This window comes from Cricetulus griseus, chromosome 2 (genome assembly GCF_003668045.3).
Source record: "Cricetulus griseus strain 17A/GY chromosome 2, alternate assembly CriGri-PICRH-1.0, whole genome shotgun sequence".
NCBI classification, from domain to species: domain Eukaryota; kingdom Metazoa; phylum Chordata; class Mammalia; order Rodentia; family Cricetidae; genus Cricetulus; species Cricetulus griseus.
The window spans coordinates 394,667,948-394,740,036 of NC_048595.1; the positions used below are offsets into that span (position 1 = coordinate 394,667,948).

The window sequence follows — 72,089 nt, forward strand, 5'->3', positions numbered from 1 at the left end:
ACCGTCTGAAATGCTTGTTGACCGCATAACTACAAGGAATGGATTCTTTATTGTGTGTTTGGAATTTTAGTCCTAACAGCGAGCACCCCTTTCCATTTTGCACTCTACAGCTCCTCTGTATTCTTCATGATTTAGCTAACATTACCTCTTCTGAACCTCTGAGGTGAGCTGAGGACAGTAACAAAATTCCATTCCAGTGCAGCTGGTGAACCAATGAGTTTAACTGAGGTCAGTGACAACTTAGGGGCAGGTATGCTCCTAAAGAAAAGGTTTCTCTCTTTGCAGCCCTTAACTCTGGATATCCTGAGACCTGCCCCCTCTATCCATTAACTACCCAGGTGTCTCTAGGAAGGGGAAGGGTCTCATAAGCCCCGCCTCTTCAGTGATGCAGTCAATGGTTTATGCAGGTAACCTACAGATAATCACAGCTGCTGAGAAAGAGGTCAAGAGGACAACAGCAGTGTCATGCCAGAAGAGGAGGCATAGGTTCTGGGGCCAGGGCACCTGAGTGAGAATAGCAGCCAAGCCCTTTATGTAATGTGTGATCCACCACTAGAAACTTCTGGTCTTGATATCAAATATCAAGTATCTGATAAAGATCCTATTATTATGGGGACCAACTTTAAGGGTCTTAGGACCTAATAAACGTGTGCTGCTGTTATCTGTGCTCCAATAGTGCTTTGCATGGGGTGTTTAGTAATGCTGGCTCTTTTGCTGAATTGAATCTCATTGTCTATCAGTGCCAGGTAACTATAAGGCAGTGGTTCTCAACCTGTAGGTTGCAACCCTTGGTGGGAGGGTCAAATGACTCTTTCACAGGGGTCTCCTAAGACCCCTGGGAAACACAGATATTTGCATTATGATTCATAACAGTAGCAAAATTACAGTTATGAAGTAGTAATGAAAATAATCTTATGGTCGGGGATCTCCACAGCATGAGGAACTGTATCAAAGGGTTGCAGTATTAGGAACATTGAGAACCCCTGGTGTAAGGCTATGAAGTTATTTCTCAAAGATTCTCAAAGCATACTTTTTTCTTTCTCTGCCTTCCCATGACCATTTTTCTTTTCCTCTTCAAAGGCTTTTTGCAGATTGGAATTTCACACTTAGAGAAGCCAGGCCTCTAGGGTAGAAGATGCCTTCTCTTTCTCCATGGTGACCTGGAAGGCCTATACCTCCTCTCAGTCTGATAACTTTAGAATAGGGTTCTTCTTGGCTGTAAGTCTCTCATCTTCCTTTTCTCAGAGAATCAGAACACCTGTGATTGATATTTTTTCCTCTGGTCCTTCGAGATGTATATAAATCTTGGAAACTTACTGTCAGTTTCATGACCCAGGGAAGGTCTTTCCAGGTCTATCCTGAAGGAAGATGATACTCAGTCTCTCAGTCTGGGAGTGGGGTAGGAACCTGACTCCATAAGGTTAAATTAATGTAATTCTGTTTCAGTTAAAGATATATTTTAAAAAGCAGACTAAAATGGCATATTAAAAGGTTAAGAGATTATCTATTCCTACACATGTGTGCAAAAATCATCGTGGCATGTAAAAGAATCATTCCAACAAGATAAAGTTAAATGCACTTATTCATTGAATCCTGAGAAACACAGAGGAAAAATTCAGGGAAGCCTCACATCTTCCTAAGGAAAGTTCATGGAAAAACAATTCTGGAAATTAAGTCAGAAATGAGCCTTAGACGTCAGGAGAAACTTACAGGTCTGAGTCTAGTGCCAAGGAAGCTGCCAATAGTCTTTTCTAGTCCCTTTCCAGAACTGGAAAGCAAGGGCTGGGAAAAGTAACCTGTTGTGTGATATTTTGTTTGTGTTCTGACAGGAGATCGGAGGGTGGAGCTAGTCACTAGTTAACCATAGAGGTCTGGATGTCTGTACAGAGTGGAGATAGGAAGTGACAAAGTGTGGTATAGACATGAACTTGACCCTTTGGGGTTGAGGATTCAGAGAGGTGTGAAGTGGTTATGGCTGTTCCTCTGCTTCTCTGATTTTTTAGCTTTTACCTCGATATCCAACTCTGGGTTTTTATTGATAAGACTAATTCAGATTGTGCTTCAGTAACCTTCCATCCCCATTTGAGGAAACTTCTCCAGAGGGCCTCTGGGCAGGTGCAGCCTAAGCCAGGTTGCCTCTCCCAAGGGCCCTCCGCATGGCCCCCTTCATTTCCTTGTTGCGGAAGCTGTAGATGACGGGGTTGCACATGGGGATGATGATGGTGTAGAGGAGGGAGAAAGGCTTGTCTTTGTCAGGCCCGTGTGTACTGCGGGGATTCATGTAGGAGAACATGGCTGAGGTGTACAAAAAGATGACCACAGTCAGGTGGGAGGCACAAGTAGAAAAGGTCTTCCCATGACCTGAGGAGGAGGCTCTGCTAAGAATGGAGGCCAGGATGCGGGCATAGGAGGTGACAATGAGCACCATGGGGCTGAAAAGCACTACAAAGGCATCAACGAAGATCAGCTTCATGCTGAACTTGGGGTCCCCACAGGAGAGGGCAATCACTATGGGGGCCTCACAGAAGAAGTTTTCTATGTGGTTGTCTTTGCAGAAGGGATTCCGGAATGATATATACTCAAGAAAGATGCCATTGACCATCCCAAAGATCCAGGAAGTCAGCACCAGCCTGACACACACCTGATGGCTCATGATCTGGGCATAGTTCAGTGGGTGGCAGATTGCAACATACCGGTCATAGGCCATGAAAGCCAAGAGGATGCACTCAGCCACACCCACTAGAAAGACCAAGTACATCTGGACCATACAAGAGGCAAAGGAGACAGTGTGATTCTTGGTCACCAGATGGATCAACATCTGAGGGATGGTGGTGGTGATGAAACAGATGTCCAGGAAAGACAGGTGTCCAAGGAAGAAGTACATGGGGCTGTTGAGTCTGGGGTCAGTCCAGGTTATGAAGATGATGAGGCCATTCATGGCCATGGCGAGGCTGTAGAGAGCCAAGAAGAGGGTGAAGAGCAATGCCCGGGTGGAAGGGGAGCTCTGCTCAAAGCCCACAAGGATGAACTCTGTCACTGTGCTGCTGTTCCTCAGGTCTGCTGTCCGGGGCCTGTTTGAGGAGGCAGGCAGGAAAAGCATAAAGGACACAGTTGTATGGAAGGTGAGATGTTCCCCTGGACCCAGAAACCCAGCAAGAGGCTTTACCCAGGTGACAGTAAAAGCTTTGGAACTTAGCAATCTCTGGTAAATCTGTGGAGGAACAGCATAGTGAAAATGCCAGGGTCACCAGGGGCTCTCTATATAAATTCTATTTTAGAAATTGAGGAAGTGATGGCTCCCCTTTAGTCTGGATTGATGAGATGCCCTGTGAAATGGTGCCTGTGTTTCAGGTCCTTCAACATCAAAGGGCTGCTTATGGTATTTAGAGGGGATATAATAAAATAGCTATGCCTGGAACTCACACCAGATGAGGAAAGCTAAGAAACTGAGGGAACTCGTGTGTGGTGGAAGGATGGTGGTGATTGGCTTAAAGAGGGTCAGGTGATTAGCTTAAAGGAGGTCATTTGTAGGACCCACCTGAGAGATTTTTGGAGGCATATTTTATAATCTTTTTCTTTTTTTCATTTCAACTAATTTCCTTCCTTCTCCCTCTTTTTCCCTCCCTCTGCCTCTCTCTTTTTACCTTCTACTCTTCTTTTTTTTGAGGCCAATTCTCATGTAGCACCAGCTGGTCTTGACCTCACTATATGTTCACGGATGGCATTGCACTCCTGTGTTTATTTCCCAAGTACTGGAATTATAGGCAAATGCCATTATAGCCAACATGAAGGTGGCATTTTCAAGAACCAGACAATGTTCAGTCTTTTCAGACCTAATTTGAGGTGCTGAATGGGTTGATATCTTGGGAAAAGTTAAGCAGGGCTGTCTCTGAAGTGAGGATGAGTGACTAAGAGGTTTCTGGATGCAGTCATGTCTAGTTCTCTACTGCAACGCACCTTTCCCCAGATTCACTCTCTGGTCATTGCTGTTGCCACACCAGTAGCTACACAGTGTCAGCTGGAGAAAAGGTTTGATTATGATCACTTCCTTTGTTTGTTTGTTTGTTTGTTTTTTACATTGGAAACACCTTTCCCTCAGCTTTGGAATTTACCCACTATTTGGCAGAAATAATTCAACCATCTTTGTGAGAAAAGAATCTATGTACAGGCCACATACATTCCAGTCCTTTTGTCTCTGTGAGTAAATGGTGTTCACAGTGCATCTCCAGAAACTTAGCTCTGATTATTACTGTAGCTTTTGGGAAGTCACTACACTCACATTAAATCTGTTGTATTTGTCATCTTGACTGGAGTTAAGATGTGTCACATGCTTATAAAGGGACAGAGTTTCCCTGCTTAATGCCCTTCTTTCCACCAGTTTTTCTTCTATTTCCTTTTTTGTACATTCTCACTCAGCCTTCTCTGTGAGCTCTTTGTTCCCTTTGTCCTGCTCCTCCCGTTTCTCAGTCTGTGAAGCACTAGATTCCCTCCAAGTAAGGTTTTCTGACTGATCAGGGCATCAGCGCAGCCTATTCCTACCTTCTTCACTTTGGAAAGTTCTGGTACCTAGGACTACTCTGGTGATCTGGAAAGGGAAGGGAAGTTAAATGACATAGTTTAATATGGGCCCCCAATCCTGCACTCAGCAGACATGTTGAGACTAAAGCTAATGGTTGAACAACAGAAGTCATCAGTGAGCTACAATCCATAGAATTCTTGGACTTGGCCAAGAAGAAGTTGCAATTTTACTCGAGGACTCTCTAAGTCCCACTGAAGGACAAATGCTTGCCTGTAGTTCACTGAGAAGAAATAATATTCTGTATTATTTCTGGTCAGCATCCAGTCCCTCACTGGATACCACCAGCAGTTGGCCAGTCAGGCATCTGTGTAAAGACATGGGGTTTTAGAAAGCAAACCACACCTACCTCATCCCGTGGCTCTGCTGCTCACGCCTTGTCACTGAATCACTGTGCCTAGTAACAGAGATGGCATGGTGCTTGAGGGAGAACTGCTCTAGGGAGGATGGTCTGAGCTGGTGGGCCACTCTGGAAGACAGTTGTGTGTGATGACATTTTCAGTTCTTTGACATCAATGCTGTTACAAATGTCTTCTTAAGCAATATTACCACATTGCATGTGCAGCACATTACAGAGCAGGTGAGGGCTCTCTGCCTCAGATTGCCATTTGGTAATGCACACTTATCTGCTAGCTTTTCCGATTGCATATTTTGACCTTCTTTCCCCTTTAAAGTCTTTGCATCTATGCTTGCCTTAAAAATCCTATGCTCTTCTGTTGATTTAAAAAATACAAGAAAAAAGAAAGTGTTATAAGCATATGGTATTCCAATGTAAAAACAAAACAAACAAAAATATTCTCATTCTCAAAAAATATTCTGACAAAGAATGTCTTAAAATGAACTGTAGAGGGGCCTGGAGAGATGGTTTGGTAGTTCAGAGCCCTTGCTCTTCAGAGGACCCAAGTTTGGTTCCCATCACCCACATCTGGTGTCTCACAACCACCTGTAACTCCAGCTCCAGTGGGTCTGATGCCTGTGGCCACTTTGGGCCTTTGCCCTCACATGCACATACCCACATGTAGACACACACCTACACACAACTAAAAATAATAAAACAGGGACTAGAAAGGTGGCTCAGCAGTTAAGAGCATTGGCTGCTCTTCCAGAGGACCTGAGTTCAATTCCCAGCACCCACATGGCAGCTCACAACTGCCTGTAACTCAGGCTTCGGGGGATCTGACACCCTCACACAGACACACAAACAGGCAAAACACCAATGTAAATGAAATAAAAATGAATAAATCCTTTAAATAAATAAACATTTAAAAATAAAAATAAAATAACTCTTAAATTTTAAAAATAAATGTATTTGATTATTTTTTATGTATATGGATGCTTGCATACATGCTTGTCTGTGTACCCCTTTCACAATGCTCCCTGCAAAGGCCAGAAGAGAGTGCCAGATTCCCTGGAACTGGAATTGTAGATGGTTATGAGCTACCATATGGGGGTTGGGAATTGAACTTGGGCCTGATGGGAGAGCAGCCAGTGCTCTTTCCCACTGAGCCATCTTTCCAGGCCTAAAAGAAATCTTAAAAAATAAAAACTAACTGGTAGAAATTGTTGTTACATTCCAATCTGAAGCTCTGAAATGATTTACAATGGTTTTAATTAATGGCAATGGTGGTATCTACACACATGTCTTTCCAAATGATATCTCTATATACATTCACACATAACACTTGTGGGCTTTCTTTGCTAACCCAGAGGAACATCATAATTGTCCTCCATAATTGTCCTGTGCCGGCTACACAGGGAAAAAAAAAAGCAAAACACCATTTGCCTTTACATTGATTCCCTATTCAAAGACTGGAGGATCTGTGATCTCTTAAATTAGCAGCAATTTTCCAAGTGGTTCATATTCACCGTATTGTCTGAGCCTGTATTTTGTTAATATCCCGTAATGAGGCAATTTAATCTCATTGAAGACTTGCAGATAAGTGATATTGGACAATGAAACTGCACATGGTTTGGCAGTAGAACAGAACAAGAAGGAACTCTCTGTGGGTCACAGTTGGTGTAACTGACCCATTGTTCTGATTGTTTCAGAACCATCTGCAAGTAGAATAGGAACTTCCAAAATGCCCAAGAGCATCTCAGGAGAGCAGCCATTTGTACTGGGGGATCAGTTACTCGAGGGTAGAAGCTGGTCAACCATAGACAGAACAAGGCAGATGAATAAGAGAAAGGGCGGGTGGGTGGGTGGGAGACATCTCTTACATTTTTGCTATTTCCTTCCACATGACAGGGATCATCTGACTTCCTTTATTCCACCACAGATGACAGGAAGTGGCCACTTGAATATTTGAGGGTTTTTTGTTTTTGTTTTTTTTTACATGAGAAACTTGTTTCTTAAACGTTCTTTACGGTGGGTGCTGCCCCTGTTTAGGAGGCTCTGGTACTGTCTGGTGCTGCCAATGGCTGTGGAATGAGTCCACCTAACTTCAGGCACACAGGAATCCATGTAGGTTTGTTTGTTGTTGTTGCTAAAGTGGAGTGAGAGTGTCAACAAACCCTCTCTTTCTGTTGACTCTCTCACTCCACTTTTCTTCAGTTTATTCAATAGAAGATGAAAGAGCACTAACCCCTCAAAATTCCCAAGTAGTTATCATTAACATTAATGTTATCCCATATACAAAAATACACCATAACCAATATGAAAAGCAGCTCTAAGCTAGTCACAGTATGTGGCATCTAAAACTCCATGTCAAAGGCACAGAGAGCAGAGAGGTGTTCCTCAGAGGCAGGGATTGGTATATGACATACATTTATTTGTAAATGAAAAAATATTCTTATTTTGAGTCCGATTTGAAGCACAAAGTGAAGTGACATTGCTACTTCAAGTTACTTCAATGCCTTATGGTTAATTATTTTCCTTGAATATATAATCTTTCCACCATCTGTTATCATTTAGAAATGACCTATAAAGCTCATGTTTACATTGAAAAATAAAATACATTAATGCTCACATATTAAAAAACAACACACCCCACTTTTAACTCCATCCCCAGTAGAGGCAAAGGGACTTTGGTTTGGGTTAGGCGTGTCTGAAATTCAGCTCTAGGGGTTAGTTGACAGGCTGTCTCAGGTTTTACTCCTAGGAAATAAGAATTAACTAAGACCATATATTTAGTTTTGATTCAGTTTCCTTTTGTCTTCCTATGGCTCCACTTCACACTTCAAAGGCCTGCGTCAAAGATTGCCTGGCCTTGCTCTTACAAGCCCTGCCTACTGTAGACATCCAGAGAAGGGAGGACCTCACCCACGTTTCCCACTCTCCCTTAGTATTTCTTGCTTCTTAGTCTCAGGGAGTTCTGTACACCTCACTTGTTTGTTTTCTGTTCTAACTAGTCTTTCCTCTTATCTGGCTCCGATAGACATTGCAAACACCAGCCCTCATCACAGAAAAATCCCCAGTAAAATGTGGAAGGCATTCCCTTGACAACAATCTCTGAAAGAGAACCATCCTCAAGACACTACCTAGCCTCTCTTTCCACAGGGGAGGAGGAAAAAGTATCAATGAAACAAAGTACTAAGATGCACAAATATAGAGGCTTAGGAAAAACAAAAGCATGAGAACATAATCAGAGAGAGGGAGGGTTCTCACCCAACAGTATAGAAGGAAAGGTGTGGAAAACCAAGGAATTCAATTGGCCAAAATATAATGAGCTGTTAAAGCTATGGAAATGAACAGGTCAGTACAGAGAAGGCACAGTAGGAGAGATTCCAGAAGCTTCTGCCTATGGACAAGTCCCAACATGGAGAGTCAGGGGGACTGGCAGAAGGCTTCCCATGCTTAGGCACTGATATAGAACTGGGACCAGGGAGCCAGTTCTAGCGAGAATGGTTGAGCTGGGTTTTCTTCCTTCCCAGCTTCCCAAACTGGACTTAGCAAGACAGGGGAGCCCTCTCTGTGGTCTAAGATGTGGTCGTCTGACCCAGCCAGAAGGCAGGTGAGCAGACTGAGATCCTGATGGGCATTTGTAGGGAGGACACAGAGGAATGTGCAATGCAGTGAAAAATCCAGGACAACAGAGACTGGTGGGCTTTCGAGGTAGAAACTGAGCAAGACAAAGGTTAACAAGTCAAATCTGTGACCTTTCAGGGCTACCATGTACAGATGTGAATGCTGAGAAACCCAGAGAATGCTTGGCTCTGGTGACGAGGTCAGAGACAAGGTCAGCTTCATAGCAGAAGAGTTCATTCACTGACCTTGACCCTGTGGTTTGGGACACGCTGATGAGGACATTGTCTGTGCTGGTCTTGGATGCAGAAGAGGAATCCAGAGGCTCAAAGTGAGGGTGCAGGGCATTTGTTGTAGACTAGCTGTGCATTTATAGGGCTGGGCTCTTGGCCCCCTCCTTCCTTCCTATCTCTCAGGTGTGCTTGCCCGGGCACGTGAATCCCTCCCTCCCCCTCATCCAGACAGATGGGAGCTTCTGGCTGGTTACTATGGCAGCCATCTGTAATAAGGCCAACTATTCATTCTTGAGGCCTGACCATTCCAAGTGTGTCCCTGGGGATAGTTTTACTTGGTCCTTTTTTAGGCTCCCTTGAGAGGCCATGCTCATTGCCAGTGACCTGGAGGACCAAATACACTCCTAGGTTTTCTCAAGAAATTTGTGTTCATCTGTAGATAAGAGACCTGGCAAATATGATCCTTGCACCCCCACCTTCAAGTTAGAAAGTCCCTTAACTCTTTACAAAATATTTTTGAGATTATTATAATTACATCATTTCTCCCTTCCCGTTCCTCCCTCTAACCCTTTCCATATATCCCTCCACGCTGTCTTCATGCCCCTTTTCATTACTTGTTATTGCATGAATATTTATTTATTTATACATGCATTCCCAAATATATAGTTGCATCCATATAATGTTTCTTGCGTGTATGTTTTCAGGGGGCCGAACATATTGCACTGGACAACCAATTTGTATGCTCTGCCCTGAGGAGGGCACCTCTCTTGCTTTCCTCAGTTGCCTACAGTTCTTTGTGTAGAGTTGAGGCCTCTCGGACTTTACCCTAGCCACTTTGGCATGTTTATTAACAATAGCCTTGTTTGGGCATGTTTGGTCAGTTATGTTGGTCAGACTTTACTGGTGTAATTTCTGACGTTTCTAGAAGGCACAACCTCACAGAAGAGTCCCTAATCTGTTGCGGAATAGAACATTTGTTTAACTAGGCAAAGATGTGTTACATTTTTTTTTAATGCTGGTTTGTTAAACTATGTAAAGATGTTACATTTGTTTTATGCTGCATTTGTTTAACTAGGCAAAGAAGTGTGGCATTTGCTTCTTTTTTATTTTAATTTTTTTATTCATTTTATATACCACAGTTCCCCCTGACTCCTCTCCTTTAGCACTCCTTTCCACCCTTCCCCAACCCACTCCCAATCCGCTCCTCAGAAAGGGTAAGGTCTCTTACAGAGAGTCGACAAAGCCTGGCACATGAAGTTGAGGCAGGATCAATCCCTGCCCGCCCCCTTCCCCGCATCAAGGCTGAACAAGGCATTCCATCATAGAAAATGGGCTCCAAAAAGCCAGCTCATATGCCAGGAATAGATCCTGGTCCCACTGCCAGGGGCTCCTCAAACAGACCAAGCTATACGACAGTTGCTCACATACAGAGGGCCTAGTTCAATCCCAAGCAGGCCCGTCAGCTGTCAGTTTAGAGTCTATGAGCTCCCATAAGCTCAGGTCAGCTGTCTCTGTGTATTTCTTCATCATGATCCTAACCCCCCTTGCTCATATAATCCCTCTCTTTGACTGGACTCTGGGAGCTCAGCCTGGTGCTTGGCTGTGGATCTCTGTATCTGCTTCCATCAGTTACTGGGTTAAGGTTCTATGATGATAGTTAGGATATTCACTAGTCTGATTACAGGGGAAAGCCAGTTTCAGGTACACTATTGCTAGGAATCTTAGCTGGTTGTAAAGATGTGTTGCATTGGTTTTACCTTGCCTGCTTAAGGCACCTGATTGGTCTAATAAAAAATTGAATAGCCAATAGCTAGGCAGTAGAGGGATAGGTGGGACTGGCAGGCAGAGAGAATAAGTAAGAGGAGGAATCTAGGCAGTCACCAGCCAGCCAGCCAGAGGAGGAGGAAGCAGGAAATACAGAATGAAAGAAAGGTAAAAGCTCCAGGCAAAACATAGATGAAGAGAAACAAGTTAAAATAAGTTATATAAGAGCTAACGGGACAAGCCTAAAGCCAAGAATTCATACCTAATAATAAATGTCTGTGTCATCATTTGGGGGCTGGCAGTCCAAGAAAGCCTGCTACACTGATCCTATGGCTCTTGCAATCTTTTTGCCCTCTGCTGCAATGTTTCCTGAACCTTAGGTGTGGGAGCAATCTGTAGATGTACCCACTGAGACTAGGTACCACAACTCTGCTGATTGATTGGTTGTGGTTTTATGTGATGGTCTCTACTTGTTTCAAAGAGAAGTTTCTTGATGAGAGGTGAAGACTACACTTATCTGTGGGTATATGGGAAAATGTACAGATTGTTGTGAGGGATTATGGTGGTTTGGTAACTTAGTTGTTTAGATTTTCCACCAATAGCCACGAATTCATTAGCACTGTGTAGTTATCCAGGTTTCTAGTACCAGGCATGCTCTCCTTCTTGTTGAAGGGGTCTTAAGTACAATTAGAGAGCAGTTGGTAACACCAAGGTATGCATACCACTACAGCACCCTTAGGGTTATGGTGCCATGCTGGCTATTGATGTGGGGCATAGAGGTCATATCTGGGTAGGACTTTTGGTTGCCTCCCTCCTTTGGAAGCTTGCCTGGCACATTTGATACCATGAAAACTAGTCCTCAGGGGGGAGGCATTCAGGTCAGTTCCAGTCCAGGGACTTTTGGGCCTTATTTCTGAAGTGCATGGTGTCTTCAGCAATAAGGGACTAACCTCCCACTTTGGAGTGGGGGTGAGTGGTGGTAACCAAGGGCAATAGCAATAGGCTGTATGTTTTGGGGAGTCTCTTAGACATCCCTGGCTAACAACTTAAGATCTCCTGTCTGATATTGGGGGTTTTGTTGGGTGGTCTTTGGCTCTTGGAGGGAGTGTCATCAGTGCAGATGAGAAAAGTTCATTAAAACTCTATATGTATATTTATACACTAAATCACATAACTTATACTATTTTAAAAGGAAAATAGCTAATAGTATGATTTCGTGTGGCTTTTCAGTCATCTATATTGCTTTTTTTTTTTTTACTTCTCTCCCTCCTCGTTTTTGCATTTGCTTCCCTTCCCTAAGGAGCCCCCGTTTCCATGTTCCCCATCAGATTAGTTGTATTCTAGTCCTCTTTACCCTCTTCCTACCTTCTTCTCCCCCCTCCCCATTTCCTTGATCTTGTACTTGTACCCAGATTTCCCCTCACTATTGTTCCCCAACCCCCCATCCTGGGAATGGTCCCACTATACTCTCCTGGTTTCTGTAGTTACTGCAGGGTATGTATTCACATCTGAAGATTTGGAGCCAGGAGCCTCCAAGAGAGAACATGAAACAACTGTCTTTCTGGGCCCGAGTTTCCTCACTCAATATGATCTTTTCTAGTTCCATCCATTAACCTGCAAAGTTCATGGTTTCATTTTTCTTTACAGCTGACTAGTATTCCATAGTGCCTATGTATGACACTTTCATTATGTACTCATTGGTCACAGACATTTAGATCATTTCCATTTCCTATCTATTGTGAGTAGAGTGGCAATGAATGTGGCCGAGCAAGTATCTAGTAGTAGAATGTCTTTGAGTCCTTTGAGCATTTGTCAAGGAGTGGTATAGCATTTGGTAGACTTGTCTTTAGATTCTTGTGGTACAGCATTTGGTAGACTTGTCTTTAGATTCTTGTGGTACAGCATTTGGTAGACTTGTCTTTAGATTCTTGTGGTACAGCATTTGGTAGACTTGTCTTTAGATTCTCCATACTGATTTTCAGAGTTGCAGCATCATTTTGCAATCCCACCAACAATGAATAAGAGGTCCCTTTCCCCCTCATCCTCCCCAGCAATTGTTGTCAGTTGTTTTGTCGACTTTTGCCATTCTGACTGGGGAAAGATGAAATCTCAAAGTTGTTTTGGGATGATGAATTTTTTTTTTGAGGAGAAAAGTAATCACCAGCCTTACCCCAGCTGTGTATCTTTGAGTTATAATAGCAACCAGCTTGATATAATAACATGACAATTGGCTCTATAGTGGCACAAATGTCATGGGAATAACCAACCACTTTCTGATTGAATTTAAGGCCAACCCCGTAAGATAAAACCTACACCCAGCACCATTATTAGAACTAAGAACCTGTGACTAGTCAGCAGGTTCCCACACTATTATTCGACTAAATGGACATAGTATTGAATGGACTTCTAATGACCTACCATCATAACAATAGATTAATGCAACCCTCCTCAGAGGAGCTTCTGTTTGCAGTAGGTGGCAAATAGTACAGAGACCAGCAATTGGTCATGGTGAAGAGAATGGGAGACTGCAGAATGCTCAACCCTACAGAAACATCTGTATCACACATCCTCCTTTCAAGGCTTAGGGAATATTGCAGGAGAGGGAGTGTGAAGATTGTAAGATCCAGAAGAGGTATGTGACTACAAGTAAATAGTATTTTCCAAACATAAGAGGTAACTGAACATATAAGTTCACAGAAGTTGTGACGGCATGTATAAGACAAGCTCAAGCCAGATGAAATGCCAGCATAGAAGGGGAGATTATGAGCTCCCACATAACTGAGGAGCTATTGACAATCTGTAGATGCTGGGAGAGGGAGTGCCAATGCTCTTTAAGGATGTGGCCCATGGCAGGTTGACCATATTATGGCGTATGGCTACACACCCAGGAGTATATGGGTGACACAAATGGGACTTGAGTTTTTTTCTTAAGAGGACACAAAGTTGGGTGGGTAGGAAAAGAAGGTGGATCTTGAAGAAGTTGGGAAGGAGAAATAAATACGTTGTATGAGATTTTCAAAAAGCTAATAAAAATTTTAAAAATTTAAAAGATTAATTCAGAGCCTTATAACAAACACTATCTATAATAGTTATTTATAAAGCATTATCTTAAAGAGCAAATAAATCTATGAGAGCCATTAGCTCTACTTTTATTCAATATTGCATGGGTAGTTCCCATGCAGAACAATAGGACAGGAAATGAAATTAATTGTGTAAAAATACAGAAATTAATGATGAAATTCTCTTCAAGTACAGGTAACTTGATCATATTCCTAGAGACACTAAAAGAATGCATGGATAATTTGCTGAAATTAATAGATTCAACAAAGTTATTCAGTGTGCACAAAATCAATGTGCAAAAACTTAACTGCATGCCTATCACAGGTGTTGTATAGCTAGCTATTCCTTCTGAAGGATTCATTTCTGGAGAGAATAAAGAACCTTGCAGGACTCAGGGATCTTATGAGGTTTGTAAGGTTCAAGCAATATAGGAAGTTACATGCTTTGCCAGGCTCCTCCCCAAAGTTTGGAAAACAGTAAACTTCTGCCATGGGGAGACTTGGCAGTGGTGGGGTGGGAGGTAGGGTGTCTTTGGTGGAGCTGACTGCAAGCTATGCAGAGAGCTCCAGGGATGCAGTTTTCATGAGACACCATCCATACTGAAGGGGGCTTTACTGTGTTGTCACTCCTTTGAGTTACCCAGGTTTCTATAATTGGGTCTGTTGTTGGTGTTCTACATGGGGTGAAGATCAAGTGTGTTCACATGTGCCCCAAAATGTCATACAGTATGACTGAGGATGGCCCCCTTAGGCTCATATATTTGAGTAGTTGGCCTTCTAGTGGCTGTCTGGGGATGATTAGAAGGAGGTGTTACCTTGCTGGAGGAAAAGAACAGTGACATTTTGAGTTAGCTCTCTCTGCCTGTTGCTTGAAGATCAAGGTGTGAGTTCTCAGCTTTTTCTGCCCCACCAGCATGGACTCTAACCCTCTGAAACTGTAAGCCCAATTACAAATTTTCTTAGTTGCCTTGGTCAAGGTGTTTGTCACAGCAATTGAAAAATAATTAAGACCCAATCCAAGAGAAATAGAAAATGTAATGCTTAAGATGGAATTTAATTATTTTTATTTCTTTTTGTTATTTAATTATTTTTAATTGGATTAAAGTTGTAAGTATGTATTGGGTATGGTCCTAGTTCCTTTCTGCTGCTGTGATAAAACAGCCTTGTCAAAAGCAACTTAGGGGAGGCAAGGATTTATTTGGCTTACAGTTTTAGTTCATTTCTGGAAAGACATTGAGGAGAAATTAAGGAATTTAAGCAGCTAACCAGATCACAGTCACAGTAAGAGCAAAGAGAAATGAATGCACCCATGTTGCCTACTGCTTGGCATTCAGTCCTTCTACTCTTGTATAGTCTAATGCCCCAAACCACAGAACAGTATTGCCCACTATGGGTTGTTCAATTAGCAACTGAGACAATCCCTTATAGATATACCCACACAAACCAACCTTGTAGTTGGACTTTCTTTTTGGTCACCAGCCCCAAATAATGACAAGGAGACTCATTAGTAATTATGAAAGCTTGGCCTTAGCTTAGGCTTTTTCCTAACTAGGTCTTTTAACTTAAATTAACCTGTTTTATTAGTCTACATTCTGTCATGTGGCTTGGTTACCTCCTTTGTTCTGTGTGTCTGACTTGGTCTGAGTCTCACTGGTGTCTCCCCACCTCTCTTTTTTCCCAGAGTTGTCTCTCTCCCTGGAAATTCTGTCCATTCTTTCATGCCTAGCTATTGACTACTCATCTCTTTATTAAACCAATCACAGTAACACATCTGCACACAATGTAAACAAATACTCCACAACACAACCTGATTTACATATATTCTTCATTAAGATTCTCTTCCCAGGTAATTCTGGATTGTGTTGACAGTTAAAGCTAACTATGAGGTGATTTGATAAAAATCAGGCTAATTGAATACCAGTGTGTGTGTGTGTGTGTGTGTGTGTGTGTGTGTGTGTGTGTGTGTGTGTGTCTGTGTGATTCTTTTTTGGTTAGAGCATTTACAAACTTTTAACAATTTTGGAACATAAATGCTAATTATTGTTAGCCATACCTACCCTACTGTTCAGTAGAACCCCAGAATTTATTCCTTCTATATACTTACAACTTTATACCCATGGATCAACCTCTGCCCATTCTTCCCTCTCTAGGATCTGGTAACCACTATTCTACTATCAACTGCCAGGGAGTCAGTTTTTTCTAATTTAACATATGCACAACATAAGAGCACATTAGCCAGTGTGCTTTAGAGTCACAGACTTATGGAATGAATCTCTCTCTCAATATATATATAAAGGGAATCAGTTGGAATGACTTACAGGCTGCAATGTCCTTTCACAACAATGACTAGTTGTGAAAGGACAGTCCAAGAATCTAGTAGTTGCTCCTTCCCACAGGCTGGGTGTCCCAGATGGCCTTCAGTATATGCTGGAATCCTGAAGAAGAAGGACCCAATGCCAGTGAAGGAATGGGTGTTCTGACAAGGCCAGGGCAAGCAGGGGAAAAACAATCACTTCCTCCTTCTAGCAGAAGGTGTGGCTTCCCATCTCAAGATTTGGATTAAAGGCATGTGGACTTCGTGTTTCAAGACCCAGATCACAAGTGTGCCCTCCATTTCTGGATTGCAGTTCATTCCAGATATAGTCAAGTTGAAAACCTAGAATAGCCATCACTGATAGTAATTAGATGGTATCCAAGATATACAGTACATAGGAATAAATCTCATGAAAAAGTGCATGAGTTAAAATCTAAATAAATGGGAAAATATAGAAACTTAATTTATAGAACACATGTGAAGTTAATGTGTTTTACTCTCATGGATCCTAGAATTATATCATAGTTTAGACTACTCTGTTCTAATATTTTTCACTAAAATATTTCATTAAATAGATAAACCACAAGATGTGATATTTTAGCACTACAATCTCAGACAAAACAAATATTAATTTACTTTATTCGATGTCACTGGAACATCGGTATAAATATCATGCTTGGGTGAAATGCTATGAAGACAATACTTCAGCAGTTACAGGTGGAAACACAATAAACTTTTTAGCATATCAATGAACTGACCTTTCAGGGAAAGAATTCACAGAAAAAAGACTCCTTTAAAGAGCTTGAATCATTGGCTTTCGTTGAGAGCTTTTGAATATTCATGTGAAGGAGCATCAGACATCTCATACTCCAAAGGTCTACGCCTGGCTTTTGTACTTTATTATGCACAAATGGTTATTTTACCAAAACGTCTCAAGTACTTTTGGTTTAGTAAGACACACACTGGGAGATGATGGTAGACGATTGAGTAAGGGTGGAAGAATCCCTCCACACTTATACCAAGTCAGGGCATCAACATAAATTTCAATTTTATAGCAGGTCAGGGTTTTCAGGAGTAGAGGAGCCACTGAGAATAAAGGGAATTCCTGAAGTTTTGGGGGTTGTACATAACTGACTCAGTAGGCTTCAGGGGTTTGGGGAAATGCTGAGTAGATTGGGGTGAAGGGTCCTGCTGCATCAAAGAAGAGGTTGTGATATGGAAGAGGTGGAAAGGACGATGGTGCAAACGATTGCTCCATCAGAGAGACCTTCCATCTTTGCTTAATCACCTGATTAGAGCACTTATCATGGTCCGACACAGTGTCAGTGCTCAGCTGATGCTTATGGTTGGGTTGAGCATAGTGTGGTGATATATGAAAATGCTTGGTGGGGCCATAGGAAATGTGAACTGAGTCAGCCAAAACCTCCATGATTCAAAGTTAATAGCTAACCAGTTCCCCTCCCCCAGAGGTGGAAGGTCTCAACAAATTAAGAAAATTGAAATACCTGTTTGTATTCTATGTGACCGCCATGATCTAAAGCTGGAAATCTACAGCAAAAGAAACGGTAGAGCCTAGGTGTGGTGGCACACGCTTTTAATCCCAGCATTCAGGAGGTGGAGACAACCAGCATCTTTGTGCATTCTAGGTCAGCTTGGTCTACAGAGTTCCATGACAGCCAGCGCTACAAAGTGAGGTCATATCTTAAGACAACACACATATTCATAGAGATTAAACAACATACTGTTAGATGCTGAATGGGTCACTGAAGAAATTAAGGATGAAATAAAGAACCTATGAGACAGTGAAGGCAGTCCCTAAAAGGGAAGTTTTTAGCCTAGGAGCCTCCATTACAAAAACAGAAAGGGGGCTGAAGAGACAGCTCAGTAGTTAAGAGCATGTACTGTTGTTGCAGAATACTCCAATGTAGTAATGAAGTTACCATCCCCCACATGGACAGTCTCACAACTGCCCAAAACTCCAGCTCCATGAAAATCTGTCAGCTCTACACCCCATATACACTGCATTCACATGTACATACCTACATACTGGCACATCACATAATTAAAAATAACAAAAATAAATATTTTCCAGACTGATAGCTGGGAAACCAGCATGGGACTGCTCTAGACATCACGACATGGGTGTCAGTGAGGAGACCTCGGAAATCTATGGGGTCCCTTATAGTGGATCAGTACTTATCCCTACCATAGGAATGAACTTTGGGAGCCCATCCCACATAGAGGGATACTCCCTGAGCCTAGACACATGGGATGGGCCTAGGCCCTATCCCAAAGGAAATGACAGACTCAGAAGACCCCCTATGGAAGGCCTCAGCCTCCCTGGGGAGCAGAAAGGGTATGGGATAGGTAGGGTGTTAGTTGGGGGGACAGGGGAGGAGGGGAGGGAGAGGGAATTGGAATTGACATGTAAAACAATCTTGTTTCTAATTCAAATAAAAAATTAAAAAAATAAAAGATTTGTTGATTTTTTGCAAAAAAGTACAAATTAGAGAGAAATAAAATAAAGCTTAATGATGCATTTTAAGGTTTTTGGAAAAAGAGGAACAAACAAAAGCCAAAAGCAGTAGATGAGAAGAAATTATTAAGGACAAGAAAGAAATTAACAAAATGGAAATGAAAACACACACATACATGCATGCACACACAGACACTAGAGTCAATAAAATAAAGGAGTTGTTCTTCAAAATCATAGAGAAGATTGACAAAACCCTTAGAAGATTGAGAGGGAAAACCCAAATTAATAAAATTAGAGAAAAAAGGAGATTATGGTAGGTACCAACAAAATTCAGAAAATCATAAGGACACACTTGAAAAACCAGTTCTTCTAAGTTGGAAAGTGTGAAGAAATGGATGAATTTCTAGGTGTGTCATGGGTGAGTTCAACCATGATGAAATCAGTAATTTAAACGTCTGTAACAAGCAATGATACAGGAAGGAGCAATAAAAAATTCACAAGTTAAAAAATGATTCTCAAATTATTCCATAAGAAGGAAAAGGAATGTCCCCAAACTCTTTTGATGAAGCCAGTATTGCTTGATACCCAAACCAGACAAATGCACAACCAAAAAGAAGTCTATAGATCAATCTCCTTGATGAACATGGATGCAGGTCTTCTCATCAATATACTTGTAAGCTGAATACAGGAACACACCAGCAAGATCGTTATCCGGGGACATTTTATTAATTAGTGATTGACGTGAAAGGACCCAGATGGCTGTGGGCAGTACATCCCCAGAAGAGGTGGTCCTGGGCCATATGACACAGCAAGCCGAATGAACCATGGACAGAAAGCCAATAAGCAGCTGTCTTCCATGACTCTTCTTTCAGTTCCTGCCTTGAGTTCTATCATGACTTCTCTCTTGCTTCCCAAGACGCCTTTGCTTGTGATCTTTATCACAGCAAAGAAAACAGACTAGAACAAGAGTCCTCAGGGAGAAAAGGCAGGTGTTGGCAAAAGCAAGACTGCAAGTGAATGAGAGAAAAAAAGTTGATTTTTTAAATTACTCCTACAGGGAGACATTTTACAGATTATAGCATTGTTTTTGAGTTCTCAGGGCAGAAGAGCAGAGGGGACAAAGGTAGGAATGAGCCAGACTGGAATGTGAAGTGGTGGAGTCAAAGGAAGGGCGGCTTCTGGATGAACGAAACATGGTCTGAAGTCACAGGGGAAATGTACAGGAATCAAATAGGAGCCTGGCTATCAGCAGACAACTGGACAGGGACGGTCTTACAGGATTTGGAGGGTATGGGTAGACAGATGGAGACACAGACATTTCAAAGCAGGTTTTGTTAGAAGTGCACATACAGATCATTGTTATTGAAAACCCTGCCCACACACAGCTAGATAAAGCTTTGCAGACAGAATTCTGTACTTTATTCTTTTTTCAGTCTCATGTGTTTCTTTTCTTCCCACGTCACCATCTCTAATTAGCTTCCTTTTATTTCCCCTTTAGTTCCCTTCTTCAACTTCTGTTCACTGCTAAGGTCTTAGGGCATTAAGTTTTGGTGTGGAAGTTGTCCGTACTATTTTAGGGTGTTTAGCATCTGTTCTGGCTTGTGCCTTGTAGATGCCAGTAGCAACTCTTTCCAACACTGTCAGATTGTCATTGGTTGAGAGCCACTGATCTAGACCATAGATAAAGGGATAGAGGTTGGGGAAAGCAAGGGAAAGGACAGGACAGACCCACCAATTGTGAGTGAATTATGAAAAAGACAGAAGACAAGAAGGAATTTTCAAATACTGTAAAGTTAAATTATGCAATGAATATCCAGACTAATGATGACATTGCCAGGTGGAACCAAGTATGGTGGTGTATCCAAGTAATTCCAGTACTTGAGAGATTGGACAAAGAGAATCAAGACTTGTAGACCCTGCCTCAAAAGAAAAACAGTTTAAAACATTTGTAAATAAATATGAGCATATGTCAGAATATTCTAATCCTATCTGTGCATACACATTTGCACCTGCACACATAAGTAACAACATGCACACACACACACACACACACACACACACACACACACACACAGAGAGAGAGAGAGAGAGAGAGAGAGATAGAGAGAGAGAGAACTGCTCCCCAAACATGACTCGATTATCTTCTTCAATTGCTTTTCCTTGAAAACCATGCCTGTCTCTCCTTAATTTATGAAATTAAGTTTCTTTGCATTGCAGTCTGCCTCCAAGACTGAAAGTGTATTTGTTACTAAGGCATAGGCGGTACAGAGGTCTTTGTACTCACAGACATGCACCAGGGGAACCTGGAATGTTAAGCACTCAGGGGTGTTCTTTCAAGGAAAGGAACACTAAACTTGCTTTCTGCCCAGAAGGCTGGAATGAACTTGCTCTCTAGCCCAGTGCCCTTTGTATGATATGTGTGGCTGGGGACTTCCAGGCACTAGAACCTCCTCCACACCCTGCTAGTAAAGACCTTTTTATCAGTCAATCTATAGAACCTATCTTTAGGGAAGATGTCACATGTATTTTGCAAAGAGTTTTGTTGTGGCCATGTCTGATGTACATTTAGCTTAGTTGTTCCTCAGAGACCTGGGTATGCTTTCTTGTGTAGGCAGGGTTCAGTTAGCCACCACAAGAATAGTTTTCAACAGATTGTGCTGTGTTTAAATATGCCTAAAATAAACAACTTGGGGTCAGACTCTGGACATTTGAACCAACATTGATTACCGATACATGTGCTTAACTGCCTTCTTGCCTCCCCCAGCTAGTCTCTCTGCTGCCCATTCAGGTCGCAGAGACATTCCCACCCCTTTACTAAGGGAAGTCAAAGAAGCTCCATCTGTGTTGAAAGTCAACTAGAGATATGAGATATGGACACAGGAGAAATTTCATCTTGAGTCTAGTGCTAAGGTCATGAATGCTCATTCCTGGAGTCTGGCAGAGATGGTGAGGCCCAGGAAACTTCTCTATGAATCTTCCTCCTAGACAGACTCTGCCTGAGCCAGGTTGCCTCTCCCAAGGGCCCTCCGCATGGCCCCCTTCATTTCCTTGTTGCGGAAGCTGTAGATGACGGGGTTGCACATGGGGGTGATGATGGTGTAGAGGAGGGAGAAAGGCTTGTCTTTGTCAGGCCCGTGTGTACTGCGGGGATTCATGTAGGAGAACATGGCTGAGGTGTAGAAAAAGATGACCACAGTCAGGTGGGAGGCACAAGTGGAGAATGTCTTCCCCCTACCTGAGGAGGAGGCTCTGCTAAGGATGGAGGCCAGGATGCGGGCATAGGAGGTGACAATGAGCACCATGGGGCTGAGCAGCACCACAATGGCATCAACAAAGATCAGCTTCATGCTGAACTGGGGGTCCCCACAGGAGAGGGCAATCACTATGGGGGCCTCACAGAAGAAGTTTTCTATGTGGTTGTCTTTGCAGAAGGGATTCCGGAATGACATATACTCAAGAAAGACGCCATTGACCATCCCAAAGATCCAGGAAGTCAGCACCAGCCTGACACACACCTGATGGCTCATGATCTGGGCATAGTTCAGTGGGTGGCAGATTGCAACATACCGGTCATAGGCCATGAAAGCCAAGAGGATGCACTCAGCCACACCCACAAAGAAGACCAAGTACATCTGGGTCATACAAGAGACAAAAGAGACAGTGTGATTCTTGGTCACCAGATGGATCAACATCTGAGGGATGGTGGTGGTGATGAAACAGATGTCCAGGAAAGACAGGTGTCCAAGGAAGAAGTACATGGGGCTGTTGAGTCTGGGGTCAGTCCAGGTTATGAAGATGATGAGGCCATTCATGGCCATGGCGAGGCTGTAGAGAGCCAAGAAGAGGGTGAAGAGCAATGCCCGGGTGGAAGGGGAGCTCTGCTCAAAGCCCACAAGGATGAACTCTGTCACTGTGCTGCTGTTCCTCAGGTCTGCTGTCCGGGGCCTGTTTGAGGAGGCAGGCAGGAAAAGCATAAAGGACACAGTTGTATGGAAGGTGAGATGTTCCCCTGGACCCAGAAACCCAGCAAGAGGCTTTACCCAGGTGACAGTAAAAGCTTTGGAACTTAGCAATCTCTGGTAAATCTGTGGAGTAACAGCATAGTGAAAATGCCAGGGTCACCAGGGGCTCTCTATATAAACTCTATTTTAGAAATTGAGGAAGTGATGGCTCCCCTTTAGTATGGATTGATGAGATGCCCAGTGAAATGGTGCCTGTGTTTCAGGTCCTTCAACATCAAAGGGCTGCTGCTGCTTATGGTATTTAGAGGGGATATAATAAAATAGCTATGCCTGGGACTCACACCAGATGAGGAAAGCTAAGAAACTGAGGGAGGATAGTGCACAAATGGGCTTTGTGAGCCCATCCCCTATGGAGAGAGACTCTCTCAGCCTAGATACTTGGGGGGGGGCCTAGGTCCTACCCCAAATGATGTGACAGACTTTGATGATCCCCCATGGGAGGCCTCACCCTCCCTGAGGAGTGAATGGGGCTGGGATGGGGTGTTGTGTGGGGGAGTGGTAGGACAAGAGGGAGAGGGAACTGGGATTGGTATGTGAAATAATGTAGTTTTTAATTTAAATAAAAGTTAATAAAAAAGAAACTGAGGGATGGAGTGTGTAATGGTGACAACAATAAATTTATTAAAGGTCATTGGTATGAAGCACATGAGAAATGTTCTCTAGCAAAACACTACATTCTGTCTTTGCATACTTAATTTAAGGGGAAGAAAGACTTGGGGTTTTAAAGCGTAGGGAGTCAAGTCACTCAGATGACAGTGAGTAGCAGTCGTTTCTCGATCATTCAGCGATCTATGCTTTCCCAGACTTGTTCTCCTGGATGGGTTGATCCACCATACTGTGCCCAAGGAAAAGGGGCCTGGCTGGAGGAGGAGTTTTCTTAATAGGTGCCACCTTCCCCTTACAGTCAGATGTACATACCATTGGGCAAAAGAATCCAGCCACCTCTCAAAGAATGGGGAATGAATGAGGGCCAATCTTTCTGGAACTGGACCTATAGAGAACTTTGGTCACCTTTACCTCTGTGACTACGTAGAATTTATCTTATATCTTTAGAGAGTTAGTATTCACAATTTGTATGCTCTTTTTCTCATTACTGTAACATATTGGGAATCATGATGTTCAGATTAAATCTCTTGTACTTTCATCTTGTTTGGAGTTAAGACATACCAGATTTTGATGGTCAGTGTGGTGCACACCTTTAAACCCAGCACTCTGGAGGCAGAGGCAGGCAGATCTCTGAGTTTGAGGCCAGCCTGGTCTACAGAGTGAGTTCCTGGATAGCCAGGGCTACACAGAGAAACTCCGTGTCAAACAAACAAACAAATGATGTATCAGATCCTTTTACCTGCATATGTTTGAGAAGCCCACTGTGTGCCTGCTGAACTCCACGTTCTTCAGCGCCTCCCTCCAGTTCTTATCCTTCTGTTCTCTCTTTAGTAAATCCCCATTTGGTCTTTCCTGTGATTCCCCTTTTTTCATGTTTCTAACTTCTAATTCTTACTCCTTTCTCCCCACCCCCTATCATTACTGGTTGCCTATCATTCAGCTATATAAGTTGAATTAAGCTCTCTTAATTTTCAAGTTCTCAAATATCCTTCCTGGCTTGTAGAGGCTCCCTCCCCTGTTATGGCTCCTCCTTGAAGGGCTATAGTCGTTCCCTTATCATGGTTACTTTTTGAAGGGCTAGATTTCCTCTATGTGAAGTGAGGTGGTGGTTTTTTTCCCCCTGAGACAGGGTTTCTCTGTGTAGCTATGAAGGCTGTCCTGGAACTAGCTCTTGAAGACTAGGCTGGTCTTGAACTCACAAAGACCCACCTGCCTTTGCCTCCCAAGTTTTGGGTTTAAAGGCATACACCACCACCACTTGGCCGTAAGTGAGGTTTCTTGGTTGATCAAGGTATCAGTGGGGACTATTCCTATCATCTTCACTTTGGAAAGTTCTGGTGCCTAGGGCTGCTCTGGTGATCTGGAAAGGGAAGGGAAGTTAAATGACATAGTTTAATATGGGCTCCCAATCCTGCACTCAGCAGACAGGTTGAGACTAAAGCTAATGGTTGAACAACAGAAGTCATCAGTGAGCTACAATCCATAGAATTTTTGGACTTGGCCAAGAAGTTGGACTTTCACTCGAGGCCTCACTAAGTCCCACTGAAGGACAAATGCTTGCCTGTAGTTCACTGAGAAGAAATAATATTCTGTATTATTTCTGGTCAGCATCCAGTCCCTCACTGGATACCACCAGCAGTTGGCCAGTCAGGCATCTGTGTAAAGACATGGGGTTTTAGAAAGCAAACCACACCTACCTCATCCCGTGGCTCTGCTGCTCACGCCTTGTCACTGAATCACTGTGCCTAGTAACAGAGATGGCATGGTGCTTGAGGGAGAACTGCTCCAGGGAGGATGGTCTGAGCTGGTGGGCCACTCTGGAAGACAGTGGTATGTGGTGACATTTTCAGTTCTTTGACATCAAAGCTGCTTCAAATGTCTTCTTAAGCAATATTACCACATTGCATGTGCAGCACATTCCAGAGCAGGTGAGGGCTCTCTGCCTCAGATTGCCATTTGGTAATGCACACTTATCTGCTAGCTTTTCTGATTGTATATATATTTTTGTTTTTGTTTTTCAAGACAGGGGTTCTCCATGTAATAGTCCTGGGTGTCCTGGAACTTTCTTTGTAGATCCTGCCTCTGTCTCCCAAGTGCTGGGATTAAAGGCCTCACCATCACCACCCCACCAGATTGTATATGTTGACCTTCTTGCCTTTTAAATTTTTTGTGTCCATGACTATGATTTCTCTGGTAAGCTAAAGAGCATCATAAAGGTCTTCTGCAGACTATACAGAGAAAACTCTACTGATTCTTATTTAAAGAACAAAGGGTCTGTGATCTCAGTAAATTAGCAACAATTTGAAAATAGTTTATGAATATCATGACATTTGAGCCTCTATTTTATTACCTTTATGAGGTATTTTAATCTGATTGAAGAGTCATGGGTAATTTAGTTTGGACAATGAAGTCATACAGTTTCCAGCAGAAAGGAACAGAAAAAGAATTATCTGTAAATCTTGTGTTGCCATAATTGATTTAACTGACCTGCTGTTCTGACCCTTTCAGAACCATCTACAGGCAAAATAGGAACTTCCCAAAGGTCCAAGAGCTTCTAAAAAGAGCAGTTGTTTGTGCCAGGTGACCAGTCATGTGAATGGAGCACAGCCGTCTTTAGTACTGCCCCTTTGGTTCACCATAGACTTAATGGGTAGGGAAATAAAATCTTTACACTGCTAGGGGTTGCATTTGTCAGGGTTCTCTAAAGGAACAGAACTGATAGAATGATCTATGCACACATATAGGGAATTTATTAGAGTGGTTTACAATCCAGCTAGTTCACCATTAGCTGTTTCCTGACAGAAAGCTCAAGAATTCAGTAGTTGTTCAGTCAATGAGGCTGGATGTCTCAGCTGGTCTTCTGTACGTGACAGAATCCCAAACAAGTAGGCTCCAAAGGCAGTGAAGGAATGCCTCAGTAGCAGGATATATGAACTTGTCAGTAAGATCGGGAGCAAGCAGGCAGAAGTCAAAAGCTTCTTTCTCCTATGTTCTTTTTTATACAGGTAGCCACAAGAGGGTGTGGCCCACATTAAATGGAGATTGTCCACTTCAAATGATCTGGATTAAAGCTGGGTCTTCATAACTCAGATGATCTGAATTAAGGAAAATCCTTCACAAGTGTGCCCAGCAGCTTAGGTTCTTAGTTAATTCTAGATGTAGTCATGCTGACAACCAATGACAGCCATTGCGGATGTGCTGATACTGTTTTCCATATGAAGGTAATTGTCATAACAGTCCTAACCTGTATCTGTCCTTCAATCACACCACCACAGGGGCAGGATATACCTCCCTAACTGGTTTTTGAAGAAAAAGAAACCCATCACTTGTTGTTCATCTGATAATTTCAGTTCTCCTGGAGAGAGAACCAAACCTGTGGGTTTCGATTTCTATGGGGGGGGGCGTGTCAAATGACCCTTTCATGGGGGTCACCTAAGACCATCAGAAACACAGATATTTACATTACAATTCATAACAGTAGCAAAATTGTAGTCATGAAGTAGCAATGGAAATAATTTTATGGTGTGTGTGGTCACCACAACATGAGAAGCTATACTGAGGGGTCACAGCATTAGGAAGGTTGAGAACTACTGCTCTAGGGCATTCTCTGTCCTTGTTTGGGGGGTTTTGTAGCCATCTAGAGCTACCAATGACTAGAGAACAAGGCTACCTAACTCCAGGTTTCTGTGCAGAGACACTCAGAGGATCTGTGATCATAGTTAAATTAGCAACAATTTGAAGGCGGGGTTTAAAGGAGTCCACAAGACTTAAGATAAACACCTATTTATTAGGGAAGCACTTACAGAAATAATAGTAAGTAATTGCTGTGGTCTTCCTCCTCCAGAAGTTGTAGTCTCTGCCCTTCTGATGTTCTCACTACAACCCAAGAGAGCAAGCCAGCTCCTCCTCTTCCTTATAAGGGGTCACATCTGCATTTGATGCCACATCCTTAGGATGTGGCCACCACCACAAGTTCACTGGCAAAGCAAAATGCCACTACATTTCCCATTTTTGTCTAGCTAAGAAGGTTTTACACATGATTAAAAAACTATATACAATGATAACAACTATCAAGGATAGTTCAGGAGAAAGAAATGTAAAAACATACACAAATTTAGACCTACATCCAGCAAGAGCAACATCAAGCAAGAAACAGTCCTAGGGCAATGGCAATAACAGCGATTACTCCAATAGCTAGCTGTCCTATTCTGGAAAGTATAAGTCTTGTACCTAATATATTCTAGCTAAGATAGGCGAGGATATTAGCTGTGACTATCTCTAGTCTTCAATCTCATCAAAGACCTGAGAAGGAAAAATAACATTAATACAGTAAGCAGGAAGTACAAGAGAGTGACTTTCTAAAAGTGCAAGAAATGGCAGAAACAGCAGGCTACCTGGACAGTCAGTCACCCAACGTCTCACAGTAACATCAGAGCAGCCAACTTTGGCTAAGGCCTAGAGTATCTGACAGACCATCTCAGAAGCATGAGTATTTGAAAGACTGTCCTCTTTCTTTATGGAAGAGGTCACACGTACTTTGTAAAGAGTTTCAATGTAGTCATATCTTTAGCTTTGTTGTATACACAGTATTGAGTTAATTATCACCATGAAACTTCTCCCAAAACTGTGCTGTGCTTAAATATGCCTAAAATAAACTGGCCAGTGTGAGACTCTAGAAGTTTGAACCAACACCACCTACTGACTCATGTTGAACAGAATTTTTTTCTTGTCTCACATGGATTTATACTCTGTTGGCCCTGGTGGTCAGAAATTCTCACAGGAGTGAACATCTAATCCCACCACCAGGTCTTTCTTGAGAGACTTCTCAGGAGAAGTCTAGGGAAATCATTTATTTGGCTACCAACTCTTATAGGGGAGAGGTCCTAGATCTCATGAGTGGGGTGATTGTACAATGAGCTCTTTCTCCTGGGGCTCTTAATGGCCTAATGCTAAAAGTAGCTAGAACACTCTAGGCTGCTTCCCCCACAGGCCTGTGATCCAATTTTGCCTTCACGGTTAAAAGAAGAAATGACCTAAGGACATCAGCAACCAAATGGGAATGGAGTGAATAAATTCAGTAGCAGGCTTATAGCAATCAGGAAATGACATTGGGTCTTATTCACCATAAAGGTGACCTTTCAGGCCTTAAGTGTAATAGAAAAACTCAAATGCTGAGAGTCCTTGACTAAATATAGATGATCTTAAGATGTGCAACCTTATACACTCAAGCAATTTAGATGTTCAAAGCAACTCCTTGGCAAGAAAGATAATAATAAATTTGAAAATGGATAAAGGGCTTGAATAGACATTTCCCAAAATAAGATAGACAAATAACCAATAGGAATATGAAGAAAACACCCAACAGCTAACAATCAGGGAAATGCAAAGCCATAGGAGATATGAACTCATGCTTGTTAGAATAGCTGCTATCAAAAAGATGAAAGGTAAGTGTTGGCAAGGATATGGAGAAAAAGGATAATTCTTGCACACTGTTGGTGGGGATGTGAGTCCTGCTGTTATATTAAACATGGCGCTTCCCAAAAAAGCTTGAAGTATGTGTGTCATCTAATATGGCAGCATCCTGTTTGAAGGAGACTAAATTAGCATAAATAGGATGCTGGAGAGCATCTTCCATGTTCACTGCAGCACTATTTATGTTTGTGAAATCAAAGGTCTTATTACTGAGGACCTGCCATGGTCACCACATGTTACCCAGGAAATCAGGGGATCCTCTTGGGGTAATAAAAGAACTTAAGAACAGACTCCGAAGAAAGGTCCAGGACACATTTATTAATGTTCAAAAATCCCAGGACAGGCAAGATGTAACCCTTGGCAGCTGCCCAGAGGAGGGAGATGAAGAGAAAAAGAGAAAATTGTAAGCAGACACATGGTGGAGAGGAGGGTGTCAGAGAAAGAAAAAGCCCAAAGTCACAGAGGAAGCATCTTCCACTCTGGCCAGTGACCAAAAGAAACATCATGTCCTTCTGAATCATAAGGGTGGGCAGACCTGACAGAGCCTCATGGTGGCTCCATAGTGACGGCACCAGCCAGTAGGAAAAAAAACCTGTATTATCTCATTAAAGGGCTGTGAATGTAAACTCCTAGAGAGAAGCTGTGCTTGCAGAGACTGACTTACTGCATAGAGCTGCCAGACTGTGAAGAGACTGAAATGTTACAGGTCCAGAGGTTAACATGTCAGTCTAACTTTAGCCCCTGGAATTATCATTCCTTGCTCATCTCCATCAGAACTAACATCCCTTGACTAATAGATAAAAACCTTTTGGAATCTGTTAACTTCGCAACCATTAGCTTCCACCAACCAAAAAAATCTAAGAATGTCATCAGATAGCATCTTGGGCATTGTGGTGGTATGAAAAGAAAAAGGCCACCAAAGGGAGTGTGTCACTATTAGGAGGTATGAACTTATTGGAATGGGTGTGATCTTGTTGGAGGAAGAGTGTTACTGTGGAGGCAGGCTTTGAGGTCACATATACACTCAAGATACTTCAGACCACTTCCTGTTGCCTGTGGGATCAAGGTGTAGTTCCTTCTATAATCTTAGCTCCTTCTCCATCACCATGTCTCCCTGAATGCTGCCTTGCTTCCCACCATAATAATTGAAGAGACCAGCTCCCCATTTTGGCAGCCATGACAGTAACACGTGCTTGCCACTACCTTGCCTTGGTCACTAGGAGGTTAGGTGCCCCCCTCGTGGCAAGGAACCAATCAGAAGTTAGCTGGTGGTGCCATGCTTTACGGCTCTGGGTGTGCTTTACGGACAAGTGCATAGCAATGATGCACAGAGCATAGCAACCACCCTGGGAGAGCCTATGGGCCATAACAACCAGTTGACCAATTAACACAGGGCAAACCCTCCAAGCCTGGAGGCATACCAATCCTAAGCCTGTGTGTACCCCTAGACACTCCCCTTACGCTGCCCTATAAGATCTCTATGCAGACGCTTCTAGCTGTCTTTCCTAGCCATCCACCATGGTGGGTGGATGAAAGACCCGAGCTAACATGGGGTTAGCTCGTTAAACAAATATAATAAAGCCTCATGCTGTTTGCATCAAGCTTTCGACTCCACCTGGTGATTGGGGTGACCGTGGTCCTGAGCTGAGATCCTGGAGGCCTGAGCTTCCGGGGGTCTTACATAATAATGTACTAAACTGTACATTATCCAAACTGTAATTGAGCCACCAGATTAAATGTTTTCCTTTGTAAGAATTGCCAAGGTCATGGTGTCTCTTCACAGCAATAGAAACCCTAACTGAGAACCATGACCAAAACAACTTGGAGAGGAAAGGGCTTATTTGGCTTATGCTTCTACATAATAGTTCTTCACTAAAGAGTCAGGACAGGAACTCAAGCAGGGCAGGAACCTGGATGCAGGAGCTGATGCAGAGGCCAGGGAGGGCAGCTACTTACTTGCTTGCTCAACCTGCTTTGTTGTAGAATCCAGAACCACCAGTCCAGAGATGGCATCACCCACAATGATCTGGACTCTCCATCATCATTCACTAATTAAGAAAATGCCTTACAACTTGCCTACAGACTGATCTTATGGTGGTATTTCTCAATCGAAGCTCTTGAGGAACCTGCCTGACTCCATTTTGAAGGCAGGAGCCATTTTACTGTATTGTTAAAAACAAGTTTCCGTTTATGGTAAGAACTGAGTTTCTGCTTTTAAGTTTCTGTTTCCTGGAACCTGGCCTGCCCCAACACATGACCTTGACTTGTTTTTGAGAACACCCTGACCCTCCCTAATCAATGACCACATGATGATGACTTTTTTGGTGGTAGTGTTGTTTTTTGAGATTTTTCCCATGCTTCCTAACTGCTCCATTGTCTTGCTTCTGCAAACCTGCTTTGCAACTAACCATGATTTTACTCCTTAAAAGGATCCTGAGAAATGGACTCAGTACTGCCCTCTCTAACCAACATAGAAGGCAGTTTCTGGTCAGCTCTCTGGTGCACCTGAATAAAAAAAGCTTGTTTCAAATTTGTCCCAAAAATTGTGGTAGTGGTCTTATTCTTGCCTGGTGGGATTAACACTCCCTCTTATTTGATGACTACAGCTTGTGTCAAGTTGACATAAAACTAGGCAGCATACCTTGATTTGTAACCTTCTTTGTTTTGTAAACTGTACGACTTCATGAAACTGCTTCCATGTTGGAACATAGAACTTGAGGTAACCGAAATCTGTGCCCCAGACCATGGTCCCTTGAAATGGCCCCAGAATAAATTATTTCTAATTCCCTTTAAGATGAGAGTTGTTAATTTGTTTGTTTTTTTTTCTCATAGACAGGGCTAATTATTCCTTCCATTTCTTTAAGTTGACTTAAGAGGGGAGATTTACTTTCCTGGGGAGTGGCCCAAACTTGCTAAGAAGTGGTCTCACTTCCTGAGGAAGTAATCACCCTTAGCCAGGTGACTGATCGGCCCTACTGGGATGTTAAGTCTCCACCTCCATCTGACATTCCATTCTCTTGACCAGAGGAAATCGTTTTCTCTTAATAGATCTTTATTTTTTACTGTAATAATATCCATCAGCACGTGAACAGACTTCAGAAATGTATGGCATTTACTTTTTGAAATATCATTCAGCCTTTAAAAGGCAGGTAATCTTACTCTTTGGGATAATGTGGGAGAACTTGGAAGATGTCATGTTAAATAAGTACAGTGAAATATACTATATAAACCATTTATATGTGGACCTGTAAAGTCCAGATCAAGGACACAGAGAGCAGGAGGGTGGTTCCTAGAGACTGGGGTACAGGCGGGGATAGGAAAGATGATGTTTGTCTAAGGACACAAAGTTTGAGCTATTATACAACATGGCGGCATATGTATGATATGCTTGAAAAATGCTGAGGTATTGGGTTTTGTGCATTCTCACCACAAAAGGACCAATAGTTATGTGAGGCAATATGTGACAGGGCAAGAAAGTGCAGTGGTTCCTCCATATTGCATTCTTGTAGAGGCCATTTTAGGTTTGGCTGGAATTTGAGGTCTGATGGAGAATCCTGTGGAAAATTACCAAGCTCTATTCTGAAGTTATGCCCCAGATAAATTTATCTTCTGTTAAACTGCCTTCTTGTATAAGCCTTCCCCTCCAGCTAACTGCTTATTTTAGCTTCTGTTAGATGGCTTGCTTATACACACAGCCCTCCCCTATCTCCCAGCAAGATAACAACATGTGGGGGTGGGGTCGAAGGTGTTTGCCTTTAAAAGCCCCTTGCTATAAATTCCTGGGGCAACACTTGGATCCTGAATACCTGAATGTAGTCCCAGCTGGCTGGAGTAAAGACTTTCAATTTCCTATAGACTGTGTCTTGAGTGGTCATTTCTGGTGGGCTCCCCATAACAAACAGATATGACAGCTAAATTGATTCAGCTGTTTCACAGTTTATGCACATATATGAAAGCATCATGTTAGGCTTGGGGTATAACATGGTGGTAAGTGTCCTTGCCTAGCATTGGCTTTTATCTCTAGCACTTAAGAAATCAAACAAGCAATGAAATAGCATGTTGTACACACACACACACACACACACACACACACACACACACACACACACACACACAGAGAGAGAGAGAGAGAGAGAGAGAGAGAGAGAGAGAGAGAGAGAGAGAGAGAGAGAGAGAGAGAGTTCAGTCTTTGCTTTAAATCAGAGTCAGAACACAAAATGAAATCGTAACTGGCCTGTCAGGGATGACACTATTTTGAAGGATCAGATGTGTAGTTATTTTGGCTATTGAACAATGGACCTTAAGAAACCCAGGAATCCCATGCTGAGAGAAGAGAAAGCCGAAAGTCTGGGCCAACCAGAACGGAAAGAGACTTGATGGCTGTTAGATCACCTTAATGAAAAGACAGTGATGGGTGGGACCACATCTTGACCTAGGACTACTTAGTGTGTGTATCTCTGGCCATCTATTAAAATATTAATTTCATTTCAGTACCCAAAGATGGTTTCAGGATGCCTGGGCTTATTTGCTCCTTTCCCTAATGTGGCCACATTGAATACTTTTCCTTTCTCTGTTTTTCATTATCAATTTGGCTACTTTTATTTTCTGAAAAGGTTCTTATTATTGTTATTTCATGTGTATGTGTGTGTATATGTGTGAGTGAGTGACACATGTTTATGGGGAACCACGGAGGCCAGAAGAGAGTGTTGGATCACTTGGAGCTGGAGTTATACATGGTTGTGAGCCATTTGATAGGAAAGCTGGGAATGGAACTTGGGTCCTCTGCAAGAGCAGCAAGTGCTCTTAACAATGGAAGGTTTCCAGCCCCAATATGGCTCTTTTAATAGGCTTATCAAGGATGTGTGGTCAAACCTGACTTCTTGGGACATAAACTAGGACCTTAAATTTCATACCAAAAGCCTTTGTTATCCCTAACTAAGTGGCTTGCTATATAGTTATTCCTCTTGCATACTTAACCCATTTTCTTCAGACATAGTCATTGGAAAGTAATCCTCAAGACTGACACATAAACTTAAAAATAAAATATGTAAATGCTCACGTACCCCCTCTCCAAAATCACACACCTTCTTAGGAAATGGTGAGGCCCAGTATATACAGGCAGAGGTATTTTGATTTGGGCCAGGCACATCTGAAATTCAACTCTAGAGAAGCGTGGGCTAGCTGAGTCTCAGGTTTTTCCTCCTAGCAAATGAGGATTAACTCAAATAATTAGCAGCCAGCTTGCACAGATTAGACAATATACATTAGTTTTGATTCAGTTTTCCCTCATCTCTCTGTGGTCTGTTTTCATATGAAAGGAACGCTACAAAGTCTTGTTTAGCCTCCCACTCATAGCCCAGTTGCTCCTGTATTAGTGGAGAGAGAAGAGGCTGCCCTTCTATAATGCTCCCCAATATTTCCTGCCTTTCACTCTCAAAGAGAGTGTACCCCCTACCAGATAATGTGTGTTTGGGGGATCATGTCCTCACATTAAGCCAGAGACTGGATCTATCCTCAAACCTTCCCACAAGATAAAAGACCTCCCACAGCTGTCTGCACTGGATAGACCCTGTCAAGTCTTGATGCATCCCTAACTGCAGTCAGCTTACAAAATCTGTCATGGTGTAGGTTCATCTGTCCAGAGTCGAGGTTGCTCTACTCTGAAAGGTGCAAACGGCCTATTCCTGTCAACCTCTTCAATATCCTTATCTCTTTTTCTGGCAAGATCCGGCTGAAACCCATCCTCAAATACCACAGATCCCAGGTAAATCAGGATCTGGCTGTATGCCATACTACAGCATCACTGGGTCCCTGTGCTGGGTGCAGAGCTCCTCATTCCTACATTGACTATTTTCACATTTACCTGTCTTCCCCAAACCTCCCCATGGTGCCACTTCAAACTACGATGACTTCTGTTACTCTTTCACTCCTGGACATAGACCCTTTGCTTTTGTTTGAATTCCGTTATTTCTTTGGTATTTAATCTTCTGGTACAATTGATATCATCCAGATCACAGGCCATTAAGCTCCAGCTGATATTGTCTCTCAGGTTTGTCAATCATTACCGGCTACATCAAAACTTTTTTCCAACCACCAAGGACCTCTTGATCTCTAAGCGATGCTGCAGGTCAGCTTTCAATCTCCAGCAGGAACTAGTCCCCTCCCTGCTCCAAAATGTGCCTCAAGCATTTAATGACTCATGGTCATTTCACCCTTTTCCTCATTTCTCATTTCTGAAGCAGTGCCAGAAGAGAAGAAAACTGTCCCTTGTCAGTGACTTGCTCTTGTTGGTTTGCCGAGGGATAAATATAGAGAGATGAGAAAGCCAAAAGCATAGAGAAAAAAATCCTCTCTCACTAATACTCCATCCCTAGCAGTTTGGAGTGTGATCCAGAGAATTGGGATGCCCTACAATTAGAACCCATGACCACTGGTACCTCACCCCCAATGGCCAGTCTCAGAAAGGACAAGTAATGCTGTAAAATGTACTTTCTACCAAGCTGGTGAGCTGCCCACCTCTTCTCTGTCCAAATATAACTCAGCACAAATAGATCAAGAAACCAGGTGACTTTCCTTAAGTGCTGTGAAAGGACCTCGTTTCTCCTCAGGAGAGGGATTTCCTTCCCCTCTCTCCCTTCATCCTCACCTCTATCTACATTCTCCTCTCTGCCCTCTCCATCTTTCTCTGTGTCTCTGAGAATTTCCTCATTGTTCTGTCTACACTATCTATTTTTTATTAAAAATTGTCATATAAAAATTTTGTCTGGCAAAATCTTGGGCTCATCATTCCAGACACAACACATCTAACTCGTCCATTTCCTGATATATTTAACTATCCTTTCCTTTTACTTGGCTCCTAGTAATAATGTCCCTTCATTTCCCAAGACACACACATGACAACAACATACTATGGGACACATGCTCTTTACCACAATCTCTAAGAAAGGGCTGTCCATGAGTCACTTCTCAGCCTCCTTTTTCCAAGGGAAAAGAAAGAAAATGCCAAATGGAAAAACAGAGAAACAATCATTAAGAGAGAAAAGATGGAAATGAGACCAAGCAAGATAAGAAACCCATCATGGAAGGGAGGCTGAGCATGCTTGCCCAGTGATGTAGAAACAAAACTAAGGAGTTGGGTCCTCCTCAGGCTCTAGAAAGACAAGATTAAACAGATGCCTCTTTCTTCCTGCCCTTGGAAACTGGACTCTGTAGGTCAGTCACATCCAAACTATTGGCCTTCTGCCCCATCCAGGAGGACAGGTGAGCAGGTGGCAATCCTGATGGACATATGCAGGGGGACACAGAGGAGGAAGTGATCAGCAAAAGGTCTAGGACAACAGAGACTGGTGGGCTCTAGAGGTAGAAACTGAGCAAGACAAAGGTTAACAAGTCAAATCTGTGACCTCTCTCAGGGCCACCGTGTACAGATGTGAATGCTGAGAAACCCAGAGAATGCTTGGCTCTGGTGACGAGGTCAGAGACAAGGTCAGCTTCATAGCAGAAGAGTTCATTCACTGACCTTGACCCTGTGGTTTGGGACACGCTGATGAGGACATTGTCTGTGCTGGTCTTGGATGCAGAAGAGGAATCCAGAGGCTCAGAGTGAGGGTGCAGGGCATTTGTTGTAGACTAGCTGTGCATTTATAGGGCTGGGCTCTTGGGCTCTTCTCCTCTCCCCTCCTTCTTATCTCTCAAGTGTGCTTGCCTGAGCACGTGAATCCCTCCCTCCCCTTCCTCCAGGCAGCTAGGAATTGGTTACTATGGCAGCCAACTGTAATAAGGCCAACTATTCGTTCCTGAGGTCTGACCATTCCAAGTATCCTTGGGGGTTAGTTTTATTTGATCCATTTTTTTAGATTTATTTATTATACATACAGTGTTCTGCCTACATGCCAGAAGAGGGCACCAGATCTCATTATAGATGGTTGTGAGCCACCATGTGGTTGCTGGGAGTTGAACTCAGGACCTCTGGAAAAGCAGCCAGTGCTCTTAATCTCTGAGCCATTTCTCCAGCCCCTTACTTGGTCCTTTTTAAAGCTCCCTTATGAGGCCATGCTCATGGCTTTCTTGAGAAATTTATGTTTACTATAGATAAGAGACTTAGCAAATATGATCATTTTACCCACAGTTTCAAGTCATGGTGTGATGATGCATGCCCTTAATCCCAGAACTTGGAAGGCAGAGGCAAGCAACTCTCTAAGTTCAAGGCCAGTCTGGTTTACAGATCCAGTCCCAGGACAGCCAAATGTAGGCGGTGAAGGAAACCATGGAAACAGAAATCTGGTGAAGATGTAATTGAACAAGAGAGCCATGTTCCAGCCACAGCAAGCAGCACAACTTGGCAGCTTTGGCCGTGTGGTTCTGGCTTTAGAGTCAAGGATAGAAGAGAGAGATTATGGAATCTTCTTCTGTGACTAAGGGATAGCTGCCAAGGCCAGGTGTATGGCAGAGGCGTCCCTGAGTGGAGGCCCAGAGAAGCCATTGTGTGAAGCTGTGAAGATGAAGTCTGGGTTTCCTTGGAGACCCCAAGATGTTGGAGAGACCACAGCTGTCAAGGAAATCTGCTGTGAGATACCTGTTAAGTTGTAGTCAACGAAGCTGAAAGGAGTTGGAGATCTGGAGAGTGCTTTGACATCAGACATGAAAATACAGAGTTTGGAGTTTGCCCAGATGGTTTACAGTCTTTCTTTGTCCAGTATTTCCTCACCATGCTCGCTTTCCTCCCTTTTGGAACAGTGATGTATATCCCGTGCCATTATATGTTGGAAGTATGTGATCTGCTTTTTCACTTTGATTTTTACAGGGGATTGCAGTATATTAATCTCGGAAGGGACTTTGAACTTTAGACTTTTAAGTAAGTTTGAGACTGTTAAAGACTATGGGGACTTTTGTGGTTGGACTGAATACATTTTTTCCCTTACGATATGGCTATAAGTCTCTGGGGGCCAGGAGGTTGAATGTGGTGATTTGAAGAAACATGGCTCTGCACTATTAGGAGGTATGACTTTGTTGGAGGAAGTGTGTCACTGTTGGGATGGGCTTTGAGGTCCCCTATGTTTGAGCTACATTTAGTGACACAGTTAATTTCCTGTTGACTGCACAAGATGTAGAGCTCTCAGCTCCTCTCCAGCACCATGTCTGCATGCTGCCATGTCCCGCCATGATGATAATGGACTAAATCTCTGAAACTGTAAGACGCTCCAAATTAAATGTTTCCCTTTGTAAAAGTTGCTGTGGTCATGGTGTCTCTTCACAGCAACTGAAGCCCTAACTAAGACAGTCTAACAGAGGAAAATGACACTTCAGCCATGCTACAACACCCCCCCCCCCAACATTGCAAACACCTCCATTGAAAGATGACTTAATAAAAACCACCCACAATTCCTGTGGAATAATCCTCTTATACACTGTAAAGATTTGTCACTTGAGATGATTTAATAAAACACTGATTGGTGCCGGACCGTGGTGGCGCACGCCTTTAATCCCAGCACTCGGGAGGCAGAGGCAGGAGGATCTCTGTGAGTTTGTGGCCAGCCTGGTCTACAGAGTAAGTTCCAGGACAGGCTCCAAAGGTACACAGAGAAACCCTGCCTCAAAAACAAAACAAAACAAAACACTGACTGTCCAGTAGCCAGGCAGGAAGTATAAGTGGGGCATCCAAACTAAGGATGATGGGAAGGATAAGGGTGGAGTCTAGAGTCACCAGCCAGACACAGAAAGAGCAAGATGGACACACCGTACTGGGAAAGGGCCAAGTGTAAATAAGGAATACAGGTTAATTTAATTGTAAGAGTTGGCTAGTAACAAGCCTGAGCTATCAGCCGATCATTTATAATTCTTTAATTATCCTCTGAGTCAGTTATTTGGGACCGGCAGTCAGGACAGGAAATGTCAGTTTACACACAATCATCAATCTAACACCAGATATAAAGGCTCTACTACATAAACAAAATATCCTCAAAACCAGGACAACATATCTCCTTGAAATATCAATCCTGTAAGTATGGCCTCCAATGAGAGGGACTTAGACAAAAAATTCAAATAAATGATTATAAATATGTTCAAAGATCCCAAAGAGGAAATAAATATATTCTGAGAGAGATTTCAAATTCTGAAAGTCACAGCTGCATATGTAAGCCATGATACCCAGAAGTATCTGCCACAATTGAAGGCAAAACAAAAACTTTCCAGGACGAAATCAGGCTAAGCAGACTCATGCCCACCAAGCCAGCTCTACAAACGATGTAAGGAACACTTCAGACTGCAGAGGGGAGAAAACACATTTAATGATGTGTTTTAGCATCTCAAGATGCTACAGGAAAAAGGACTAAACAATGCCAGAACAGTTTAAACAAATAAGAACAAAGAAAATAAGCCACAAAATCCACATGACAGGAATTAACACGGACCTTATAATAACAACTGAATATTAATGGTCTCAATTCTCTAAAATAAAATGAACTAACTAGCATATTGGATTAGAAATGAAGTTCTCTCCTTTTACTGCCTCCAAGAAACACAGCATATGGTCAAAGGCAGACATCACCTTAGGGTAAAAGGATAGAAAAAGATATTCCAGGCTAGTGGAGCCAGGAAACTATCAGGAATCATTGTTCTAGTGCCTGAAAAAAGAAACAGACTTCAAACAAAAACTACTCAGAAGAGATAAACAGGGTCATTTGACACTAAACAACGGAGCAATTCATCAAGACTATGTTACACTTCTAAATGCAGGGCTCACCAAACACAAATGCACCCAGTTTCATAAAAACATACACTGCTAGACATGAAATCACAGTTTAATCCCAACACAGTTTAATTGTGTGACTGTCTCTTGGTACTAGTCTTCCTGAAGGAGTAAAATCAGGCAACAGACAGGTCAAGCAGCATAGTGAGTAGAGCTAAGTAGGGACCTCTAACTGTTCCACTAAGGGAGCAGCTTAGTAGGTCTACATTGTGGACTTTAAAGAAGTTTTATGAATATTTATGAGGTGTTTATTAGAGCCCCGTGAGCCTTTAGTCCCTGTGCTGGCTAGTTTTATATCAATTTGATAAAAACTAAAATCATCTAAGAGTTGAAAACCTCAATTAAGAAATGTGTCCCGCCTTTGTGTTCTTTCTCCCTCTCTCTACATGGCGGCCTCGGCAAAAAAGAAGAAGGGGAAGACCCTAACAGACTTTGTAACTGAGGATGGGGGTACTGGTGCAGGAAGCACCTGTGTCCCCAAACCAGTCAGCTGGGCTGATGAAACAGACGATCTGGAAGGAGATGTGTCAACAACTTGGCATAGTAACGATGACGATGTTTATAGGGCACCTCCAATTGACCATTCCATCCTTCCCACTGCTCCACAGGCTCCAAGTCCAATATTGACAGGAGCCCTCTTCTCAAATCACCACCCTACACTGCTTTCCTGGGGAACCTACCCTATCATGTGACAGAAGACTCCATTAAGGCATTCTTTACGCCTACCACGTGAACCCAGCAATCCCGACAGTTTGAAAGGCTTTGGCTATGCGGAATTTGAAGACCTGGATTCTCTGCTCAGTCAATGAAGAGTCTCTAGGTAACAGGCAAATTCGAGTGGACGTTGCTGGTCAAGCACAGGATGAAGATCGGTATGATCGTTCTTTTGGTTGAGATAGAAATCGGGATTCTGACAAAACAGACACAGATTGGAGGGCCGGTCCTGCCACAGACAGCTTTGATAACTAGCCACTTAGAAGAGATGATGATAGCTTTGGAGACAAGTATCTAGTTTGTTATGATTCAAACTGGTATCGGGATGGCCCACACAGAGATACGGATTGCTATGGGGGCTGGATCGCTATGAAGACCAAGGCAGCAGAGACTATGACTGAGGCTATGACTCCAGGACAGGCAGTGGCAGAAGAGCTTTTGGTAGTGGGTACCACAGGGATGATGACTAAGAGAAGGTGGGGACCACTATGAAGAGATTACTCTCGGGACGATTATAGGCGTGATGACAGAGGTGTCCCCCAAAGACCCAAATTGAATCTAAAGCCTCAGAGTACTCCTAAGGAAGTAGCATCCCCCAGTCCAGTCAAGCTGCTTCTATCTTTGGAGGGGCAAAGCCTGTTGACACAGCTGCTAGAGAAAGAGAAGTAGAAGAGCGGCTACAGAAGGAGAAAGAGAAGTTGCAACAGCAGCTGGATGAGCCAAAACTAGACTGCCGGCCACGGGAGAGACACCCAAGTTGGCGAAGTGAAGAAACTCAGGAAAGAGATTGGTCGAGGACAAGAAGTGAGTCATCTCAGACTGGGACCTCAGCCACATCTGGCAAAATAACACGAAGGAGAGAGTGAGAAGTCTCTAGAAAATGAAACCCCCAACAAAGAAGAAGACTGTCACTCTCCAACCTCCAAACCTTCTAAACCTGATCAACCTCTAAAGGTAATGCCAGCCCATCCGCCAAGGAGAACGCGTGGGTGAAGCGAAGCTCTAAACCTCCTGCTCGATCTCAGAGCTCAGATACACAGCAGCAGTCCCCTACAAGTGGTGGAAGGAAAGTAGCCCTTTGAGGACAGATCATCAAGAAATGATGAAAATAAAATAGATGGAGTTAGTGTCCCAAAAGGCCAAACTGGGATCCCGAGTTGTGGTCCTGGAGATGGAGCGAACAAAGACCACTGGAAGGAGTTAGATAGGAAACATGGCAAAAAAGATCAAGACTCCAGATCTGCACCTGAGCCAAAGAAATCTGAGGAGAACCCAGCCTCTACGTGCAGTTCTGCAAGCAAGTATGCTGCGCTCTCCGTGGATGGTGAAGACGAGAATGAGAGAGATGACCATGCTGAGTAGACCTCCACATGCTGTGCTTTCTGCTTTCTTCTAGTCTCCACCCCAGAAGATTCAAGAGCAAACCAAACCTCTATCCAGACAAGAAAAAATAAAGCTCACCATCTCCTGAAGACCTTTCTTATTTTTTTTTTTTAGTGAAATGAAATTGTTTTGCATGCTGCTGCAGCCTTTTAAAGTATTGAAGTAACTGGAGAATCACCATTGTAGCCAGAGAGATGTGGCTACCGCTTTTGAATGGGGAAGTTGTGATGTGTTCTGATGATAGAAGTGGTTACCGTTGTGACTAGTGCCTGGGGCTCCATTCAGCAGAAATGTAGTGACAGTGAGACTCGGTTGCATCAGTTAGGCAGTAGAGAAAGGTACAAGGAAGAGTGAGAGTTCTACCTTTTAATTGTTGTCCTGTGGTGGCACCTACAAATTCCCAAACATCATCGGAATACATTTCCCACCCTTGGCAAGGTAGATTTTGTCCCGCGCGTGCTGTATTTTCTCGGCCGGCAAGAAATACACGCAGGACACTCGGATCCTTCTGCAGACAAGCTTTAATGCATCTTGAGCATAAGCTTACCAGAGCCGAGACACTGAACCAAGAAAACCATCCCTTATAAAGGCTGGCCAGCCGCCTGGGACGTGTTACCCTATGAATGGCTTCAGCTCCTCAGGCCAAATGAGCCACGGATAGGCAGAGATCAAAGGAATGGAGATTACCCAGCGCCTGTGAAGTAATTTACATCTTGGTGTCTTCAGGCACCATTATTGTAATGGATAATGCAGGAACCGGCTCCCTACAAGATTTAGTCTCTCAAGTTATTTTAGTCTCCAGGAGGCTACCAGCCCTTCTACTTCAATTCAGACTTAACTGGGGCCAGCCTAGGGAGAGTTGTTTTATTGTTATTTTTATAATTTTTATTTTTTACCCCCTAAGGGGGTAGTTGGGAGTGAGTCTACAGGCCACTAACAAGTAGTACTTCTTCGGACTAAAATGAATGGGAAACTCAATCGTGGTTTGAAAAACTTTGAGGGAATTATCAGTTATTTTATACCAGGTAGTAAGGGAAATGCTGTGACCTCCAATAGACACATAAATAGAACAATCATTTCCTGGATGAGGAAGCACTTAGCAGTCGTGGGAAATTCAAGTCTTCTAAAATCTGTCCTTTCTAAAAGTTTGAATATATTCACATTCCTTTCCAAACTTTGTCACTGGTCATCTCATGTTCTTGATGACACTATGAGCCTTCTAAAAGGCTTTTTTTTCTTTTAATCTTGGCCACCAGAAGCTGTGGCCTGTGGAATCACTGCTTTTGTCAAGTAAACCAGCTCTATGGTATCTTTAATTCCTGCTCCTGCTGCTTTCACCCCCTTGGAGGTCAGAGTATTTCAATTGATGGGCTTGGGTGGTGAATGGAGAGAGTTGAGTTAAAGGTCTTCAGCCTTGATTGGGGTGTTTAAGATTTCTATTTGTTTCCTTCACAGGAACCCTACGCAGGTGCTTGGGTTTATAATGCAACCTAGACTGTGCTTTTCTGCTTAGGGGGTGGTTTCTTGACTTCCTTCAAGAATAAAGGATGATGTAGAGAACTATTGAATAAGGTCTGGCTTATCTTGAGTACAGTAGCTTGACCTGTCTGCTTTGATCTGCACCTTGACAGCAAGCTTCCCTGTTGTGGGACATCGGGGTACCTGCAGGCAAATGAGACCTGGTCTTAATGTGCAAACCCTAGACCTGCTCTGCAGGAGCGTTGGTTTCATGGGCTGCAGCAGTGGGCATAGCAAGTCGCTCATCCAGTGGACTTGATTGGCTAGTAGCTAGGAAGCGGGCCTTTAGAGAGACCCATCATTGAATGGGTTTTTTTTTTTAAACCTTTGGTTGTAGACAATGAAAAGGTAGATAGCCCTCTTCATGTCTATTTCCCTTCCAGATAGTTGCATCCAGAAGAAAGCTGTTCTGTCCCATGCTCTCCTACTTTGCTCCTCTGTTAAAATAAAAACAGGGGTTGGCTTATGTCCTGCTCCTGAATACATGTAAAGTTTGTACAAAACTGTCTTCTATGAAATTGATTTGTAATCTGTAGACATTATTTGGGAGATGTCTTGAGATGTAAAATCCCATCCTTTGGGTTGAGGGTTTTTTGTTTTTCTTCAAATAAACCAAGTCTTTAAAGTTGAAAAAAAAAGAGATGTCTCCCTCTCATATGTAAAATATAAATAAATAAAATTTAAAAGAGTTGAAGAGATGGCTCAGAGGTTAAGAGCACTGACTGCTCTTCCAGAGGTCCTGCGTTTAATTCCCAGCAACCACATGGTGGCTCACAAATATCTGTAACAGGATCTGATGTCCTCTTCTGGCCAGTAGGTATAAATGCATAGCATTTATGCATAAAATATAAATAAATAAAATTTAAAAAGAGAAATGTCTTCTTAAGATCAGGCTGGAGGCAAATCGGATATTTTCTTAATTAATGATTGATGGGGGAGGACTCAGCCTATTGTGGGTGGTACCACCACTGGGCTGGTAATCCTGGGTTCTATAAGAAAGCAGGTTGAGCAAACCATGGGCAGCAGTAAGCAGTAAGCAGCTCTCCTCCATGGTCTCTTCAATAGCTCCTGTCTCCAGATTCCCGCCCTGCTTGAGTTCCTGTCCTGACTTCCCTCAATGATGAACAATGATGTGGAAGTGTAAGCCAAATAACCCTTTCCTCCCCAAATTGCTTTGGTTATTCATTACAGCAAGAGTAACCTTAACTAAGACCGCCCCTAAGCAGAAAATCTAGGTAAGCCACAGTCTGCCTGTGTCACTATCATCAGGAATGAGCAAGTCCAACCTTCTACTGTCCAGAATCTGAAATAACTTGAATTATAATCATGTTAACCAGCCTATATGCAGTCATCTTATTATCTGATGTAGCTATCTATATTCTATTATCTTGTATATCTATCTATCTATCTATCTATCTATCTATCTATCTATCTCTATATATCCTAGTATCTGACCATTGTGGCTAGCTCATACTCAGCTTTTATCCACCACCTTCAGTGTTTTCTCTTTTATCTTGTTTTAATCTTAACATTCCCTTTAATGGTAATATGTGTTTTTACCACAGCAACGGGTGATTTACATATCCTATCCTCACTTATAGATAGGTCATCTGGGCAAAAAATAAACAAACAATGGAGGTAAGTAACATTATAAATTAAATAGACCTTACAGACATAAGTACAACAGTCCACCCAGGGAGTACAGAACACACATTCCTTTCAGAACTCCATGGAACATTCTTTAAAATAGGCCACATATGAGAACACAAAGCAAATCTCAGCAAACAGGAAAATTGAAATAATTTTCTGTACCCTATCTGACCACACAATTGAATACCACCAGCAAGAGAATACAGAATATTCACAAAGTAATAGAGATTAAATAACTATTGGAAAGTGAATGAATCATCAAAGAAATCAAGAAAAAAAACTTACAAAATATCATAGAAATGAATGAAAGTGAAATTACAGCATATCAAAACATGTGTGATACAGAAGGCAGTCCCAAGAGAGACATTTATAGCTATTTACACAGTACAGCCTATGTATTTTTTTTAAAAAAGCAACAATAGAAAGTCTCAATAATAGGGATGGACCTTAAGGCTTTGGAAAAGCAAGAACAGATCAGACCTAAAAGCAGTAGATAGGAAGAAATTAAAATCATGGCAGAAATTAATGAAATGAGAAAAGAACAAACTACAAAGAACCAGGGCTGGCAGGATGACTTGGTGGTTATACAAACCTGACAACCCGAGTTTGATCTCGAACTCACAAAAAGTTGTATGTGGTGATCATATCTGTAGCTCCAGTACTTCAATGGCAAGATGGTCTAGACAAAGGCAAGACAATGACCTGGAAACTTGTGGGACAGGTAGCCAAGAATCAAGAGAGAGGTAGAAACAAGAAAACAAAACAAAAAAATACCCTGTCTTCCTGAAGTGGAGGAAAAGAACCAACTCCTAAAAGTTGTCTTTTGACTCCCACATGTATACCATGGCACACACATGCCCACATTTGCACACACAATGTACACTAAAATTAATCAAGACACAAAGAGTTGGTTCTTTGAAAAGAAAAGATTGATAACACTTAGGCGAATTAAACAAAAAAGGACACAAATTATACAAGTTAGTAACATGAGAGATCAAAGGGGGGATATTGCAACAAATACCAATGAAATTCAGAGAAAAGATTTAAAAACTTACATTCCACTCAACTGGAAAATCTCAAAGAACTAGATGAATTACTTAGATGCACATAACCTACCAAAACTATACCAAGACGAAGTAAATAATTTAATCAGATTTATAAGAAACATTGAGATTGAAGTAGTAATTAAAAAAATCTCTGAACGGGAGCTGGAGAGATAGTTCAGCGATTAAGAGCACTGAATGCTCTTCCAGAGGACCTGAGTTCAAATCCCCGTACCCACAACTGTCTGCAACTCCAAGATCTGCACACTCACACAGACATACATGCAGGCAAAACACCAATGCACATAAAATAAACTAAAAAAAATCTCTGAACTAAAAGAGCCCACTTCTCTATGTATTTTCTGCAGAATACTCAAGGCCTTCAAAGAAGTAACAACACTAAGTCTCAAGTTATTACATAATATAGAAAAGGAAGAAATGCTTCCAAACTCGTGTGTGTGTGTGTGTGTGTGTGTGTGTGTGTGTGTGTGTGTGTGTGTGTGTGTGTGTGTGTTTAGGTATGTGCATGTGAGTTCAGGTGTCTGAAGAGGCCCAAAGAGTCAGTCCACCTGGAGCTGGAGTTGCAGGCAGTTGTGAGCCACCTGATGGGGGTGCTGGGAATTGAACTAGGATCCTCTGCAACAATAGTACGTGCTCAACCTCTGAGTCATCTTTCCCATCCCAAATCTTTATGAATCCAGTATTGTGCTGATATCAAAGTGGATAAACTCACATCAACAATAGAGAAAAGAAAATTAAGATCAATCTTCCTAATGAACATAGATGCAAAAATTCTCAATGATCTCTAGTGCACAAATGGACTTTGGGAGCCCATTCCTTATGGAGGGATACTATTTCAGCCCAGATACATGGAGGAGGGCTTAGATACTCTCCCAAATGATGTGACAGACTTGATGATCCCCATGGAAGGCCTCACTATCCTTGGGGAATGGGTTGGGGGGAGGGTCGGTGAAAGGCATGGGAGGATGGGAGAGGGACCAGGGGATTGATATGTAAAATAAGATCGTTTGTAAAAAAAAAAAAAAAAAAAAAAAAAACAGGGAAATACTAGCAAGCCAATTTAAGATCACATTATTCACCAGGATCAAGGTGGCTTCTTTCTAGAGATTCAGGGATAAATCAACACGAATCAATAAATGTCACTTACAGAAATAGACTCAAAGACAGAAATCACAAGATCATTTCTGTAGGCACAGAAAAGGCCTTTGACAAAATCTAATATCCTTTCATGGCAAAAGTCCTGAAAAGGATAGACACAGAGGGAGCATATCTCAACATACTAAAGGCTCTAATAAAACCTACAGTCAAGGGCTGTTTTTGTACTAGAAAAAGGACTTCCTTCTACCAGCACCCACCAACTGTCCTTTGGCTGGGTGGGGTCGGGGGGAAGAGCCTCATGAGCCCCTCCCCCACCCATGCTGGAATGTTTACAGGCTCAGTCTTATGTAGGTAAACTGAATCAGTGTCAGTTCATGACCTCAACAGCCATGTCCAATCCAGACATCAGCATTTCTTAGCCCTCCTCTGTAGCATAAGTAATAAAAATCTCAAAGACAGTTATTGGGGTTAAAGCTGAAGATCAGAGAAGGAAACTGGCTAGCCACTAGAGAGTTCCCATCTCTAGTAATGCTCAGACTGAATGGGCATCCATGTCCTCAGATTGAATCTCCAGACTGCACTGCTCTCCACCAAACCTTAGACTGCAGTGTACTCCTGTCTCTTCCCGCCTTATATTCCTCTCTAATGCTGGGATTAAAGGCATGGGATCCCAAGTGATGAGATCACCTTTGTGTAAGCTCTGTTTCTGTTTTAGGCTGGATCAATTTCCTATAGGTCAGCTTGGCCTTGAACTAACAGAGATCCATCTGCCTCTGTCTCCTGAGTGGTGGGATTAAAAGTGTGAGGCCTGGCCTCTATGGCTAACTAGTGTGGCTAGCTTTGCACTCTGATCTTCAGGTGAGCTTTATTTGTTGTATCATACACAAAAGATCACCACACTCCTCATCCTTTGATGACTAAGTTCCTTTCCTCTCCCTTCCTGTGAAGCTCCTAGAGTTAAGCTTATTTGGTCTTCAAGACAATGATTTTGAAGATTACTATTAGAGATGATGTTGTCTGGCTGGTTTTCTGTAGACACCTTTTTAATATTTTTTGAGGGGTGTTGATCTTTAAAAACAGGGTTACTCTGTGTACCCCTGGCTGTGCTGGAACTTGTTTTGTAGACCAGGCTGGCCTTGAACTCACAGAGATTTTTCTGCCTCTGCTCCTGAGGCTGGGATTAAAGGTGTACACCACCATGCCTGGCTCAAGAATCTCTTTAATACTTTAATGATATTTTCCCCCATCCCTGGTCTGTTCAAAGTGCCTTCCTTAAAAGTCATAAGTATGCATTTTCAGCAGAATGGATGGTTTTCCTAAAGCTATAGCAGAGTTGACTGTGTGTTTCTCTTTATTTTTCTGGAAATGTGGTGATTTATAGTAACTAGTTTTCTAGTGTTCATTCAATGTTGAAGTTCTAGGATGAGCTGAATTAAGGCCATAATGTAAGTCTTATTCTTTTGGCCTTCTCTCCTTAATGGGTGGAGGTGGGGCAGCTCATAAGACTGAAAAGCCTGGGAAACTCACAAGGCTCAGGAAGCTCATGGAATCTAGCAGATTCACAAGGCCCAACCCCAAGGTTGCATAAGCATGTGCTAAAGGTGAAAAGACTCTCTCCCTGAGAGTTGGGCCAAGAATTCATGGGAGGCAGCAGCTTTCATGAGTAGTCACCTATTCTGGTGTGAGCTTTTGGTGATATGCTGCCTTTGAGTCACACATGTTTCTGTCACTAACCCCAATAAATTAATTGGCTCACTACCCTAGATTTGGATGGGATAATTTCTTTGGTCTGTTCTGCCCTCTCTGAGATGAACAGATGTTTGTTCAAATTTCCCTAGGAAGCCATAAAACATCTGTTAATACAGTATAGAATAGATTACATTAAATTTTTCCTAGGAACTTTGCAACTATGTTCACAAAGAGATTATTTTGGTTTAGTCAAGTTTGGTCTCAATGTTAGGTAAACATCATTTCCAAAGTTGAATTGGTCCCTTTCTATTATATTTGTATGAGTTTCCCATCACTATAACAAAATACTCAAGATAATTCATATTTACAGAGACAAAGTCTTTTTTGGTTAGTGAAGGCTTTGGCTGATGATTGATTGGCTTTTTTATTTAGGCCTGTTGTGAGGCAGCGGCTATTGCCAGAATGTGTGGCAGAAAAGTCTTCTTATTTTGTCACCAGGAAGCAAAAGAGGGCAAGGAAGAGATCGGGGTCTCACAATTTCATTTAAAGGCAAGACCCCAATAACTTGAGGAGCTCCCATTGACCCAATCTCTTTGTCATCTTTCTGTGGCAGCACTATGGGAACTAAGCCTGCCTTAGTTTCCCTTGAGTCCCTGTCATCAAATGCCTGCTCCCAGCAGCTTGAGGCATGATTTATTTTACTCATGTTTTCAGAGAGATTCTAGATCACTAAGGTGGAAGAAACTATGGAGACAGGAGCGACTCCATCCTTGGCATTGGGAGCAAGGGACAGCAGCTGCTGACATGGTACAGACCAGGAAGAGGAGCCCAAGATCCAAACCAGGGCTGAGTATCGCTTCTACAAGCACAAGTTTGGTGCCCTACTTCACTGTCTAAAAGCACCAGAGCCTTTTAAATAGTACACAAGCTGGGGACCAAGTGTTCAAAACAGGAGCATGGTGGGGGGTGAACAACCCAGATAGAAAGTACAACAAACCCTTTAATGTATGGACTTTTGTGGACATCTAAGATCCTAACTATAGCAATGTTCAAAGTCAGACTTTTTTTCTTGATTGTTTGGTAATGTTACAATTATGCATCTGTCTCTACATTTATAGGAATATTTAAACTACAGATTAACGTTGTGCTTATAGATTAGTCATGTTTCCTATTTCCTCTTCAAACATGAACCACATTAAGAGGAAAGTGAAAGGAGCAGAGATATCTGACTCTCGGATCATGGTTGCAGAACATGGGTAATCAAAGGATCCAGGAAAACACTGTCTCTCCATCCTCCTGCACCCTGTCAGCAACTCTCCTTAGGCAAGGAAGCTCATGGAGGAGTTTAATAAAGCTACCAGGACCCAGCTTAGGAGGAAAACGAGGGTATTAAATGGTATAACATATGACCAGAGTGATGATAGAAGCTTCAAACAGAGCCAGGCACAGTAGCTTATGTGTGTAATTTCACTATTTAGTAAGTTAAAGTAACCCTGCTCTATTGTTGAATGATGTTAAGTTTCTCAAAGTCTCCCTGACCCTAGGCTGTTTCTGATACAGATGGAACTCCCAGGTTATGGTCACAAGCTGGACAAGCTGGTGCTCTCAGGCTTGACTCTACTCTAGTCTCCCTTTACAACATTAATCTAGAATTTCATGCCTCATCTTGCTGGCTTTGGCAAGTAATAAAACTGCACGACTAATCTCCCTTTTCCTCTATAAACATACAAAATTTGTGGGCCAACACACAGGGATAAGAGTCTGCCTACCTCACACTATATTTCTCCAACACATGGCCTCCACACTTTGACTTTAAAACTATTCTCTTCCCTAAGCAAAAGCTCTCCAAATCATTTTGGTTTTTACACTAATTGTTTTATCTTGAGAAGGATGCCTGCCTCTTCTCAGTTAGTGACATAACCCCTATTGCATTGGATTTGTCCCTCCAATCACAAAAACTGATTACCAAGAGAAATCAAAGATGCTCAGTCTATGCTGGAAGTCAACTCAAGGCCAGAGCCTTAGACATCAGGAGAAATGACTTCAAGGTCTGAGTCTGGTGCCAACGAAGATATGAGGGTCCTTGTGTGGAGCTCTTTGGCGATGGGGAGTAAGACTGGAAAAGGGTTGAGCTTCTATTTACAGTAGGTTGAACCCCTCCAGGGAAATTTCAGGCTAGACAGATTCTGCCTGAGCCAGGTTGCCTCTCCCCAGGGCCCTCCGCATGGCCCCCTTCATTTCCTTGTTGCGGAAGCTGTAGATGACGGGGTTGCACATGGGGGTGATGATGGTATAGAGGAGGGAGAAAGGCTTGTCTTTGTCAGGCCCGTGTGTGCTGCGGGGATTCATGTAGGAGAACATGGCTGAGGTGTAGAAAAAGATGACCACAGTCAGGTGGGAGGCACAAGTGGAGAATGTCTTCCCCCTACCTGAGGAGGAGGCTCTGCTAAGGATGGAGGCCAGGATGCGGGCATAGGAGGTGACAATGAGCACCATGGGGCTGAGCAGCACCACAATGGCATCAAGAAAGATCACCTTCAGGCTGAACTTAGGGTCCCCACAGGAGAGAGAAATCACTATGGGGGCCTCACAGAAGAAGTTTTCTATGTGGTTTTCTCTGCAGAAGGGACCCCGAAATGTCATGTAATCAAGAAGGATGCCATTGACCATCCCAAAGATCCAAGAAGTCAGCACCAGCCTGACACACATCTGCCGACTTATGATCTGGGCATAGTTCAGTGGGTGGCAGATTGCAACATACCGGTCATAGGCCATGAAAGCCAAGAGGATGCACTCAGCCACACCCACACCAAAGACCAGATACATCTGAGTCAAACAGGAGGCAAAGGAGACAATGTGATTCTTGGTCACCAGATGGATCAACATCTGAGGGATGGTGGTGGTGATGAAACAGATGTCCAGGAAAGACAGGTGTCCAAGGAAGAAGTACATGGGGCTGTTGAGTCTGGGGTCAGTCCAGGTTATGAAGATGATGAGGCCATTCATGGCCATGGCGAGGCTGTAGAGAGCCAAGAAGAGGGTGAAGAGCGATGCCTGAGTGGAAGGGGGACTCTGCTCAAAGCCCACGAGTATGAACTCTGACACTGTGCTGCTGTTCTGTTGGTCTACCCTTTGGAGTCTGCTTCGAGAGGGAAGGAAGGAAGGATATGTGAGTGAACAGTGTATTGGAGTCATCTACTTTGAGTTTCTGTTGCTGTGAAAAAACACTGACTAAAAAGCAACCTGGTGCTGTGGAATAATCCTGTACACTGTGAATATGTATGGCTTTCATTGTTAATAAAAAGCTGAGTAGCCAGTAGCCAGGCAGGAAGTATATGCAGGACAACCAAACTAAGAATGCAGGAAGAGGAAGGGTGGAGACCAAGGAGTCACCAGCCAGATGCAGAACACACAATTGGATAGAGGTAAGAGCCATGAGCCTCTGGGCAGCACATAGATTAATAGAAGTGTGTTAAGCTATAAGAGCAAGTTTGTAACGAGACCGAAGTATCGACTGAGCATTTGCAATTAATATTAAAATTTTGTGTTGGTTATTTGGAATGTGGCTGCCAGGATGGGAAAACTTCCACCTACAACCTGGGGAGGCAAAGGTTTATTTTGGCTATAGGTTATATTCCGTCACTAAGGGAAACCAAGGCAGGAATTCAAGGCAGGAACCCATAGACAAGAACCCATAAGCAGAGACCCTGGAAGAATGCTGCCTACTGCCTTTCTCTCCTTGGCTTTGTTCATCTATTTTTTTTCACAGCCCAAGTAAACACTCCCACACATGGCACTGTCCATGGGCTTGGCCCTCTTGCATCAAGCAATAGCTAGGGCAATGCTCCACAGGTGTGCACATCATCATTCCTTTAAATTTTGCAATTATCCTATGTGCTTGGTAATATTTTTTTCACCCTTCATGTATAGGAATGATCAATGCCTTTCCCAAGGTCAGGCAGTAAGTAGTGAAGCTAAATTCAAACCTGGAGACCCTGACTCTGGATGATTCCTTGTCAATGATATCCTCACATGACTTATGGGCTCCAGGCATTCTATCCGTATTAGCAAAAAGAAAAAAAATAATCAAAGCAGTGTTGTGGTAGCATAGTCTTAAAGGGCTTTAGGTAGGGGCACCTTCTTTATAATAAGAATTTTTATGGTACAAACACTCCAAGCATTATGTTATCCAAGCTACTAATGTAATACTGCTGTGTGTGAAGAGAAACACATCAGGTCACCACTAAGTGTTTTTTCCCACCGCATAAAGATACAAAGACTGAGAGCACAGGGCTCAGGAGATGACTCAGCAGGTAGAGTGCTCGCTGCACAAGTGTAAGGAAGGATCTGGGTTTCAATCTCTAGAAACCACGTGAATCTGGGTGTGCCTATAATCCAGGGCTCTTACAGTACCTTTGAGATAGAGACCGGTGAATTCTTGGTATGCTATGCATCTGCACATGGCCCAAAGAGAACCTGCTTCAAACAAGATGGAAGACGAGGGCCAACACCTGAGGCTGTCCTCTGGCTTCTGCAAATGTGCCATGGCATACACAGGCCTCCCTGCATACACCCATTTAAACACACATGTAAACACACATCATACACACACAGACACACAGGTGAACACATTGTGCATACAAACCAAAAGCATAGATATCAGTAAAATGTAGTAACCAAATTAGGAAGTGTTGCTTTTTTGACAAATTACTATGGTTGGCTTTTTTAAATATAATTTATTTAGTGGTAAGTCAAATTAACTGTTACTAATGACTATCTTTGATGGCCCAGTGTCAGAATTCTTGAAAATCTAATACTTAGCTCTTTAGGGCTGGCACATCTGGCTCCAGGACAACCCCACATTGAAAATGAGCAAGAGCCATTCTGCAAGTGCTTTCCTATGAGGAGAATGCATTTCTCCCCTGCTTTTGTGGGATTGCTTCAGTCTACACCAGAGATGCCAGAACGTCTATCTACAATTCACCCAGAACAGGCAACAATTCTGATCCGATGTTCAGGGACACTGGTTCCTTATGCTATGGCACATTCAAAATGGGACTCTCGGAATGACTCATGCCTTACCTCATTATGTCGCTGTGCCTGATATGGTCGGTCACAGAATCACTGCAGCAGGTAAGAGAGAGGACTCCATGATGCCTGAAGCTGGGCTACCCCAGGGAGAACATCTGGTGTTGGATCTACTCTGGAAGAAATGGCTTGTTAACACAGTTCAATCTGGTAGGACATTTTCTTAATGGAGGCTTCTTCCAGAATGACTCTAGCTTGTGTCAAGGTGACATAAAACTAGCCAGCACAACCTATTATTTTGCTAAATGGACATAGTATGAAACTGTCTTCTAAATTCATCTCTTTCCTCATAGATTAGTGTTGCTCTCAGACCTCATCAGAGAAATTTCTTTGTGCAGAGGGTGGTTAGCATAGAAATGTCACAACTGGTTAAAATGCAGAGAATAAGTATCCCCGGGGGCTCAGACACAAATGGACATCTATATCTCATCTATCTTCAAGACTCAGGGATCATCTTGGAAGAGGGAGCTTAAAGATTGTAAGAGCCAGGGGTCTGGGAAGACTGGAGACAAACGGTGTCATTTGGACACAAAGGGACTGCATTCAGGCCCTCACACAGCAGCTGTGGTTGTCTGCACTTAACCTGGGAGATACCGGGTCTATCAACATTCAGCATAGCAGGAGGGTAACAAGCCCCGGTACTTGACGGCTCTGGTGGAGAGATGAAGGGAGAGAGAAAGAGGGAGAGGGAGAGAGGGTAAGGGAGGAGGAGCAGGAGAGGGAAGACAAGTGGAGAGGGAGAGAGAGAGAAAGAGGGAGAGGGAGAGAGGGTAAGGGAGGAGGAGCAGGAGAGGGAAGACAAGTGGAGAGGGGGGAGAGAGAGAGAGAGAGAGAGAGAGAGAGAGAGAGAGAGAGAGAGAGAGAGAGAGAGAGTCAATTTTCCTTAAAGGTGTGGTTCCTGTAGGGCAACCCCACGCCAGAGTCTGGCATCACACTAGTAAGCAATGCACATCATGAATTTGAGCTGATGAATTATTAAATTTTTAAAACAGGACAGAAAGAACAGGAAGTCTGGGGGTTGGGAAGTGGGGCAGCTCTTGGAGGATTAAAGGGGGAGCTGGAGGAAAACATGATCAAAATACATGGTATGAGATTCTCAAAGGATTGATCAAAAATATATTCATTCCTTTGATGCAGAGCCCACTTTCCATTTGGGAAAGGAATTAGAATTAAACCCTGGCTCCCCCACTTTACCAATTGTGTAATGTATATAATTTAAGTTACCAGGTTTTAGTTTCCTCATCTCCAAAACAAAAATAATAATGGCTCCAATACTATTGTGTTAGCCTGAGGATGGATTGAACAATTCTTAGGAAATGTTTGAGACAGTGCTTAGCACATAATGACACTGCATAAACTTACTAAATAAGTAGATGGATCCATTTAAAACTTTTGCTCTAATAAATTAAATATTGGCTCTAAATGGGACATCTATATCACATCCCTTCGTCCCAAGACTCAGGAATCATAGTGATAGTTGACAGAAATTGTTAAAGCCAGATGCAGTGAACATCTGCAACTAAACTGTATTTGCAAGACACGACAGCAGTGTCGCTTATGTGACCTGATGGGCTATGATTGCATGTACAAGACCATGTCAGTCAAAATTGTCTATGAATAAAAACAATCAAACAAACCTGATCATAATGTCCTTCTGAGAATTATCCCTACAGGGCTTTTTAAATATAGTGAAAGAACAGACAACACGAAGAGCACCTCTCTTTACTAAAGCATAATCAAGCTCCCCAAACCCTAAGAGGTTCAGAGAAACATAAGGAAAACGTGTCCAGTTAATATGCACATAGAATTTAGCCTCTAGATATACAGGGTTTGATTACTTGTACAGAATACACTTGGAAGAAATCATAAAGGCTTTTGACACTGATAATAGCAAGAACAAACATTAGTCATTCTTTTCTATAATCTCAGTATGATCGTGGTTCATGTGAGCTGTAGTACCACTTGCACCAACTTGAAAATGTGTACTGATTGTAGAGATAACCAATGTAAGATGAGAATTGAAGTCATCATATCTGAAAGCCTTTGAACGAACTAAGCAGTTCCCTGATCAATGACATGGACAGAATCAGGAGTGAAATATACATTTGTTTGAGACTCAATATCATTATGTGAAAGCCATAGATGGGTATTGAAGATATGTGCCCAGAGCTCAGGGTTTGAACTTAGATAAAACCAAGTCAAATATCTCTTACTTGAAATGTTTGACCCCAGAGTGTTTTTTGGAATGTAACATTTCTCATATCTGTAGACAATGAAATAGCTTGAGGATGAATCCCAAGTCCCAAAACAAAATTCACTTATATTTCATGTATTACTTATGCAATATACTGAAAGTGATCTAATATAGTGTTTTGAATGATTATGTGCACCTTGAGCCACCATAAAGCAAAAGGTTGACTATTTCAGTCACTCATGACCTTGTCTCTGAGAAGGTGTAGCCAGGTTGAAGGGGCTGGAAGGGTCTTCTCTCCCTTTGGGGATACTGACTAAAATTGTGATCTGTCCCGTGAGTTTTGAGGTAACTGGTTCCATGAAGTCAAGTGATTGATATTGACCTTCAACAATTTTGGACATTTAGCATTTTGTATCTTGTGTGTCCAGACTGTGGAAGTTCAAATCACCCTTACATCTCAGTTTCGCCACTTGCTAAGATAAGAGCACCTGGCTAAGACCATTTCCTCTGTGAGGTGGTGTAAGATAAACTGATTACAGAAATACTAAAATCATTGTGAGTAATGAACAGTGGTTATCTTTCATTGTCACCATTTCCTTTTCTTCTTTGAACCATATATGTTAGAAGACAGCTTTCAAAAATTTGATCTCGTAGGGCATTGGTGGCGCACACCTTTGATCCCAGCACTCAGGAGGCAGAGGCAGGCGGATCTCTGTGAGTTCAAGGCCAGCCTAGCCTCCAGAGTGAGTGCCAAGATAGGCTCCAAAGCTACACAGAGAAACCCTGTCTCAAAAAACCAAAAAAAAAAAATTGATCTCAATAGTTTGTTTAAAGAGCGGTTTCCCAGGTCAGAACACTCCTGGATAGCTGTCATGCTGTTTGTAGTTCTTAGTGCAGAGAGATCATCAGTTTGAGAGTAAAGTGTGTGTGTGGGATTTTACAGGAGCTGCTGGAGGAAGGAAGGGGAGGGGAGAAGTGATGTTAATTATATTTTAATGAAAATTTAATAAAAAAGAAAACTTTGTTATGTCCCTAACTCCCATTCTATTTGTTTTTAACTCCATTTATTGTATAGATATTAGTGAAAATGGAAAGTCTGGATCTTTGTATTACATATCTCATTGTATTGTATTCATAAGCCTCTGTGAGACACTCTTAATTTTTCTCAAATGAGCAAGAAAGGAAAATTCAAAGACAATCAGAAAATCTCTTCACTCAGGGAAATGGACAGAGAGGAAAGCACTAATGGGAAGAGAGGGAAAGGAGTAAGTTATAAGACAGATAAAAGGGGGGAAAGCAGGGGAGTGAAAACAGATGATGAAATCAAACACAAAAAATGAGTGAGAATGTTAGGAAAAGGGGAAACAAGAATAGACTACAAAAACATAACCATTGCAATGCTGGTTTCTGCAAGATTCCATAGCTCACATTCATTTCTGCATATGTTCCTCACAAACAAGGCACGGGGAATGGTTTTAAAAGGTTTCTTCCATATGACTTATGGATGGAAAGTGGAGCCTAGAAAAGAGTAAATGCACGACGTGCTAAGTAGCTTTGGGACAGGAGACCCAAAACTAACTTTCGAGTGTCCTCAAATATCTCTCGCACTGAGTTACTTAATAAATTATTCAAAATGATAGAGCTAGGATAATACCCTTTCTGCTATTGCTGTGGAAAGCAGATGGGGACATGGTGAAACATCAAAATTATGAGGGACATAGGAGGCAGAAAGAGCTAAAATAATAGAAATAAAGAATCTAGAAAAATGAGTAGTCAAATAGGATCCAGACTGAGATGTCTGCATAAGTATAATGGAACGTTTTGATGGCTTGATGCAGAGTCCTGAACCAGATGTTTGGAATGACTCACCCCAGCCCCCTGGCTCTGAGAATGCAGGTCTTTTCATATTCTTTCCACATACACAGGTCAATTCAGAAGGAGACTCATCCAGACAGTGACACACAGTCCATCATTCTCTCACCAGAGCCAGGGCAGGCGTGTAGACAGAGGTCCAGAATGCAACACAAGGGGGAGACCTAGAGGAGAAAGCATCTAAGCAGACAATTGGGATAGCAGAGGCAGAACTGGACATCTACAGGAGAAACAGCAAGTGCAAGGGATTTTGGAGTCAAGCTCTGTCACCTCTCCTCTGAGGCCACTATGTGCAGATTGCAGGTATGATCTGAGTAAGGGGTTAGGAAGCGCTCATCTCTGGGATACCCAGAGATGCAAGGTCAGCTCTCACATGGAATGGAACATGCACTCACCTTTTCTATGAGCTGAGACACATACTGGAGAAGTCATTGGCTATGCTGATCCTACATGCAGAGCAAAGGTGCACCAAGTTCTGTTGCAAACCCACTGGATATTTATAGGATCATGAACTGCAGTAACCTCATGTATACATGCACACAGGCAGGTAGTAGAGCAGCCAATGGGCTTTCAGCATCAAGGAGCTGTTTTTCACTTCTCACCAATGGAAACCGACTGTACCTGACAATCTGCTCTTGCAGTGTGTCTTAATTGGCTGGCATTCAGGAGCCCAGCTACATTACTGTACTCCTAGAATCCCCAGGGGGAGTTGCTCACTGACAAAATGCCCTGGAATTTCTGTTTGAGAGTTTTTATTTCCTTGTTTCATTTTTTATTCTTTGACATGTATACAATGAAATATCACCATATCCTCCCCATTCTCTCAACTTCATGCCTTCTGTTTTGATAACCCACTAAGTTCAACTAGTGCTGTCCACGTGTGCATTCACGAGGTCATCCCCTACCAGTGGTCATGCCCTCACAGAAGAATAATTCTCCCTGCCCCTATAACAATCAGCTGCCAGTAGACGCTTGGTGTGGAGAGGACTGGAAAGCACCTTCTATATCTCTGATGTTGCACAGAGGACCACATCTCCTGTACATTATAGTAGCTGTTTTGAGTGTAAGAGCCATGCTATGTCCTGAAGACAGCATTCCTCTCCATCCTTTAGCTCTTATATTCCTTCTGCTTCCTCTTCCTTAGTGTTCCTTGAGTCCTGGATGGCTGATAAAGATGGTCCATTTAGGGATCAGCATTCACAATCACTTATCTTAGCACCTTGACCTGATATTTGTATCTGTGATGACTGCTGCCCACTGCAATACACAGGCTTCTCTGGCAAAGGCTCAGGTCAGTCCAGATCTTTGGATATAAACCATAAATACATAGGAGACAATTTGAGAACATGACCATTTGGCAAAGTAACCATAGCATTTTCTACCCTATGGCCTATGAGCTCCCAAGCCATGAACTTTTGTACACGATTACAGCACTAGATATAAAATTCTCTTTTGGAGTGGTCCTCAAAATCATGTTGCAATTGGTTAGTTACCCCATTAACTGTCATGCCACTATTATATCAGTGGCCATGTCTTGCTTGGCAGGTCAGTATTGTTGCATGCAGGGTTAACCTGTGGGTGAGACCACTCAAGCCTTGTATATGCCAGCTGCCAGCCTAGCTCCTTCTGGTAGTGTGAGATCTAGAAGGTCGGAAGTTTCTTGGTAGGTTTGTGATTGATTTTTTTCTATGTCATACACCCAAAGTGTGTGGTGTCTTCAGCAACAGGATCTAACTACACAGTTATAGTGGGAAACTAGGAGCAATGGCCACAGCCTGTGATGCTTAGAGCCTTCCTGACCACGGGGAGAGGTAGTGATTTAAACTTCTGCCATGTCACTGCCTACAGTGTATCCCATGGATTTGGTAGGTTGTGCTTCATCTTCATTCAGTTCTGCAGTGAATCCAACATTCTAGGAACTTTCAAAATTTCCTTTTTAATTTCTTCAGTAACCCACTCATGTGTTCAACAGTTATTTAATTTCCATGGATTTTCTGTGGTTACCTTTTCTGTTGAATATCTAGCCTTATTCAATTGTGGTAAGATAGAATACCAAAAATTCTTAGATTTTCCTATATTTTTTGATAGTTGCTTTGTGTCCTAATATATGGTCTGTTTTGGGAAAAAAAATCCCATGGGCCACTGAAAAGGATGTGTATTCTGTGGTTTTGGAGGACATGTATTCTGTTGAAGTCTATTTGATTTCTGGTGTTGTTTAAAGTACATTTTTATTACTTTTGTTTACTTTATGTGTACATGTGTTTGTGTGGGTATGTACATTCCACTATACATGGAAGGAGGTCAGAAGACAACTTGTAGTAATTGTTACTCTCCATCACATACAGCCAGGGGATTGAACTCAGGTGGGCTAAACTTTCCAGCAAATGCCTTTACCCACTGAGCTATCTTGCCAACTTACTTAAGGTGTCATAGAACTGTTTCTATGTTTATTTATTTACTTCTGTCTGGATGACCCATCTGTTGGTGAGAGTGGGGTACTGACGTACCTACTATTGCTGTATTGGGGTTAATCTGTGGCTTGACATTAAGAAGTATTTGTTTTATGAACTTGGGTAATCAGTGTTTGTTGTGTGTTCATAGTCATAACACTCTTCTGGTGTATTGCTTCCTTAATGAGTGTGATGTGGTCTTTGCTATCTCTTCTAAGTAGTTTTGATCTGGTTTATTTTGTCAGATATTGGAATAGCTATGCCCACTTTTTTCCTACTTATATCTGCCTGGAATACTGTTTCTTACCCTTTACCCTAAGTTGGTACGTATTTTGGATGGTGAAGTATCTTTCATGGAGGCAGCAGAAATCTGGATTCTGTTTTCTACTTGAATCTGATAGTACATGTCTTTTTACTGGGGAGCCACCACATGGAGTGGCTGGGGCATGTGAGTCCAGGGGCAGGAGGGATGAGGTGAGCCTGATGTTGGGGCAGGTAGTGTTACCAGATCTAGTATGAAGCTACAGCAATTATACAAACATTTGGTGTGTAGGGGTCTAGGGACTGAAGGAACAAGGAACTAATGTGGGGCGGGGGTCTCCTCCCCCTCTTCCCAAATCCACACCTGCAGCAATAGCATGGAGCAGCTGAAACACGGGGTTTTATGGTGGGGCCTTAGAGGAAAGCAGGAGGGACAGGATTTCTTACCGGGTCTTGGGCATGGTCAATGTTCTATATCTTCATAAGAATGCTGACTATTAAACTAAATACATTTTGCCCAAACTTATTGAGTTGTTCAAAAAAATGGAGAGACGGCTCAGCAGTTAAGAGGACCCAGATTCAATTCCCAGCATTGACCTGGTGACTCACAATCATTCATAACTCCAGTTCCAGGGGATCTGGCCCCTCTCAACTCCAAGAGCATCAGGCACACATAGGATACACATATACACATGCGGCAAAGCACTCACACACATAACATATCCTTAAAAACGTTTTAAAGACAGCCAGGGCAGAACTGTGAACATGCATCTTTACAATAATCCGCTTGGGTTGAAAGACAAGAGTAGGTTATTTAGAGGAATGTAAGGCAGCCGTAAGATGGTGAGAGAGATGACAACACACGATAGACTAAGCCAGCCTGCTGGGAGATTAGTAAAACACATCTTGCTAAGATGATGCTGATGATCCAGGCTTTCATTCAGTGCTTCTCTTGGAAACCCATAGGCCCAGCTATGGATGCCATCCCTGCTACCCCACAAGAAGTGATCTAATCCATGAGCTCAAGCATAAAGAAGTAGTGTGTTTTCTTCTTCTACCTGTCAAGACACCTCTTTTCACCTGTATCTGGATCATGGCATACACCTCCATGAAGGTGATCTCTACATGATCAGAGAAAATGGGAGAAGGAGCTAGAGAAGGAAGGGCTGGAAGAAGTATTCAATATTCTACCCGAATATGGCAACAGACCCTCCCTTTTCATTCTTATTTTAGAAAATCAGCATTATTTTATTTAATTCAGATAGATTTAATCCTAGCCGTGGTTTATATATAATCTTAGGGTGTGCCACCATCCCAAAATTTCTTAGGGGTCAGGGAGACGCCAGGAAAAGAACGACTATATGACAAGTGGTCATGGAGACATGACTCACGGGAAAAGCTTAAGATGAGCTGTGAGGAGGGCACTCTGGACTTAGTCAGCTGTTGACTGTCTGTCTGATTTTTCCCCAATTAAAAAAATGAAGATGTGTTTCTGTGAAGGTCACAAGCAGTAACTCCAGAGAAGCAAACATCTCTGTCAGACACCGATCTACCCTAGCCCTTTCCCCAGACGCACCCTCTAGCACCAGCGATGTGCAGTCTTCCAGATGTTTGTATGTGCTTGAGCCCATTGAGGGATGGAAGAGAAGTTCTATCGTGTCAGGCATTCTTTTATATCACTAATTCGATTCAGTCTAGTATTCTGCCCCATACACTCTTCACCTCACAGTCTTCGCCATTGCTCTTTTGTTTTTATGCGATTCGCTGAACACTCTTTCCCCTGAATGTGTAATTCATTCAACTATTAGCAGCATGTCAGTGGTTTTCAGCATTTTGCCATCATAATCAGTGTTGAGTGAAATCTTTCAAGTCCTTCAAATATTCGTACTGTTATTCCTTGATAGTAAGTATCCCATTTAGAATTTCACATTGAAGGGCATGCTCATTAAAAAAAATAGTAGGTACTGTCAAATTATCAACATGTGAGACTACTTCCTATAGTTATTGTTAGTTTTCGTTGTGTTTTCCAAAACAGATTCTAATTGTGTTAATTTGAATATCTTTAATTACTTGTGACTAAGAATCTTTCACTTGCTTGTTTCCTATACATTTTCATTCAATTTTCTATTTTATTTCTGCTGCCTTTTTTACTGGGTAATGTTTTCCTTCTTCCTAATGAGCATTGATTGCCTCAATTATAAGCAAATTATTGCAAATATTCTCTCAGATAAATAAGTTATCTATTTTGATCATTGTATCTTTTGTCATATGGAGGACTTCACTTTGATGTAATCAATGAATTATCTTAAACTGTGGATTTTGCATTTTCTGTCTTTTAAATGTGTTCTTTCCAAGATCATGGTTAGATTTTTTTCTAATATTTCAAGTGAGTCTATTCTATATTAGGTGTTTCCTCTCACTTTCTTTTGTTTTCAGTGTCTGTGCAGTGGGAGGGGTTAAATACAGGTCCTTGTACATACTAAGCCTATATATTCCACCACTAATTCATCCATAGTTTCTGTATGTGGTTCTTTAATAAGCTTAGATTTTAACTTTAAAAATGGTAGACATTTTACTTTCTTTCTTAATGGGATAGCTAAATGCCCTGATGTCATTTACAAATTAACCTTACTCAGACTGCTTTCATATAGAACCTAGGACCAATAGGAAGAGTCCCACCCATAATGGGCTGAGCCCTCCCCCATCAATCACTAGTTCAGAAAATGCCCTACAGCCCAATCTTATAGAGGCATTTTCTTAATTGAGGCTCCCTCCTCTCAGATATATAGCCAGTGTCAAGTTGACATATAACTATCCAACACAACCTCTACAGAGATTAGCCATTCCCTTCCCACACTGAGATTCTGTGTTACTGGGCAGTTGGCGCAGCTCCATCAGAGAGTATATGGCCCACACGAGCATGTGGGAGAAGGCTGCAGTTACTAGGTTTAGCATACACTGGTTCATGTTCATAAGTTTGTCCTTACACACACTGTTAACTCATTTTGCCATTTCTGAGCCTGACCCATATAGGGAAGGCTTTGCCAACTTATTATGGGTCTGAGACCTTGGTCTTTGACATAGACACATTTATTTAGGACTTCACTTACTCCCCACACTGAGGAGGGAAAAATTAGTTTCAAATTCTTCACTTTTTGTTTTAAGCCAATTTCTTGTGATATGATCGAGACATAAAAATTTGAAAGTGTTCAATGTACAAACCTTGAAATGTTTGGAGGTTAATGTGTTTCTATGAAACCATCAACACAGTTGATGCCAAAAACACATCTCTCTGTTATATCTTTTTTCCCCACAGAACTCTAGCTCTTTTAATCTTTCAAGCTTAAATAATAACATCTCCCTTACTCACTCAAGCTGGTAATAAACAATAATGAAAAATTATTGAGGCAGAAACCATGTAGAGGGGTTGTTGTCTGCAGAATCCCACAGCATAGGGAGGAACAGTATAAAGGCAAAAGTTACCACAGTCACACAGACAAAGCTTACTGGGAGCATGGCTAAGGGAGAGATGTGTGTGGTTGGGATCTGGGAGATGTTTTGACCCATGAGATCTTTATGAGGGAGGTAAAGTGTGGGTAAAGCTTTCTAGAATGGATGGGGCTAAAGAAGTAGGATGTCCCAGCCACAGAAGGCAGCAGGCAATTGCTAGCCAAGTGGTGAGTGGAGCCTGAGGTTGATGATAGATGCTTAATGATGGTGACTATTGTTACACAAGGCTTCTAACCATCCAGGCTGCTCTTAGAGGGACTCACACCCTACAGATAATATTTGCATGCAAAAGAGATCTCAATGGTTTCAGAAAATGAAAATGGTATGTCCCCAAGAATTTCTGTGACACCGGGAAATCAAATTACAATGTTCTCCTGGGCAGCAAGCTGTGCTTGGGTACTGTAGGTATGAACTTTGGGAATGTGAGAAGAAAATTCCTCTCTAAGACACTTCTCAACCATGAATTGTCTTTTCAGACACCTAAGGCCTTACTGTGTGCCCCTGGTATGGTAGTGGAGTCTGATTTGGTTGGGTCTGAAACTAATGTTTGGAACCCTCTTGAAGTCATTAAAATGGTTCCTTCACATTAAACACAAAAGTAGACTTATTTAGACTGACAAAGATAATATCACAACCAATAGCAGTGTAAGTCTGGAAACTGCTACAGAAGTTTCCTTTCCCCTAATTTTATTTTTTAACATTATAATTACTGGTGTCAATTGTGACATGAAAATGTGAAATAGAATGATCTACAATTAAATATTAGTCATTTTTATTAGTAAATAAGTAGTAAATATTTGTAAGTTTTAAATAGCTGTTTTTAAATTTCAAATTATGAACAAGCTAGCTTCACAGGTCAATCCCTTCTCCCTCTCCCTTCCCTCCTCCCAATCCTCCTCCCAACTCCCCACCTGCACCCTACCCCATTCACCCTCCACTCCCCAGGCAGGGTAGGGCCCTCAACAGAGGCTCCCAATGTCGACCACATCATCCTGGGCCAGGCCTAGGCTCTCCCCCATGTGTCTAGGCTGAGAGAGTATCCCTTCACCTGGGATGGGCTCTCAAAGTCCCTTCTTACACAAGGGAAAAATACTGATCCACTACCAGGGGCACTGTAGAGTGCAGAGGCCTCCTTATTGACATCCATGTTCAGGGTTCTGGATCAGTCCTGTGATGGCCTCCCAGACAGCAGTCTGGGGGCCATGTGCTCCCCTTGTTTAGGCCAGCTGTTTCTGTGGGATTCATTAGCCTAGTCCCGACCTTTTTGATTTTCATTCCTCCCTCTCTATAACTAGGTTCCAGAGTTCAGTTCAGTGTACAGCTGTGGGTGTCTGCCTCTGCTTCCATCAGCCACTGGATGAGGGCTCTAGGATGGCATAAAGAGAAGTCATCAGTCTCATTATAGGGGAAGGGCATTTAGGGTATCCTCTCCACCATTGCCTAGATTGTCAGTTGGTGTCATCCTTGTAGATCTCTGGAAGTCTCCCTAGTGCCAGATCTCTCCTCGGACCTATAATGGCTCCCTCTGATATGGTATCTCTCATCCTGCTCTCTCTCCTCTATTCTTCCCCAAACTCAACATTTTTGCTCCTCCATTTCATTTTCTTCCCTCCTCTTCTCCTCCTCTCATTCTGGCAGCTCCCTCTCCCCTACCCTCATGCTCCCAATTAGCTCATGCGATCCTGCCCCTTCACATTCTCCGGGGACCATGCATTTTATTCTTAGAGTCCTTCTTGTTTCCTAGTTGCTTCGGTGAAGAGGATTGTAGGCTGGTAGTCCTTTGTTCTATGTCTAAAATTCATATATGAGTGAGTACATACCATGTTTGTCTTTTGTGACTGGGTTACCTCACTCAGGCTGGTTTCATCTAGTTCCATCCATTTGCCTGCGAATTTTAAGATTCCATTGCTTTTTTCTGCTGAGTAGTACTCCATTGTATAAATGTACCACATTTTCTCTATCAATTCTTCAGTTGAGGGGCATCTAGGTTGCTTCCAGGTTCTGGCTATTACAAACAATGCTGCTATGAACATGGTTGAACATATGTCCTTGTTGTATGAACATGCATTATTTGGGTATATGCCCAAGAGAGGAATTGCTGGATCTTGAGGTAGATTGATTCCCATTTTCCTGAGCAACCGCCATACTGATTTACAAAGTGGTCTTACAAGTTTGCACTCCCACCAGCAATGGAGGAGTGTCCCTTTTCTCTACATCCTTTCCAGCATAAAATGTCATTGGTGTTTTTGATTTTAGCCATTCTGGCCAGTGTAAGATGGTATCTCAGAGTTGTTTTGAGTTGCATTTCTCTGATGGCCAAGGATTTTGAGCACTTTCTTAAGTGTCTTTCAGCCATTTCAGATTCCTTTGTTGAGAATTCTCTATTTAGTTCTGCACCCCACTTTTGTATTTCAATGATTGGTGTTTTGGTGGCTAGCTTCTTGAGTTCATTGTATGTTTTGGAAATCAGCCCTCTGTCAGATGTGGGGTTGGTGAAGATCTTTTCCCATTCTATGGGCTGTGTTTTTGTCTTACTGACTGTGTCCTTTGCCTTGCAGAAGCTTCTCAGTTTCAGGAGGTCCCATTTATTAATTGTAGATCTCAATGTCTGTACTACTGGTGTAATGTTCAGGAAGAGGTCTCCTGTGCCAATATGTTCAAGGGAATCTCTGACTTTCTCTTCTAGAAGATTCAGTGTGACTGGATTTATGTTGAGATCTTTGATCCATTTGGACTTAAGTTTTGTGCATGGTGACAGATATGGATCTATTTGCAGTCCTCTGCATGTCTGAATCCAGTTGTGCCAGCACCATTTGTTTTAGATGCTGTCTTTTCCATTGTATAGATTTAGCTTCTTTGTCAAAAATTAGGTGTTCATACATGTGTGGTTTAATATCAGGGTTTTCAGTTTGATTCCATTGGTCTACCTGTCTATTTTTGTGCCAATACCAAGCTGTTGTCAGGACTATGGCTCTATAATAGAGCTTGAAGTCAGGGATGATGATGTCTCTGGAAATTCCTTTATTTTACAGGGTTGTTTTGGCTATCCTGGGTTTTTTCTTTTTCCATATAAAGTTGAGTATTGTTCCTTCAAGGTCTGTGAAGAATTGTGTTGGGATTTTGATGGGGATTGCGTTGAATCTATAGATTGCTTTTGGCAAGATTGCCATTTTTCTATGTTGATTCTACCTATCCATGAGCATGGGAGATCTTTCCATTTTCTGGTATCTAATTTCTTTCTTTAAAGACTCAAAGTTCTTACTGTATAGGCCTTTCACTTTTTTGGTTAGCGTTACCCCAAAATATTTTATGTTGCTTGTGGATATTGTGAAGGGTGATGTTTCTCTGATTTCTTTCTCATTGCATTTGTAATCTGTATATAGTACAGCTACTGATTTTTGAGTTAATTTTGTATCCTGCTACTTTGCTGAAGGTGTTTATCAGCTGTAGGAGTTCCGTGGTAGAGTTTTTCGGGTCACTTATGTAGACTATCATATCATCTGCAAATAGTGAAAGTTTGACTTCTTCCTTTCCAATTCATATCCCCTTGATCTCCTTTTATTGTCTTATTGCTCTAGCGAGGACTTCAAGTACAATATTGAAGAGATATGGAGAGAGTGGACAGCCTTGTCTTGTTCCTGATTTTAGAGGAAACGCTTTGAGTTTCTCTCCATTTAGTTTGATGTTGGCTGTTGGTTTGGTGTATATTGCTTTTATCATGTTTAGATATGTTCCTGTTATTCCTGTTTTCTCCAAGATCTTTATCATGAAGGGATGTTGGATTTTGTCAAAGAATTTTTCAGCATCTAGTGAGATGATCATGTGGTTTTTCTCTTTCAGTTTGTTTATATGGTGGATTACATTGATGGATTTTTGTATGTTGAACCATCCTTGCATCCCTGGGATGAAGCCTACTTGATCATAGTGGATGAGTTTTCTGATGTGTTCTTGGATTCGATTCACCAATATTTTGTTGAGTACTTTCCTCGCATCAATGTTCATGAGGGATGTTGGTCTGTAGTTCTCTTTTTTAGTTGTGTCTTTGTGTGGTTTGGGTATCAAAGTGATTGTAGCCTTGTGAAAAGAGTTTGGCAATGTGTCTTCTGCTTCTATTGTGTGGAACAATTTGAAGAGTACTGGTATTAGCTCTATTTTGAAATTCTGGTAGAATTCTGCAGTGAAGCCATCTGGCCACCTCCTTTTTTTTTTGGTTGGGAGGCTTTTGATGACTGCTTCTATTTCATTAGGGATTATAGGTCGATTTAAACTGCTTATCTTTTCTTGGTTTAATTTTGGTAAGTGATATCTATCCAGAAGATTGCCCATTTCCTTTAGATTTTCAAATTTTGTGGAGTACAAGTTTTCAAAGTATTACCTGATGATTCTCTGGATTTCCTCAGTGTCCATTGTTATATCCCCCTTTTTGTTTCTGATTTTGGTAATTAGCGTGCTCTCTCTCTGCCTTTTGGTTAGTTTGGATAGAGATTTGTCTATCTTGTTGATCTTCTCAAAGAACCAACTCTTTGTTTCATTGATTCTTTGTAATGTTTTCCTAGTTTCTACTTTATTGATTTCAGCCCTCAGTTTGATTATTTCCTGGAGTCTACTCGTCTGTGGTGAGTTTGCTTCTTTTTGCTCTAAAACTTCATTTGTTCTGTCAGTTCTCTACTGTGACTATTCACCAGTTTCTTCATGTGGACACTTAGTGCTATGAACTTTCCTCTTAGCACTGCTTTCAGAGTGTCCCATAAGTTTGGGTATGTTTTGTCTACATTCTCATTAAATTCTAGGAAGTCTTTCTTTTTTTATTTCTTCCTCACCTCAGGAATGGTGCAATTGGGTGTTATTCAATTTCCATGAGTTTGTAGGTTTTCTGCAATTTGTATTGCTGTTGAATTCTTACTTTAAAGCATGGTGGTCTGATAAGATACAGGGGGTTATTGCAATTCTTTTGTATCTGTGGAGGCTTGCCTTGTTGCCAAATATGTGGTCAATTTTAGAGAAGGTTCCATGTGGCGCTGACAAGAAGGTATATTCATTTGTGTTTGGATGGAATGTTCTATAGATATCTGTTAAACCCAGTTGGGTCAAAACTTCTGTTAGATCCTTTGTTTCTTTGTTAAGTTTCTGTCGGTTGTCCTGTCTAGTGGTGAAAGCTTCGTGTTGAAGTCTCCTACCACAAGTGTGTGTGGTTTTATGTGTAGTTTGAGCTTTAGTAATGTTTCTTTTACAAATGTGGGTGCCTTTGTATTTGGGGCATAGATGTTTAGGATTGAGACTTCATCTTGATGGATTTTTCCTGTGATGAGTAAGAAATGCCCTTCTTCATCTCTTTTGATGGATTTTAGTTTAACGTCTAATTTGTTAGATATTAGGATTGCTACACCAGCTTGTTTTTTGGGTCCATTTGATTGGAAAATCTTTTCCCAACCCTTTACTCTGTGGTAATGCCTGTCTCTGAAGTTGAGGTGTGTTTCTTGTATACAACAGAAGGATGGATTCTGTCTTCGTATCCATTCTGTTAGCCTGTACTGTTTTATAGGCAGGTTAAGACCTTTGACATTGAGGGATATTAATGTCCATTGATTGTTGGTTCTTGTTTATTTTGGATTTATTGTTGGTGGTGTCATTGTGTGTGTATTTTGCCCTCCTGTTTCTTTTCATGTTTAGCAAAATTGGATTATGTATTGTCCATGTTTTTGTGAGTGTAGTTATCTTCGTTGGGTTGGAGTTTTCCTTCCAGAACTTTCTGTAGTGCTGGATTTGTGGATATGTATTGTTTAAATCTGGTTTTGTCATGGAACATCTTGTTTTCTCCATTTATAGTGATTGAAAGTTTCCTGGGTACAACAACTTTCTGTGTTGGCATCCATGCTGCCTTAGTGTTTGTAGGATATCTATCCAGGACCTTCTGGCTTTCAAAGTTTCCATTGAGAAGTCTGGTGTGATTCTGATAGGTCTGCCTTTATGTTACTTGGCCTTTTTCCTTTGCTGCTCTTTTTATTTTCTCTTTATTCTGTAAGTTTGGTTATTTGACTATTATGTGTGGAGGGGACTTCTTTTTGTGGTCTAGTCTGTTTGGTGTTGTGTAAAATTCTTGTACTTTCATAGGCATATTCTTCTGTAGGTTAGGGAAGTTTTCTTCTATGATTTTGTTGAATATGTTTTCTGTACCTTTGAGCTCTATTTTTTTACGTTCTTCTATACCTATTATTCTTAGATTTGGCCTTTTCATGGTGTCCCATATTTCCTGGATATTTTGTGTTAGAGATTTGTTGGACTTGAGATTTTCTTTGGCCGATGACTGTATATCCTCTAGCGAGTCTTCAGCAACTGTGTTTCTCTCTCCATCTCTTGTATTCTATTGGCTATACTCACATCTTTAGTTCCTGGCCATTTATCCAGTCTTTCTGTTTCCAGCATTCCCTCATTCTGTGTTTTCTTTATTGTTTCTATTTCAGCTTTCATGCCTGGGACTGTTTTGAGTGCTTCCTTCACTTGTTTGGTTGTTTTTTTCTTGGCTTTCTTTAGACTCTTTAAGAGATTTGTTTATTTCTTGAATCTTTTGCTTTGTCTTTTCTCCATTTCATGTAATTTTTGCTTATTTTTCTTCTATTTATTTATGGGATTTTCTTGTTTCCTCTTTAAAGGTCTCTATCATCTTCTTAAGATAATTTTTGAGGTCCATCTCTTCTTCATCTTCTGTGTTGAACTTTTCAGATCTTGCTGGTGTGGAGTCCCTAGATTCTGCTGGTGTCATATTGCTCTTTCTGTCATTGAGTGTGTTCTTATTCTGTCTTCTTCCCATCTATTCTTCCAGTGGGTACACGTGGGTCTCTCTATCTCTTCTTGTCACCCGGTGGTATGTGTGGGTCAAGACTTCAATGTCTGCAGCTCTGGATGGTCTTGCCTCTCCTGGTAGTCTCCTCACTTGGAAAAGGTTGGGCTGGTGGTGGAAAGGGGAATGAATAGTGAGGTGTTTCCAGACTCAGGGAGCTCTTCCCTGCCTGGGAGGGTCCACTCCCAGTAGGGGTTAGGCCGGTAGAGCTCTCTGTTGTATCTTATTAACTTACATTTTCGTGTTCTGTTTGTGTTTCATTGTGGTCAGTAGATGGGATTTGATTGGTTTCTGCTTGAGGAAATTGCTGCTATTTTCTGTCTGGAGCATGTTCTGAGACTATTGTGGTTCATGGTTCTAGAGGGTTAGAGTCTGTGACCCTCACAGGGTGGGAGTATAGCAGTAGGCATGCAGGCATAGCACTAGAGTACTAGCTGAGAGCTCATTCTAATCTACAGGTATAGGGCAGAGAGAGCTAACTGGGGAATAGCATCGGCTTTTGAAACCTCAAAGCCCACCTCCAGTGACTCCCCTTCTCTAACAAGGCCACACCTCCTAATCCTACCCAAACAGTTCCACCAACTGGGGACCAAGTATGCTGGGTAGTTTTATGTCAACTTGACACAAGATAAAGGCATCTAAGAGGAGGGAACCCCAATGAAAGTGCCTTCATAACCTTGTGCTGTAGGCAAACCTGTAGGGCATTTTTATTAACTAGTTATTGATGTGGGAGAGTTCATACCATTGTGAGTGGTTCCATTCCTGGATTGGTTGTTCTGGGTTCTATATGAAAGCAGGCTAAGAAGGCCATGTTGAGCAAGCCAGTACTCCTCTATGGTCTCTGTATCAGCTCCTGCCTCCAGGATCCTGTCCTGTTTGAGTTCCTGCTCTGACTTCTTCTCAGTGACAGAGTGTTACCTGGAAGTGTAAGCCTTTCCTCACCAAATTGCTTTGGTCATGGTGTTTCATTGCAGCAAAAGAAACACTAAGACAATCAAGCATTACAATATATGAGACAATGGGGGCCGTTCTCATTCAAACCACCACATTCCATTCACTTGTCCCAAAGGCTCATGGTCATATCATAATGCAAAATGCATTTGGTCCAACTTCAAAAGTCCCCATAATTTTTCAGTCTAAACACTGCTTAAAAGTCCAAAGTCTCAGCCAGGCGGTGGCGGCACATGCCTTCAATCCCAGTACTTGGAAGATAGGGCAGGCAGATCTCTGTGAGTTTGAGACCAGCTTGGTCTACAAAGCTACACAGAGAAACTCTGTCTTGAAAAAAAGTCCAAAGCCTTTTCTGAGGCTCAAGGCAATCTCTTAACTATAGACTAAAGGCATATTAGATAGAATATAATATAGAATATAAATTACCATCCTAAAAGGAATTGGGGCATAGTAATGAAATATTGTACCAAAGCAAGACCAATACCCAGCAGGGCAAACTCCAAATCCTGTATCTAAGTGCTTAGATGGCTACATGTAGAAGAATCCAAATGGATGTATATTATCACTCTGCACAAA

General features: G+C 42.2%; 3 protein-coding genes and 1 pseudogene across 3 annotated transcripts; 1 reads left to right on the top strand and 3 right to left on the bottom strand.

Moving 5' to 3' along the window:
• Positions 1–2,122: 2,122 nt before the first annotated feature.
• On the bottom strand, positions 2,123–17,339 carry LOC100755150 (olfactory receptor 10AD1). Its single transcript, XM_027396012.2, has 2 exons — positions 17,199–17,339; positions 2,123–3,211 (listed from the first exon to the last, which is right to left on the bottom strand). Exons 1-2 carry the CDS (start codon positions 17,337–17,339, stop codon positions 2,123–2,125), a joined length of 1,230 nt encoding a protein of 409 aa, XP_027251813.2.
• Positions 17,340–21,367: 4,028 nt separating this feature from the next.
• LOC100755435 (olfactory receptor 10AD1) lies at positions 21,368–31,232 on the bottom strand. The gene is made up of 2 exons (XM_027396447.2): positions 31,128–31,232; positions 21,368–22,471 (listed from the first exon to the last, which is right to left on the bottom strand). Exons 1-2 carry the CDS (start codon positions 31,230–31,232, stop codon positions 21,368–21,370), a joined length of 1,209 nt encoding a protein of 402 aa, XP_027252248.2.
• Positions 31,233–39,619: 8,387 nt separating this feature from the next.
• On the top strand, positions 39,620–41,309 carry LOC100754862 (annotated as a pseudogene).
• Positions 41,310–50,524: 9,215 nt separating this feature from the next.
• LOC100755728 (olfactory receptor 10AD1) lies at positions 50,525–51,544 on the bottom strand. Its single transcript, XM_027397855.1, has one exon. It carries the CDS (start codon positions 51,542–51,544, stop codon positions 50,525–50,527), a length of 1,020 nt encoding a protein of 339 aa, XP_027253656.1.
• Between the last annotated feature and the right edge of the window lie 20,545 nt (positions 51,545–72,089).

Bases quoted from the DNA above. Each gene is read 5' to 3' on its own strand.
- LOC100755435 (XM_027396447.2), bottom strand. From the start codon at position 31,232: ATGGTCTGGGGCACAGATTTCGGTTACCTCAAGTTCTATGTTCCAACA. The intron at 22,472-31,127 runs GTATGCTGCCTA...GTTACTCCACAG, and splicing joins AAAGAAGGTTACAAATCAAG to ATTTACCAGAGATTGCTAAG.
- LOC100755150 (XM_027396012.2), bottom strand. From the start codon at position 17,339: ATGGAGGTTTTGGCTGACTCAGTTCACATTTCCTATGGCCCCACCAAG. The intron at 3,212-17,198 runs GTGATTAAGCAA...GTTCCTCCACAG, and splicing joins ATGATAAGTGCTCTAATCAG to ATTTACCAGAGATTGCTAAG.
- LOC100755728 (XM_027397855.1), bottom strand. From the start codon at position 51,544: ATGACTCCAATACACTGTTCACTCACATATCCTTCCTTCCTTCCCTCT.